This window comes from Saccostrea echinata, unplaced genomic scaffold, assembly GCF_033153115.1.
Source record: "Saccostrea echinata isolate AGI-Se365-2 ecotype Australia unplaced genomic scaffold, CSIRO_AGI_Sech_v1 ptg000025l, whole genome shotgun sequence".
In the NCBI taxonomy this organism is placed as follows: Eukaryota; Metazoa; Mollusca; class Bivalvia; order Ostreida; family Ostreidae; genus Saccostrea; species Saccostrea echinata.
The window spans coordinates 9,709,745-9,781,833 of NW_026889774.1; the positions used below are offsets into that span (position 1 = coordinate 9,709,745).

General features: G+C 35.2%; 3 protein-coding genes across 6 annotated transcripts; all 3 read right to left on the reverse strand.

Annotated features, from left to right (window-relative positions):
- Positions 1-15,780: 15,780 nt before the first annotated feature.
- LOC133191963 (importin subunit beta-1-like) lies at positions 15,781-31,870 on the reverse strand. 3 transcript variants are annotated; one of them, XM_061327754.1, is made up of 24 exons: positions 31,705-31,870; positions 31,506-31,564; positions 29,292-29,474; positions 28,966-29,166; positions 28,768-28,844; positions 28,565-28,640; positions 28,394-28,453; positions 28,136-28,225; positions 27,881-27,991; positions 27,206-27,307; positions 26,511-26,682; positions 25,989-26,233; positions 25,504-25,634; positions 22,286-22,361; positions 22,121-22,192; positions 21,932-22,003; positions 21,588-21,732; positions 21,324-21,406; positions 21,112-21,219; positions 20,832-20,975; positions 20,599-20,704; positions 20,152-20,266; positions 17,213-17,371; positions 15,781-16,784 (listed from the first exon to the last, which is right to left on the reverse strand). In XM_061327754.1, coding segments are annotated over exons 1-24 (2,628 nt in total). In that variant the 5' UTR covers positions 31,745-31,870; the 3' UTR covers positions 15,781-16,783. The 3 variants fall into 3 exon arrangements, with proteins under 3 accessions (XP_061183738.1, XP_061183737.1, XP_061183736.1); XM_061327753.1 differs by having other exon boundaries at positions 27,197-27,307; XM_061327752.1 differs by lacking the exon at positions 15,781-16,784 and having other exon boundaries at positions 17,209-17,371; positions 27,197-27,307.
- Positions 31,871-38,302: 6,432 nt separating this feature from the next.
- Positions 38,303-41,899, reverse strand: LOC133192598 (uncharacterized). The gene is made up of 3 exons (XM_061328590.1): positions 41,531-41,899; positions 40,573-40,780; positions 38,303-38,807 (listed from the first exon to the last, which is right to left on the reverse strand). The coding sequence occupies exons 1-3, from the start codon at positions 41,592-41,594 to the stop codon at positions 38,711-38,713; spliced, it is 369 nt and encodes a 122-aa protein (XP_061184574.1). The 5' UTR covers positions 41,595-41,899; the 3' UTR covers positions 38,303-38,710.
- Positions 41,900-46,830: 4,931 nt separating this feature from the next.
- On the reverse strand, positions 46,831-60,522 carry LOC133191968 (actin-related protein 3). Of its 2 annotated transcripts, none has more exons than XM_061327759.1 (10): positions 60,369-60,522; positions 59,441-59,609; positions 58,691-58,801; positions 57,933-58,136; positions 57,290-57,433; positions 56,385-56,558; positions 56,153-56,245; positions 55,514-55,639; positions 50,737-50,820; positions 46,831-47,384 (listed from the first exon to the last, which is right to left on the reverse strand). In XM_061327759.1, exons 1-10 carry the CDS (start codon positions 60,410-60,412, stop codon positions 47,289-47,291), a joined length of 1,245 nt encoding a protein of 414 aa, XP_061183743.1. In that variant the 5' UTR covers positions 60,413-60,522; the 3' UTR covers positions 46,831-47,288. The 2 variants fall into 2 exon arrangements, with proteins under 2 accessions (XP_061183743.1, XP_061183742.1); XM_061327758.1 differs by lacking the exon at positions 60,369-60,522 and adding an exon at positions 59,978-60,155.
- Positions 60,523-72,089: the final 11,567 nt, after the last annotated feature.

A 72,089-nucleotide genomic window follows, 5' to 3' on the forward strand; every position in this document is an offset into this window, starting at 1 on the left:
TGTGGGGGAAAGGGCAGGGGGGTGGTTAGTTATGTTACAGTAGGGAGGGGGAGGGGAGAAAGAAAAGAGAGAAGAGGAAAAAATCAAAAATACTTCCATATAAGCTTCCATGGCTGTTGATGTGGCTCCTGGTGAGGTTCCTTCTGAACTGCCTCAGCATCTCTGCATCCTGCCAATGGAAGGTCAAGAGGTCAAAGCCTGATACAGCCAACATCAATTGGCAAGCAAAATATCAGCAAAGGATTAGGAGAGGGTCTACTCCTCACTTCAGCATCCTGGTCAGCCAACACATTCTTCTGCTAACAAAGAAAAAACAGAGACATCAAACAAGGAACACTTCATTTCAAATCAAGTGAGAAGTTTAATTCAAAAATGCAACTTGTTGCTTACCTATTCCGGCAAGGTTGGCTGCTGCATATAGCTGGGAAATGGACTATTCTTCATCTATTGCTCGGCTTTGGTCCTACTTCCTTCTTCCTCTTCTGAGCTCCTGAAAATATACAACTGACACAAGATTAGTACAAATTCAAAACAATGCAACAAATCACACAAATTCAAGTAAAAATAATCATTACAACAAAATGAGTTCAAAAATCAGTTAGCAAACAATGACAGTTAAGTCAGGAACAGGAATGTGGGGGAAAGGGCAGGGGGGTGGTTAGTTATGTTAGAGTAGGGAGGGGGAGGGGAGAAAGAAAAGAGAGAAGGGGAAAAAAATTAAAAATACTTCCATATAAGCTTCCATGGCTGTTGATGTGGCTCCTGGTGAGGTTCCTTCTGAACTGCCTCAGCATCTCTGCATCCTGCCAATGGAAGGTCAAGAGGTCAAAGCCTGATACAGTCAACATCAATTGGCAAGCAAAATACCAGCAAAGGATGCAAGAAGTATAGTGGGAATCTAACCGTGCATGCTACTCATGTCTGCAGTTGAATGGGTCAGGGACTACTCCTCACTTCAGCATCCTGGTCAGCCAACACATTCTTCTGCTAACAAAGAAAAAACAGAGACATCAAACAAGGAACACTTGCATTTCAAATCAAGTGAGAAGTTTAATTCAAAAATGCAACTTGTTGCTTACCTATTCCGGCAAGGTTGGCTGCTGCATATAGCTGGGAAATGGACTATTCTTCATCTATTGCTCGGCTTTGGTCCTACTTCCTTCTTCCTCTTCTGAGCTCCTGAAAATATACAACTGACACAAGATTAGTACAAATTCAAAACAATGCAACAAATCACACAAATTCAAGTAAAAATAATCATTACAACTGTCCATGTTTGCTAACCCCCCTGATCCTTTTGAACCATTTTGTGGTAATGATATTTTTACTTGCCAATTTGTGTGATTTGCTGCATGTTTTGAATTGTACTAATCTTGGGGCAGTTGTTATTTTACGAGTAGGGAGGGGAGGGGAGAAAGAAAAGAGAGAAGAGGAAAAAATCAAATACTTTCCATATAAGCTTCCTGGCTGTTGATGTGGCTCCTGGTGAGGTTCCTCTGATTCTCGCATCCTCAATGGAAGCATGAGCAGCCAACATCAATTGGCAAGCAAAATATCAGCAAAGGATGCAAGAAGTAAAGTGGGAATCTAACCGTGCATGTTACTCATGTCTGCAGTTGATTAGGAGAGGGTCTACTCCTCACTTCAGCATCCTGGTCAGCCAACACATTCTTCTGCTAACAAAGAAAAAAACAGAGACATCAAACAAGGAACACTTGCATTTCAAATCAAGTGAGAAGTTTAATTCAAAAATGCAACTTGTTGCTTACCTATTCCGGCAAGGTTGGCTGCTGCATATAGCTGGGAAATGGACTATTCTTCATCTATTGCTCGGCTTTGGTCCTACTTCCTTCTTCCTCTTCTGAGCTCCTGAAAATATACAACTGACACAAGATTAGTACAAATTCAAAACAATGCAACAAATCACACAAATTCAAGTAAAAATAATCATTACAACAAAATGAGTTCAAAAATCAGTTAGCAAACAATGACAGTTAAGTCAGGAACAGGAATGTGGGGGAAAGGGCAGGGGGGTGGTTAGTTATGTTAGAGTAGGGAGGGGGAGGGGAGAAAGAAAAGAGAGAAGAGGAAAAAATCAAAAATACTACCATATAAGCTTCCATGGCTGTTGATGTGGCTCCTGGTGAGGTTCCTTCTGAACTGCCTCAGCATCTCTGCATCCTGCCAATGGAAGGTCAAGAGGTCAAAGCCTGATACAGCCAACATCAATTGGCAAGCAAAATATCAGCAAAGGATGCAAGAAGTAAAGTGGGAATCTAACCGTGCATGCTACTCATGTCTGCAGTTGATTAGGAGAGGGTCTACTCCTCACTTCAGCATCCTGGTCAGCCAACACATTCTTCTGCTAACAAAGAAAAAACAGAGACATCAAACAAGGAACACTTGCATTTCAAATCAAGTGAGAAGTTTAATTCAAAAATGCAACTTGTTGCTTACCTATTCCGGCAAGGTTGGCTGCTGCATATAGCTGGGAAATGGACTATTCTTCATCTATTGCTCGGCTTTGGTCCTACTTCCTTCTTCCTCTTCTGAGCTCCTGAAAATATACAACTGACACAAGATTAGTACAAATTCAAAACAATGCAACAAATCACACAAATTCAAGTAAAAATAATCATTACAACAAAATGAGTTCAAAAATCAGTTAGCAAACAATGACAGTTAAGTCAGGAACAGGAATGTGGGGGAAAGGGCAGGGGGGTGGTTAGTTATGTTAGAGTAGGGAGGGGGAGGGGAGAAAGAAAAGAGAGAAGAGGAAAAAATCAAAAATACTTCCATATAAGCTTCCATGGCTGTTGATGTGGCTCCTGGTGAGGTTCCTTCTGAACTGCCTCAGCATCTCTGCATCCTGCCAATGGAAGGTCAAGAGGTCAAAGCCTGATACAGCCAACATCAATTGGCAAGCAAAATATCAGCAAAGGATGCAAGAAGTAAAGTGGGAATCTAACCGTGCATGCTACTCATGTCTGCAGTTGATTAGGAGAGGGTCTACTCCTCACTTCAGCATCCTGGTCAGCCAACACATTCTTCTGATAACAAAGAAAAAACAGAGACATCAAACAAGGAACACTTGCATTTCAAATCAAGTGAGAAGTTTAATTCAAAAATGCAACTTGTTGCTTACCTATTCCGGCAAGGTTGGCTGCTGCACATAGCTGGGAAATGGACTATTCTTCATCTATTGCTCGGCTTTGGTCCTACTTCCTTCTTCCTCTTCTGAGCTCCTGAAAATATACAACTGACACAAGATTAGTACAAATTCAAAACAATGCAACAAATCACACAAATTCAAGTAAAAATAATCATTACAACAAAATGAGTTCAAAAATCAGTTAGCAAACAATGACAGTTAAGTCAGGAACAGGAATGTGGGGGAAAGGGCAGGGGGGTGGTTAGTTATGTTACAGTAGGGAGGGGGAGGGGAGAAAGAAAAGAGAGAAGAGGAAAAAAATCAAAAATACTTCCATATAAGCTTCCATGGCTGTTGATGTGGCTCCTGGTGAGGTTCCTTCTGAACTGCCTCAGCATCTCTGCATCCTGCCAATGGAAGGTCAAGAGGTCAAAGCCTGATACAGCCAACATCAATTGGCAAGCAAAATATCAGCAAAGGATGCAAGAAGTAAAGTGGGAATCTAACCGTGCATGCTACTCATGTCTGCAGTTGATTAGGAGAGGGTCTACTCCTCACTTCAGCATCCTGGTCAGCCAACACATTCTTCTGATAACAAAGAAAAAACAGAGACATCAAACAAGGAACACTTGCATTTCAAATCAAGTGAGAAGTTTAATTCAAAAATGCAACTTGTTGCTTACCTGTTCCGGCAAGGTTGGCTGCTGCATATAGCTGGGAAATGGACTATTCTTCATCTATTGCTCGGCTTTGGTCCTACTTCCTTCTTCCTCTTCTGAGCCCCTGAAAATATACAACTGACACAAGATTAGTACAAATTCAAAACAATGCAACAAATCACACAAATTCAAGTAAAAATAATCATTACAACAAAATGAGTTCAAAAATCAGTTAGCAAACAATGACAGTTAAGTCAGGAACAGGAATGTGGGGGAAAGGGCAGGGGGGTGGTTAGTTATGTTAGAGTAGGGAGGGGGAGGGGAGAAAGAAAAGAGAGAAGAGGAAAAAATCAAAAATACTTCCATATAAGCTTCCATGGCTGATGATGTGGCTCCTGGTGAGGTTCCTTCTGAACTGCCTCAGCATCTCTGCATCCTGCCAATGGAAGGTCAAGAGGTCAAAGCCTGATACAGCCAACATCAATTGGCAAGCAAAATATCAGCAAGGATGCAAGAAGTAAAGTGGGAATCTAACCGTGCATGCTACTTATGTCTGCAGTTGAATGGGTCAGGGACTACTCCTCACTTCAGCATCCTGGTCAGCCAACACATTCTTCTGCTAACAAAGAAAAAACAGAGACATCAAACAAGGAACACTTGCATTTCAAATCAAGTGAGAAGTTTAATTCAAAAATGCAACTTGTTGCTTACCTATTCCGGCAAGGTTGGCTGCTGCACATAGCTGGGAAATGGGCTATTCTTCATCTATTGCTCGGCTTTGGTCCTACTTCCTTCTTCCTCTTCTGAGCTCCTGAAAATATACAACTGACACAAGATTAGTACAAATTCAAAACAATGCAACAAATCACACAAATTCAAGTGAAAATAATCATTACAACAAAATGAGTTCAAAAATCAGTTAGCAAACAATGACAGTTAAGTCAGGAACAGGAATGTGGGGGAAAGGGCAGGGGGGTGGTTAGTTATGTTAGAGTAGGGAGGGGGAGGGGAGAAAGAAAAGAGAGAAGAGGAAAAAATCAAAAATACTTCCATATAAGCTTCCAAGGCTGTTGATGTGGCTCCTGGTGAGGTTCCTTCTGAACTGCCTCAGCATCTCTGCATCCTGCCAATGGAAGGTCAAGAGGTCAAAGCCTGATACAGCCAACATCAATTGGCAAGCAAAATATCAGCAAAGGATGCAAGAAGTAAAGTGGGAATCTAACCGTGCATGCTACTCATGTCTGCAGTTGATTAGGAGAGGGTCTACTCCTCACTTCAGCATCCTGGTCAGCCAACACATTCTTCTGCTAACAAAGAAAAAACAGAGACATCAAACAAGGAACACTTGCATTTCAAATCAAGTGAGAAGTTTAATTCAAAAATGCAACTTGTTGCTTACCTATTCCGGCAAGGTTGGCTGCTGCATATAGCTGGGAAATGGACTATTCTTCATCTATTGCTCGGCTTTGGTCCTACTTCCTTCTTCCTCTTCTGAGCTCCTGAAAATATACAACTGACACAAGATTAGTACAAATTCAAAACAATGCAACAAATCACACAAATTCAAGTAAAAATAATCATTACAACAAAATGAGTTCAAAAATCAGTTAGCAAACAATGACAGTTAAGTCAGGAACAGGAATGTGGGGGAAAGGGCAGGGGGGTGGTTAGTTATGTTACAGTAGGGAGGGGGAGGGGAGAAAGAAAAGAGAGAAGAGGAAAAAATCAAAAATACTTCCATATAAGCTTCCATGGCTGTTGATGTGGCTCCTGGTGAGGTTCCTTCTGAACTGCCTCAGCATCTCTGCATCCTGCCAATGGAAGGTCAAGAGGTCAAAGCCTGATACAGCCAACATCAATTGGCAAGCAAAATATCAGCAAAGGATGTAAGAAGTAAAGTCATGATCTGTCAATTTTTTTTTTTTTTCACTGCAACACCTGTGTCTTGGTAAATCTCTCTGCAACTATAATTGCATTTGTTTCCAGTGGTTTTGCATCTAAAAGAAATGGTTAAAATGCATATTGCATATCAGTGCTGATTTGTCATAATTTACATAAATTTACGGAAGTTAAATGGCTAGCTATACTATTTTCTTCTTGACAAAAATGTTTCCGCCCTTGAAAAGAATATCCATGACCAATATTTTGTGACGTTTTGAACCTGCCCTTAAATCAATACAAGAGGCCAAGAGTGTCTATCACTGAGTATCAAGTTTCTCATAATATGATTAACTAATCCTACCCTGGAACTCATCAGGGCAGCTGAGCTTCAGTTAACCCTGGGGTCTGAAGAATTTTACAACTTTGGTAAAGGATTAGCTCCTCATTATAATTTTACAATTTATTTGTTTACCTTCTAAGTTTCCATAATGAAGATGGGCCCAAACCCAGAGGCAGTGAATTTTAGAGTAGAGTATTTGTAAAGGATAGGTATATAATGTTTAGATCTTTTACAATTTTTTTTTAAGTTGGCACTTTTTGCACTCTTATTACAGTAAATTTCTTGCTTCATTATCATTTTTTCACCCTATTTTAAAACAAACAAAAAGGCACTTTAAAATTACCTTTCATATTTTCTTTTAATTTTAAAAAGAATGAAATAGAAATACAGATGGAAATGTATTTAACTGCAAAATAGAGCCCTATAAGATAAGTTGATAAAAGATAATGAATGAACAAATAAATAAGTAAAAATAACCCGGTCTGTAAGTGAAGGTAGGGTAATCTGTTTTCAAACTGTCAACTAATTAATGGTTAAAGGTAAATACACAAATGGTGTAATATTGGTCAGAGATTATTTTACTTTATCATATTTTTATATATCTATTTATTTATTTATTTTAAAAATCCATGAATTGTTGTTATTTGATTGTAAAGGGTTAAAGGACTTATCGCATGTTTCTAAATTATTTGAAATTAAAAGCGTATTACGTTCCTTATGACCACAATTTATAAATTCTGTGTTTTTACTGTGGATAAATCGCGGTAATTAACCAATTATTGACTCAAATGAAAACCCCTGAATTAAAAATCTAAGTTAATTAGATAGCGATCACGTGACCCTGTGACGTCAAAGGCGACAATGGCTGATCAGCTCTTCATTAATCTTACTAAAATATACGCGATACAACCTGAATTTTCTGCGTTGTGGAGACCAAATCACTTATTTTATCGATATAAATTAAATATTCAATCTTATATGTTAGAATTGTCAGCAAGAAAAAATCTGAAAAATCTGTTAACTTTGTAAAAATAGCAGCGACGATAGCGAGGGAGACGCAGCGAAGACGAAGAAACTCGCCATAACAATGCAATTTGATTTGTCATCTTATCACATGTATTAACTTATTTGATTCACAAATTAAACATTATATAACTTTGTTATTCTTCGTTTTGTATATAACATTAATTTATGCAAGTCTTCATATGTTTTTTAAAGGATGGCGATCTTGAAAAATAATTTCCCGATCTCGAAACATTGCTGTAATTAGAGCTACAGGTTCTAAATGTTTTGAATAAAAAACGAAAATATCTTAAAAGCCTTATACCTTAGAACAAATTAATGTTCGATAGTAATTGAAAAGCATATAAGGAATTAATTTTTTCAGCATTTTTCGTAATTAAGCTGCATTTGTCGTTGATAACTCCGTAAATAGTGTGCATATTCTCATCTCTCTATCACCGAATTGTCGCCTATGACGTCAGAGCAGTATTTCGGCGAAATCCGACTGAAATATGCATATTGCCGTATTTGAATTTCAACTCTCCATATCTCTTAAAATATGCTTTCAACAACGTTTATTGTATTCAGTATTTTAATAAATAAGGTTATAGATAATATTTTTCATAAAATTACGATTTTTGAAAGATCATGCGATAAGTCCTTTAACTGCCCTTTGTTTTGAAAAGTCTGGTACGCAGCAAGACCCTTATCCTCCGTTTTCTGAGGATAAACCCTATCCTCCAAACACAGAGGTACCTAGACCTGTTAAATGCTTCATGTCAAAGTGAAAAGAAAATTTTAAAAGCCATACCCCCCCCCCCCAATAATACATGCTTTCCATACTGGTAAATGACCATTTAAGCCCACACGAAAGCCAAAATCATTGGTCTAGGAGTCATGATTTTTATCACTAAGCGCAATTATAGTTTGACTGGTTTCCAGCAGAAAAAATATTTTGCATTTCGTTAGCCTCACCATGGACCTGGTGTCTCTACCCTTGTGTCATTAAATTAACCATTTCTGTAAACACTGCTAAAGGATTCACTGCATAATATAACCATGCCAACAAATTTCCATTTTGAAGTCAAGCGGTAAAGAAGATCATTGAATATTTTCAATATATAACTGTAAACATTATATGCATTTTCACTACAATAGACTAGTAACAGAGACAGAGTAAATCTATTTTTGTTACCCGATTCACCAATTGGCGATAAGCAGTCTTTTTCCACGGCTTAAAAATACTTTGTCTACAACACTTTCAATTCATACATCTGACTCCAACAAATATTTTTTCATAGAAGGCTTTTTCAGGAAATTCAAACAAGCTCCTCTGATCGAATTTCAATTTGCTGTTCGCGCCCACATGTCAGAATTTTAAACTCATCATTTCGATCCCGATGCAAATTTGACGGAATATAAACAAATTAAAAATATTAATTTCTTTGCCCCTCCAATTATAGACAATTTCTGCAATTAACCTAGAATATGTTTCAAGTCCGTCTTGCTATATAACTGATATAAGGGCCGTCATTAAGTTTCTGGGATGGGGTGGGGGGAAGTATCTGAGCTAGACTTATTTTTTAATGGGTTCCATTTTGATGGATTCTGGTGCATTTTTAGTCATTTTTTCACATTTTTAAAAATTAATGAAATCAAGCAGCATACCTTAAAACAGAAAATCAATTAGTTTGTTTAGTCTCAAATATCGATTTTTTTTCTAAAAGGATCAGATTGTTAACGGTTTTCTTTTAAGAAACTTAATTAATTCGCAAACTCATTTAAAAGTTTACCTTAATGTTTGTTTATCTGGAAGCTCCCGTAAAGCATTTTCCATATAAAATTGTATATAAATTATTCTGCAGCGTTAAGTTGCCTGGTATTGTTTGTTACTGCTTTGTCAATTCAGTAGTGAATAATGGTCAAAGACCAAGCTCGCGTGATTTAAGTACTATTCATTATCTACTGTGGTCATTAGAGTGTAAAATAGTAAAATAAACCGTACACAAACAAATCTTCTTTTTTTTTAAAAAGTAAATTATTTCAACAGAAATTCAGGTTTACTTTCGTATTATTATGTTTATTTTTCGGCATTTACACGGTAGGAGTATACGTAAACGAATCTTGCAGGTATTTTAATAAATTAATCAAGCGATTAAAAAGAGTACTTCTTACACTAGAATAATTTTTGCATGTAAAAAGAAATGGTACACATCTTCATTTTTTTCCACATAAACATAAGGGACTATTTATAATGTTTCGTTTATATAGATCATAATTTAGTATACAGTGATGTCTTAGCTTAGTACAAATCATATTGGTGTATCGCTTACCCCAAAAAAGAAGTATGATGATGGATTTTTAATTTTTGTCATCAAGTTTTTTTTTCGGAATGTTTGTTTATGTTTTTATATTTCCATATTTTTCAAAGAAAATTCCAGTATATTATTGTTATACTGTTCCGTCCGTCCGCCCATCTGTCAAACTATCCTCTTCCTCAAACTACTCCTATATTTTAAGCAGTAACCTCCTTTGGAATGATTGGTGTTGCCCTGTACAGGTGCAAAAGATTTGGAAATTTTCGTGTTCTCCCTTGCAAACATATTATTTCAAATCCTCTAGATGTGCAATAAGGTTTTGGAATTTTCAATTTCACTTGGGATGGGGGGGGGGGGATTGCGATTTTTTCTATAAGAACCTTGATCCCTATACTCCTCTGATATATTTTTCGTAGTAGCCCTTGCATAATTTGAAATAAGTATTGATGACAGTATGAAGAGAGGTAAAATTAACAAATTTCAGAATTCTTGAACATTTATCATCAGAGATTCCACCCCACTCTCGATTGTTCCAATATATACAACCATTTCTTTCTCTTAACATAAATCTTGTTGGATTTCGTTTCACTGTTCAATAAAGTGCAGATCAACATTGAATAATGATGTGGCGCACATGCATTCTTTCTCGATGATCACCTGAGAGCAGTTTCGCCTTCTTTTCAGTTTCACAAGTCTATTTTGAGTATGTAAAAAAATGATCATTTGGAGCAGGACAAAATGATTTCCATTTCTAATTCTAGAAGGATGGGTCCTCCCCTTGGAGTAATCAATGTAGCGTCAAGTATATTGATACCTTTTTGAGGCAGGTCATATTGTGATCATTTCAAGTTTCGAGGGGGGGGGGGGTGACCTCCAAGGGTTATGACCTATATACCATTAATTAAGGGGGATCGACCCTCTTATAAGAGAGATAACTTTCCAAGTAAAAAAATACTAGTAGTACTCATAGTTTACTTTATCAGAGTTCGCCATCTGCCTCAAGTTGTTCTCAATAGAAAATGTTTTTATTTCAATGGCTTTGTCTAGCAGCTTCCAAGTTTTTGAGACTGAATCTATTCTTGTTTTGTGCTAACGCAAAATCACAGGGACAGTAAGTATTCCAAATTTCTGTTGTAGTTGAACAGAATTTGACAAATGTTGGAAGTTGTAATTCAACTTCGAACAGAATATTCTGGTATAAGTTCTGTGACGTCATTTTGTATTGGTTGATTTCATTTGCATCAACGAATTGAATGATTTTGAATTCTTGTTCTTTCGAATTGCTTGCGTTAAGACTTGGATTGTATCCTTAATTTCAGCTTGACTCTCTCTTAAATCTTTTGTCCCATCTTCTTTCATTTTACTGATAGCTTTTGTTTTTCTCGACGACATCATCAATGGCTTGACGCAATTCTTTTCCATGTTCCGTTACTAATTTTGCATTAGAGTGCATCTTGAAATCAAATTCGCTATCTTGGACTCGATCTGTCTGTCCGCCTGTTCAATCTGAAGAATGATCTTTTCCACACTTGCATGCAGTGTTTTCTTCTATCTGGTTCTTTGCTGCAGCAATGATTTCAGAAAAATCAACAGCCCTCATGTCCTTTATGGACCCCTGTTAAACATTTTATGCAAACTGGTAGATCACAGTTTTGACAAATGACGGTACATTTCTCAGTTTCGTGAGCTTTGCAATTTTAAAAATTTCAGTTGGAATTTCCTTTCTTTGTATTTGACGATCTCATGTTAGGAGGAAGATGACGTCATATAATGCTTCCGGAAAATTGCATTATATTTATAAATCATGCATCTCTGATTGGGTTGCAAATTTTACAGTTGAGCCCACGTCTGATGACTTTTTTAAAATTCTTGTCAAGAAATTTTTGTTCTGTAACGGGTTGAATGATCTCCTTCCACAAATTCTTTCTACGTCCCAAGTATATTTTTGGTATGCTGTTGCCTATGACCTGAAGATTTGCTGCAGTATCCTGACTCGTAGGTCATGAATACTGTTTCATCAGTTGCTGAGACTATTAATTTTTTAAAAGATGATACATGTAAGCTTGTACTGATTTGAGGTCCACACAAACGTGTTCATTTATTGTACATTGTTGACCATGAACGTCATGATTTTTTTAGAGGTAATAAGCACTATTTTTACCACGTCTAAATTACATGAAAACAGCAAAAATACCATATAAACTAAATAAAGAAGACAAACGATTATATATATATATATATATATATATATATATATATATATATATATATATATATATATATATATATATATATATATATATATATGCTTGATAAAGAACGTTAAGGAATGGACTTATTTTCAAACTTTTCTTTAGTTGAAATCACTCGAAAAATCTAAGATTCGGCATCTGTAACATTTCTTGTAATGTGCAATAGCTTATAGTTACATAAAAATGAGATATGCTTCAAATTCTTTACCCTATGCATTCAAGAAAATGCAGGTCAGATCCAGCTTCTCAAGCAAGTCTGGTAGTGTACATCCGAAGATGCATCATGAAGCATGTCTGGTTAACAGGTGCTTATAGCTGCACTGCTCCAAAAACATTAACTTGGACATTCTTTAGCTGAAAATGCAGTATCTAAAACCCGACAGATGACAAGGAAACACACTAGATCAGGCAGCTCCAGGCCCGGAGCAACGGTTTCAAAAGGACGAGCCCAACCCCCCCCCCAAAAAAAAAACGTGATTAACGGTTCAAATCCTGGAATTCCCCAGTGCTTGGCCTTACTGCACTAAAAAGTGGAGGTGAGACAACCAACCAACATATAAAGGAATGTTTACTTTAGCAAAATATTATACTCAGAAAAAATGCCCCCCCCCCCAGCGTTTTACGGGCCTGGATATGCTGACGACGAAATAAGTTTGGAAATAAAGATAGGATACAATAATGTGTTCTTTTGATAATACTTTCGGGAATCCACTTTTATTTTTAAAAATATGCCATTTTTGGCTTAATATCTTAACACGGCGTCAGATCAAGTAACCAGGAGCTTCTAATTTTAGATATGCAAATTTCAGGCAATTTTCAATTATGGGATATGAAGTGTATACGCGACACTCATCATATTGTACATGTAAGATATTAGTGTGCAGGGTATATCTAATTACTGGGCAAAACTAGGTGTGTGTCCCTCATGCACTTCATATTCTTAACATCGATTTATAAAAGCCACCCTTTGATATTTTCCCATAACCCTAATGTTAAAGCATTTGAGGGTACATCTATTAGTGTGCGTCAGTTACGGTTTGAGTCCATCTTATATAAACTTTTGAAATATTAATAACAAAAATTAACATATTTATCTTGAATTCTAAACTAATTTTGAAAAAAAAATTGAAATTTATTTTAATTAAAATAAGTGGGCCGCTGAGCGGCTTTATCGAAACTCCCACTTTCTTTTTTTAGTAACCATGGCAACATCGTTCATCAAAAACTGATATAAAGAATTATGTATCTCAGTGTAGTCTACTTGTAGCCAAGATATATTGAAATCAGTCCAAAACCATACAAAGGGTAGCGTTTTGGGTATTTCACAGAAATTTCTTTTTTTAAGTATCCATCGTATCACCATTCATCGAAATTAAAAACCGATAAAAAGAATTATGTATCTTATTATAATCTATTTGTTTGCCAACTAATATTGAAATAAGACCAAAACTGTGGGAGGAGTAATGTGTAAAATTATTTCACAGAAATTTCTACTTTAAGTTACCATGGCAATACCGTTCATCGAAATCAAAAACCAATGTATAGAATTATGTATCTTAGTATATTTTGCTTGTTTGCCAAGTTATATTGAAATCATACCAAAACTGTAGGAGGAGTAGCATTTTGAAAAATCAGCACATGAATTATGATAAAAATATCTTGAATAGTTTCTTTAAAACTGAGCTCAATACTATTTTAAGATAAGTGAGGTAAAGAACATATGAAAGGCCAAGGTAAAAAAATATTGATGAAGTTCTGACCAATATGTATAAACTATATAAGGTTTGATAAAAATATCTAAGTTTCTTTGAAATTGAGATAAACACTATAATTAAAGAAAGTTACGTCAAGGTCAAAGGAAAGGGCAAGGTCAAGAATATTAAGGACATACGCAACGTAGTTTGAACTTTATTGTCTTTTTCCCTGGATTTGAAGAGTTCCGATACTTAAAGGAATTGTGTGCTACATTTTTATGTCTATATATGCTGTTGTACGCTTCTTCTAAAACAAGTTTGGATAACAAAAAATCTAGAATATATGTTTAGTAATTTTTGTGTATTTTTCTTTGAATCATACAAGAATTTTCATCAATTGATATCTTTTCAAAACCCTTGGTAATGCATGCTGATCTTTTGTCTACGAACTTCTGATGGCACTATAATCTTAAATTAAGAATATCTTGAAAATTTATCAGTAGGTAAGGTACGTTGCGTATGTCCTTAAGCCAGTTGAATAGATCTCATCAATATGTATCAGTATAAGAAGTTTGATAAAAATATCTTGAATAGTTTCTTTGAAACTTAGCTAAACACAAATTCAGGAAAAGTGATCAAGGTCAAAGAAAAGGTCAAGGTCAAAAAATGTTGATGAAGTTGAATAGTTCTCATCAGTAGTTATCAGCAAATAAGGTTTGATAAAAATATCTGGAATATTTTTTTAAAAAATGAGCTAAACACTAAATTGAGAAGAGTGAGGTCAAGGTCAAAGGAAAGGCAAGGTCAAAAAATGTGGATGCTCTTGAATAGCTCTCATCAATACGTAGATTGGCATATGAAATTTGATGAAAATATCTTGAATAATGTCTTTTGAAACTAAGCTAAACGCAAACTATGTCGGAAGGACAGACAGAAGGAAAGAAGGACGGAAGACGAACATTACAAACATATGAAGTTGTAGCGTTAATACCGAGCTGTCTGGAGCTTGCTAGATTGTGTACCTGCCTATTAAGCGGAACCTATACCGACCAAAGTAATCCGGAAAAATGTTTGTTTGTTTGTTGTTTAACGTCCCTCTCGAGAATTTTTCACTCATATGGAGACGCCACCACTTGCCGGTGGAGGGCTACACATTTTGCCCTATACTCGGCACTCAGGGCCATTGAGCAGTTAAGGATCTTTTTTCGTGCCAGCACCTACTACGACACGGGACCTCGGTTTATACGGTCTCATCCGAAGGACCGGTTTCCACGTCCCGCAGTGGGATTCGAACCCCGACGTAAGGATCAACTACTTACTCCGCGACTCTAGAGCAGACGCTCTAACCACTTCGCCACGTCGGAGGCCGGAAAAATGATTTCATGAAACCTATATGCCTGTTGCGCACCTCACGGTTTATAAAATTACACCGAGTTTTGTAATTTTAACAACTGATAGAATACAACTTCCTCTTATGATCCATTCCAAAATACCGAGTACATTATGAAATCCTCCCCTGGGGCCCCAGCACAGGGGGGTCAGAATCTCTATTTTTCGGCATTACGTATTTTACTGATATGGCTGTGGAAAGGATAAAGAGAAAAATTCATGAAAAACGTTGATCCCCTATTGTGGCCTCTCTTAACACCGCAGGTTCATGATTTGAACAATTTAGAATCTTCTTTATGTCTGGAAGATTTCACACAAGTTTCACCTTTTCTGGTCAAGTGGTTCTTGAGATTTTTTAAATATCTATTTTTTGATGTAAAACTTTGATCTCCAATTCTGGCCCTACCCTATAACGCGGGTCCTAAATTGGAACAATTTAGAATTTACCTTATGTCTAGAGGCTTTCACACGAGTTTCTCCCTTTTCTCGTCAAGTGGTTCTTGAAAAGAAATTTTTAAAAGATTTTTCCCCTATATATTTCAATGTAAATCTTTCATCCCCTATCATGGCCCCACCTTACCCCTGGGGGTCTCGATTTGAACAATTTGTAATCTACACTGCTTCAGTGAGCTTCCATATAGCAATGGTTCCCCTTTTCTGACCCAGTGGTTCTTAAAAGGAAGATTTCATAATGACCCCAGCCTAATTTTGCCTTTTCTTGAACATCTCCCCATTGGAAGAGGGCTTGGCCCTTCATTTGAACAATTTAGAAACCCCTTTATCCAAGGATGCTTTGTGTCAACTGTCGTTAAAACTTGCCCCGTTGTTGTTGAGAAGTCAAAATTATGGAAATTTTACAGGCAGATGGATTGACAGAGTTTAAACCAGAAAAGCTGAAGAACAGACTACACATGCCCGTAGGGCACTAGTACATGTATGTATCCTCAGAAAATGCTTTTTCCATTAAAACCTTTTCCTTTTAGCTGAATTTTGCAATGTAAATTGTCACGACACCAGACTCGCAAGTTCAATAATTATTTTCTAGCTGCTTTTTCTTTACACATTTTTCATTGTTGTGACAAATAAAACAATAATTGCTAATGCAAATCAATTTATTGTAACATTTTTCACCCTCCCCCCTCTTCTACAAACAAAATAAACAATAAAATTAGCACTATTCCAGCTTTTAAGCCATTAACAACAAAGGATTTTCTTGGGTCACCAAAAGTGCTCTGAATCAATATTTTCATATAATAAATTTACACCAAAATCTCTTCAATTTAAATATATGGGGTTGGTTTTTTTTTATTATACTGCTGATCAGTACAGCAAAAGGATAGAGGAACATAAAAAATGCAAAACAAAAAGTGTAAATGCTGTAACATGCATTACAAGTAATAAATCTTTTATGTGAAAAACTCTCTCGCAATTTTGTCTGTAATGGATGCATTATGTTTTATTTGTGTAAAATTGAACAACTGGGTTGCCACTGCCTTTAGGAAGCCAAACACATTTGGCACATGTGCACTAGCCCATACCAGAATTGATTGACCATAAGCCATATCAAAGGGAAAAAAAAAATTCTCAAGGTTCGTTTTAGTGAAATGTCACAACCCTTAAAGTGGGTAGATGGCATCATCTTTGCTATTTTTCAAAATTTTCGAATTTACTGATACTAAATTTCATTATCAGAGCACAGAAAAAAACATCTCATGATTATTATTAAAATACAATTTGCACCTTTAAGGAAATATAGAACTGGGTTTCATAAATATACATTATACAAAATTTCAAACTGGAAAAGGCCATGCCTGTTTTGTTCGCAGTGTAAACATTGAAAGACTAGGTGGTAACATGGACTCCCGTCTTTAATCCTCAGTGATCCCTCAGTGTTTTCAGTGTATGGTGGGGGCAATTTTGTTTGTTTATTTTTTTGTTATGGGTAAACAATTTGAGATGTCTCTCTCCCCTCACTCGCTCCCCTCTCTCTCGGATAGAAGTGTTTAGCAAGTCTCTCCCTCACACACCTCACTTCAGTTTTGACTGTCAACTGATGTTAATCCCAACACAGTAACTGTTCTGTTTCAAAGTCTGTCATCTGAAAAAAGAAGACAGAATTTACTCATTGAAATGAAGTCCCATTCACTGGTAAACATTTCTGGCTTGATGCTGAACTGAAAACAAAGTTCACTGTATGAGGTGGCAAACTTGTTGATTCACTTTTGGCCAAAAATTTTAAATGATGCACATAAATCTAGTAAATACAGTATAACACGCTTATAATGAAGTCCCAGGGATGGATGATTTGGTTCGCTGTAAATGTATTTCATTATATCCATTTAGTTCACAATATATTTTAAAGCCAAGGGGAAAGATTATAAGTGTGTTTAACTGCATATGTATAACCATGCAGTAATTTTGCATTATTTCATTTTCTATGTCACCAATGTGTACTGCCATATTATGTAAAATATACCAAGGAGAAGATTAGAATGTTTCTGAATGAAAACAAAAACGTAAACTTACCATGAGGCATTTTTTAGTTTGCGTATTTCTTTAGTAGCCCATGTGGCTAGAGTTTTGGCCTTTGATGCTTTGGAGCGTCGACCTTTAGTAAGCAATCCTTGGATTGATTCTTTGTCAACGAGTGGCAGCATGCCTGCTCCAAATGCTGTACACAAATCACTGGAATGTAGGAAAAAAATTACATGCATTTCATTAGACACTGACAGAGCACAAAATGTATTCATTTAATTATTTACATTTTCTGACTATACTGAACAACTGACTGGCTTTCTTAACTTGTTTATTTAACTACCTGAAACAGAAACATTGTTTTCTTTTAGTTTTTATTTACATAACATTGTTCAAAATATCATTTGTGTCCTTTGGACTCTCCAGATTAGTAAATTTCTTCATATGACTCCACAAAGAGGCCAATATATTGATATACCGTAAGTTTTGGAAGATAGGACGATACTTTTTTTCTCAGAACCGCTGGGGTCATCTTATTTAACGAATCAACCTATCTAAGACTCAAGTTTGCGAGAAATGCCCCAAAATCAGTAAAATTTACGTCAATTTCAAAGCAAATCTGTGCCATTTTCGTACTTTTTAAAATTATTTTACTGAGAAAAACAATAAACAATAAAGAATTAAATATTTATTCCATTGATTTCTTACAAAATAAATTCCATTAAATATCCGTCGATGTACAAAAAAAAATTATATCATCTAGTAAATAATGTCTCAAAGCATATTTACAACATGCTGTGTCCATCTTGTGAAGTTGGAAGTCACAATCGTTTACTAAAAATAAAACTGCAACCGTATCAAAGTTAAACGAGTTTTCACAATCGCAATTGTAATCTTTTTTTTCACCATTTACTTGTAATGATTAATTGAAATAGTATATCTAAATATTTTTTCATGTCTTGTGACATTTATTTAAATGTAAAATGTGTAAAATAAATTTTTGCCAGAAAATTCCTAAATTTATTCTAGTCATAACTATTTTGTTTTATATCCCAAATGGTACACTGAATTATACAAAGATTGGCTTCTAATATAATTTAAATTGTCTGACAGATAAAGGGATATACACTGCATGTGTACACAATGGTGTTAACACCTGTGTTGGTTTTAACACCTCCGGGGCATGTGCCGTTACAGGGGTATTAGTGCCATACATCATTGAACAAACAAAACTGTGAAATTCATAATGACTGTTAAATTGCGAATGTACGAGGGGTTATCAAAAAGTTCGTGGACTAGCGTCATAAAATAAAAACCGCTTTAGGTACACCAATGAATTTTTACACATTTAGTAAGCATCATCTTTTCTATCTATAGAATAAACCATAAATCATAATTTTTATTTTTTAATAAATTGTTAGTGTTTTTTTAAGCAAAGGTATGTCCAGGCGGCGCAACCTCTAATATGACGTTTTTTCTACCTGAGTGTAACTGAGAAAAACTCTTTAGATATGAGTATTTGTCATCAAATAATCTCGTTAATTCAGGCATGTGGTACGACACATTTGTTCAGTAAAATTTGCAATTTTTACCCCATTCTGTAATTTCTATGAAATTTTATCGTAAATTTTATATGGAGTGTTCAAACAATTATGGGCTTGAAAATAACGTCAAAAAGGGTGAGAGGTTTCTTTTTCAAACACTCTATAGAGTTTCGCTCCTGGAAAAACTGGTATTGACCTAAGGAATGTTTAAACTGGCTACAGAAAAATAAAATGCATCCAGAGTACTTGTTTTTTAATGCCCAAAAAGATTCAGAGAGATGAAATATGCACAGTTAGTGTCGATTTGTAGTCAGGGTGTCAAAAGTCAGTCACGTCGAAAAGTGACTTTGATCATGTGTGGTAGAAATTGAACTCCAACAAGCTAAGTATTCTGGCATAATCAAGTGAGGATCTTTCCCCACATAAAGATCCGTTTACAATATTATATGCATTGAAAACAACTGCTCATGACATTGTAAATTCATATAAATAAGACGGGTTTAAGTCCTTACTTAACTCCAGGTAATCTCATCAAGATAAATGTATGAGGTAGAGAGAGCGGACATTAAGAAACAATGACGTTAAACGGACGTCATGACACTAAACGGCGACAGCGCCGGATGATCACATAAAGTCTTTTTAATTTTAGAATAATTTGGCAAATTATCAACGTATCAAGCTAAAATTTTCAATAATTCTTAAACTTTTGTTGTTTTATGTTCCGCATAAATTTTGTAAGCAAAGACTACATATTATTAATTTTATCGCGTCAGTCCACGAACTTTTTGATAACCCCTCGTACTCTCAATTCAATTTATTTGTTACAACAATATCTCAAGCAAAATTATAGCATGTTAATATGATTAATTTCAATTGCTCACTGTTACATGTAATAGTCATTTGTATGTTTTAGCAAATCCCTGGACAAGAAATATAAAAAATGGCGGTCATCGAAGTTAATATTGTACCCTGGTAATAATGTCGGAATAAAGGAATCTGTCCACGACGTTCTACATGGAAATGATTATTGTTTGATTTCGGGTATTACTCTAATTATCGCTTTTGTATACTACCGTATTTTTGTGTTTAACACCAGAGTCAAACTACAACAGCATTGAACAGGCAAGTTGGAGAAAACGTTATATCACAATTCAAGGAAGTTTTAACTATGTTTGTATAAACACTATTAAAATGCTGTACTCATAAAAATACCAGTTTATTTTCTCAATACGTTAATATTTAAATTAAAAGAGGTATACATGTTCCGATACATAGTACAGTTGTATCTACATAAGAATCTCTAGAAAATCGATAAACAAAGCCTCGTCCTATCTTCCAAATTTGTCCTATCTAAGGATTTTTTAAAAATTATGGCTGAAAATGATCCTTTCGACCTATATACCCCATCGACATATATCCCAAAAATTACGGTACAAGTCACCTTACCCAATAAGACCACAACAGGCTGATATATTTTCATCTGAATGATCCTCATCCAATGCTATGTGTTCTATAAAGGACATTATATGACCAACATGGGGTTGTACTAAATTCACATCAGCTGCAATATAAAATTGAATTATGCAAGTATAACTGATTATTAAAAAAGATTACAAAATTCTTAGATCGTTGCAACAATAGTGAAATGTCTTACTATTTGTAGGAGCTTATCTACTTAAAAGAAATTATATGTTACTTATCTCTTTAAGAGGGTAAGTTACATGATACATACAAAGACCTAGTGTCAGAGAGTTTTTGTCAGATACAGTAATTTTCCGTTCTTTTCTCTTTTTTTCCAAGGGGGGGTTGTGGGGGGGGGGGGGGGGTTGTGATGCATTAGTAATGCCATTTGTATTTTTTCAAAAATAAAATGTTATCTGTTAATAAACTCACCATTTGGTTGTTCCCCATCTCCCTTTAAGCCCTGTACAATTCCTGTGTAAGCTTCTAGACAACCTTCTCTTAGTTCATTCAGGTAATCAATCATATCATAGTCAGTCTGGAAGAAAAAAAAATCAGAAAGAATTAAATAACATTTGACAAAATTTGGGCCAAGTCTGGGCATCAATGAGCTTCAAACAAGATGAAATCCATATCTTACAAGATACCTTTGGAAAAATTCTTACCTTTTCCACCTGTGCCTGGGATGCCTGTTGTAGAGTACTCATGACTATGTCCAGGTATTTCTTAAATTGAGGTCCTATGGCCAATGCAATGTCACCAAACACAGATAAGATCTGAGGTTTTACAGATCTATGCACAGTGGAATTCTGAATGGAAACATATTTATTACAGAAAATTATTTTACTTCAGAATGCAATGAATATGTGAAAATGAAAATAATAATTTTATATCAAATGCTTTGGATATCAAACAGCGAAAGAATGATATATCCCAGCCAATTACCCCTAAATTTTCCAACAATAACACCATTATTTCATCACAGTACGGTAACATCTTTTGTCCTAGAGCTCGACATAAATCTCCTACTAGTCCTACAGCTGCTAAACACACCTGAGAACGAAAACCAAATTCATTTTAGTAGACATTGATTTTCACCTCTAGATAAAAAAAAACTCCGTTATTCTTTCAATGCCCAAGTTCAAAGACATACTTACTGAATGTTCTTCGGAATTTTTCAAGCTAACAATCAAACATGGTTTAAATGCTTCCATATACTTCATAAAATTGTCTCCCAGAACTGAAATAAAGAAAGACACATGTATATTTTTTAAATCTTCTCTTCACTGAATGTTACACCATTTACTAATGCAGTAATTTTACAGTGAGTAGTCTGCAGGCCAGCATACACAATGCAATGATAACACCGCAAATTCAATTGGAATTAAAACAAAGACATTGTAGGTGGGTGATAATTGTACCTTCAACTAGAGTGGACACAGCAAGAAGAGCATCCTCTTGTACACCTCCTGCTTTACCAGAGGTTGTGAACATACGCAACAAAGCACTCATCACCTGGTCCGAAATGCTGGGGGCATCCTCAGGGGCAACTTTCCTGAGAACACTCTGAAAAGAATCCAATAGGTTTACATTTTCATAAACATTTCTATATTAATTAAATAAGAGCTTCAAATCCATTGAAATGCTAATACAGTGTTACATTTCAACTACCATGGAAATGACATTTACTCAAAATACAAGTAAATATTAACATATCTTAAACACCTTTCTCACGAAAGGGTAATATTTTGGTAAAAGCACATACCTGTAATGTTGCACACAGCAGGGATTGTAGATCATTATATTGGGCCCGATCTGTAGAAACTTGAATCATATTCTGAAAGAAAATAATTAACAAAGGTTTTAACTTCAGAAAAATACATTTCCACAGTGCTATACCAAATCATTTAACTTTCCCAAGAATCATTTAAATGACTAAGTGAAGGATTTTTACCTCCATCTGCAGTACTCTCTCCAATTTTTCTAACACGACTACTGTTGTTTTTTGGACAATGGCATAGCAGTCCTAAAATAAGAAAGATCAACATCAATAAAAGAGGCTGCAAATTTAACTGCTTGAAAAGCAAACAAGCATCAAACAAATGTACAAACTACCAACCTTAGGACTGTTTTTAATCATTTCCATTAAGGCTTCATATGCTGCATTTCTTAGGTTATGTTGGTTACCATCAGATCTAGGTAGGGAAAAAAAATCATGCAATGTCAAGTCAAACTAGTTATAATTGTAACGGGGACCGTTACAGATGTTCCCCAAACGCTCCCCAACTCCCTTTTGGTGTCTTATTTCCTGTAAGCTTCATTAAATAAGGCAATGAAGTATATTTGTCGTTTTTTGCATTTCACGCGCGCGCACGTGCATGCATGTGCAGTATGACCATGTCATCCCATCTATACTATTAATGTATCTTTATATTCTCAGTATCAAAACATTTTATCAAAAATATATAAGTTCCGGCTATATCAAGTATACTGGTCATCTTAGCATTGCGCACACGCGCACCAGCATGCATGTTCATAATGACCATGCCATCTTGTCTACACTTATAATATGTCTGTTTATTCTTAGTATCACAGCTTTTCATCAAAAAATATAAAAGTTACGGCTATATTAAGTATATTGGTCATTTAACACATTGCACGCGCGCGCATGTGCATGCATGTGCATGATGTCCACATCATCTTGTCTACACTTTTAATATATCTGTATATTCTTAATACCAAAGCTTTTCATCAAAAAATATAAAAATTACGACTATATTAAATATATTGGTCATATAACACATTGCACGCGCGCGCACGTGCATGCATATGCATGCATGTGCATGATGACCATGTCATCTTGTCTACACTTTTAATATATTTTGAGTATCAAATCATTTCATCAAAAAATATAAAAGTTACGACTATATCAAGTAAATTGGTCATTTTACGATTTGCGCGTGCGCGCACGTGCGTGCATGTGCATGTTGACCATGTCATCTTGTCTACACTTTTAATATATCCTTATATTCTGAGTATCAAAGCATTTCATCAAAAAATATAAAAGTTACAGCTATATCATGTATATTGGTCATTTTACGCATTGCACGCGCACTCACGTGCATGCACGTGCGCGCAAAATGACCTTCGTTCCGCAAATCTACATAACATACCTAGTAACCCTAAAAAGGTTTTAACTCAATTGGATGTGCAGTTTTCGAGAACACTCGCGGACAAAAAAGTACCGGAGAAGAAATAAGAATAAACAAGAGGCCCATGGGCCACATCGCTCACCTGAGCACACTGGCTAGACTAAGGCACAAATCAGTTCAGTAATGAACGGGGGGGGGGGGGGGGGGGGGGGGGGCTTGAATTTTAAACTACCTGATGATGCTTTCATGTCAATATAACAAATGAATTTGTTGTACTTGAGAAGATTTTAAAAAAATTTTCCCATTTATTCCTTTGTAAAAATTTGATCCCCCATTGTAGCTCCTCCCCATCTCAGGGGTCATCATTTGAACAAACTTGAATCTACATTACCCGAGGATGCTTCAATATCAATAAGACTAACATAGCTTTTCTGTTCTTGAGAAGAAATTTTTTTTTCTATATGTTCTTATGTAAAACTTTCGATCCCCCTTTGGGCCCCACCCTACCCCCGGGGGTCATCATTTGAACAAAATTGAATCTACACTACCTGAGGATGCTTCCATATAAATTTGACTCATCATGGCTTTGCTGTTCTTGAGAAGAAGATTTTTCCTATATATTTCTATGTAAAACTTTGATCCTTCATTGTGGCCCCGCCCTACCCCCGGGGGTCATCATTTGAACAAACATGAATCTACACTACCTGAGGATGCTTCCATATAAATATGACTCTTCATGGCTTCACTGTTCTTGAAAAGAAGATTTTTAAAGATTTTTCCTATATAATTCTAAGTAAAATTTGGATCCTCCATTGTGGCCCCGCCCTACCCCCGGGGGTCATCATTTGAACAAACTTGAATCTACACTACCTGAGGATGCTTCCGTATAAATATGACTCTTCATGGCTTTACTGTTCTTGAGAAGAAGATTTTTAAAGATTTTTCCTATATATTTCTATGTAAAATTTGGATCCTCCATTGTGGCCCCGCCCTACCCCCAGGGGTCATGATTTGAACAAAATTGAATCTACACTTCCTGAGGATGCTTCCATATAAATATGACTCTTCATGGCTTTACTGTTCTTGAGAAGAAGATTTTTAAAGATTTTTCCTATATATTTCTATGTAAAATTTGGATCCTCCATTGTGGCCCCGCCCTACCCCCGGGGGTCATCATTTGAACAAATTTGAATCTACACTTCCTGAGGATGCTTCCATATAAATATGACTCTTCATGGCTTTACTGTTCTTGAGAAGAAGATTTTTAAAGATTTTTCCTATATATTTCTATGTAAAACTTTGATCCTCCATTGTGGCCCCGCCCTACCCCCGGGGGTCATGATTTGAACAAACTTGAATCTACACTGCCTGAGGATGCTTCCATATAAATATGACTCTTCATGGCTTTACTGTTCTTGAGAAGAAGATTTTTAAAGATTTTTCCTATATATTTCTATGTAAAACTTTGATCCTCCATTGTGGCCCCGCCCTACCCCCGGGGGTCATGATTTGAACAAACTTGAATCTACACTACCTGGGGATGCTTCCATATAAATATGACTCTTCATGGCTTTACTGTTCTTGAGAAGAAGATTTTTAAAGATTTTTCCTATATATTTCTATGTAAAACTTTGATCCTCCATTGTGGCCCCGCCCTACCCCCGGGGGTCATGATTTGAACAAACTTGAATCTACACTACCTGGGGATGCTTCCATATGAGTTTCATCTTTCCTGGCCCTGTGGTTCTGGAGAAGAAGATTTTTTAAAGATGCTATTAATTTTTCACTAATTCTTAATTATCTCCCCTTGAAAGAAGGCGTGGCCCTTCATTTGAACAAACTTGAATCCCCTTCACCCAAGGATGCTTTGTGGCAAGTTTGGTTGAAATTGGCCCAGTGGTTCTGGAGAAGAAGTCGAAAATGTGAAAAGTTTACAGACAGACGGACAGACGGACTACAGACAAAATGTGATCAGAAAAGCTCACTTGAGCTTTCAGCTCAGGTGAGCTAAAAAGAATAATAATAATAATAATAATAATAAGAAACCGAGTAAAAACAATATGTTCCCAAACTTCGTTTGGGGAACATAATTACTCAATTAAAGCTGTAGCAATCACAAAGAGAATTGTCAATTTTGAAAATGTCCATGATGTTAATGTTTAAATGAATCAAATCAAAACCATACCTATCTGTAGTTTGAATGAGTTTTTCTATAATAGGTTCAAAATACGTAGATAAACAGTAAGTGGCTGGCTCAGAATTCTCATCTCCAGTGTCTGCACTATCATAAGCAGCCTCTGCTAAACTGGAAAATGCCTAAAAAAAGAAAACTATGTTTCATCAACTTCTAACTCTCATTAAACTTTTTATTAACAATTTACAAACTTCTGAATTCCTGAATGTACATTCCCTACAATACATGCATTCATCAAAAGCTCTTTACACAGATAAGTGATTAAGTTCTTAAGCTCAGTACTTGAACTCTGCACTGGGTACTTTATCCATTAAATATTAAATGCACTCAGGTTCATGTAGTTTACACATCTCAGGGATTGTTAGCAGTCCTTTGTCTGTACACACATCAAATAAGCAAAAATAACACAATTACATACATGTATATAAAAAACATACAAAAATTCAATTCTCCCTGCAACACAGTACAACACCTACCCAACATATATTACTGGCAACCCTGGGCTCAGCAGCTAGGCCCTCCACCATGGCTTGTAGTAGAGGCTGTAAACACTGCTCAGTGATGACAGCATCAGGTAAGATTTCACAGACCCTCCCAACAGTCCAGGCTGCCGTGTCCCTCACCACCACACTGGAGTCCTTCAATAACTCGATTAACATGGGCATGGCTTGTTCTACTATTGGCTTCAGTTTCACTGGATCAGGACCCTCTAAAATTGAACCTGAAAGCACATTTATTAGAATGCTGATCATTTCAATATTCTCTGTTCTATGTATTTTCTTTTGAGGATGCTAATAGTTTTCCACAGTTAAGAATTTTACAGAGAAAAAAAAGCAGAATACTATCTGATTACAAAAGCTCAATTGAGTCATTTGGCTCAGCTTTATACCCCCCTTTCCCAGAATGTCTTTATATATTAATGCTGCTCTTACAGATAATTTCTCTAAAAGGTATTAACCGACTGTCTGAAACTTATTCAACAAATAAATTCAACAAACCAAAAGCCATGACAGCAGCATCTCTGAAGCGCCAGTCTTGATTGTGGATGTTGTCTTTCACGAACGGCAAGATGTGGGGTACAATATCATCTTCACATCCTGTGGCCATCAGCATCAGACAGACCCCAGCAGCCTTACATGGGTTCCATTCGTCATCATCATCAACCTCCTCCTGCATCAACATTTAAATTGTAAAGTTTTTAAAATTAATATTCAAATTTTTGATATTTTTTTTCTGGTTTTCTCTCTCCTACTTTAATGAATACTGGTTGGTGAATTTAAGCATCTGAGTAAATATCGAGGGGGAGCAGGTGCTTAATATGATTGTAAAAAAAATCCTACTTAACAACAGGTTAATATTAAAATATTGCATGTTACTATTAACAGAAAAAAAAATAACACCAAAAATATTGCATGTTACTGTTAACAGAAAAAAATGAACAGTCAAGCAAATTAGTGTAAACTGTAAGGATAATGATTAATATTATATTTATCAAATAAAGGCATATATAAAATCAAGTATTCCCAAGTTATAAATAAATTTCATGTTAGACTGAAATTAAAACTGTATTAAACTTCCAGGTTACAATAATATATATAACAAATGATACTCTTCCTGTTTAGTATCACGTACCTGGTAGCAATATCTGGCATTAGTATAAACAGGTGGTGAGCTGAATACGTACATGCATTACCTGCTTTGTCAGGCTGTGTAACAAGATAGGACATAAATACTGCAGAGCGCCTTTAGCGTAGAAACGACTAGTTCTTTCTGGCGGTCTTCCTTGCTCAGCAGCCTGCCAAAAAAAAAAAACATAATGACCAACTTGATAATCAATGCATATGAAATGATGTAAACACCTACTTCAGTAGTCCTAACACCATGTAAACCCCCAAAACTTTTTTTCTTTAGGACTAGGGTCTTTCTTGTAAAGCATACCATTTCCTCTATAATCTCAAGAACATCTTAGAATCCCTAGTTTGATCCCATCACAATCTCCATTATTATTAAATGCCTATGTGCATTTCTATGGATAATTAGTTGCTTTATCAATTTATAAACACTCTTCCTGGTCTTTAGGTTTAAGTGATTAGAAATCACACCTTATTTTCAATTCATTTTTATTTAAAATCTATTTTTTAAAGGCAAGATTGATTTTAAAAAATTGTTATCTAGAACAATTTGAAAATACACATAAAATATCCAGCTGTACCAGAAACTTGAACATAAATACTAATCTGAGCCTGTGACATCCTTTTTAAAATGCTATTTCATTACATTACATTACATATCACATTGCATATCAGTTGACTTTGAAATTTTCAAAGACACATAAAGCAATTCTGTTACATTAGTAAATTTTGAATACCTCTGACAGTTCAATGGCTAAGTCTACTTCTTCATCACAAACAGTGGACCAGAATTCAATTCCCTGGAGGGCAATTTCATCTACATCACTCTTCATGGCTTCCATTGTTATCTATAAACCAAGGCAGACTTTCAACGATCAACATTTTTTTTAAAATGACTTTTACTTGAAAGCTTCATCTTTTTCCCCCCTTTGAGGAGGGTCTGACATTTAAAAAGTGGTGTCTTAAGAAAACGGAAAATGTATACTACTCACTGCAAAAAGTGCTGGACCCATGTAGTGTTCCATATACATGTAATAAAGGGACATAATCTTCACCATACACTGCAAAGCTGCAACTCTAACCTGTAACAGGAAGACACAAAAGAATTTACATTTAAATAGGGAAATAGTAAAATACTTATATGAACTGATTTGTATATCTATATCTATTGTAAAGATATATCCTGTTCAACTATAATCTTTTTTTTACAGTTAAAATCTTGATGCTTTTATCCAAGTTAAATTCCTCACCCTTGTGTCTGGTGATTGGGTTGCTTCACATACAACTTGCATGATGAAATGTCTTTCTGTCTACAAAAACAATATATTTTATTTGCTTTTGTTGTTCATTAAAGAAACAATTAAAAAAATATATACATTTTTACCAATCCATGTAAATATGACCAATCTGAATAAATTTACCTCTTTGTCAAAATTGGCTTTTGTAAATTCTAAGGAGTTCAATAATGCATTTGTAGCTGCAAATCTCACATGGTTGCTAAAATAAAAAATAAAAATCAGTGGAATTGTAGATCAGTTTGAAAAGAATGTAATAATAAAGATTTAATTCATATCAATTTTAACTAATTTACATGAAAAAGACATTTTATTAAACTAATAATTACCTAGGTTCTTCCTTCTTCATTCCATGAACAATAGCTGTAAGAATTTCATTGGACTGGCTCTGTAAAATCTCTGGATCCTATAAATCAAAACAATTTATTTCAAAACCCAGAAACAAACTTAAAATAATATGTTTTTTTCATTGTAATATCTGTTTGAGCAGACCTGTTCATAAGTCATTACAATGCTCTAAATCTTACAATGTCTTGGCAAATGTAGCCAATGGCCTCTAATGTTGCTTCCTTCATCATCTCAGTACTATTCTGGTTGGTCACATTGCTGGTCAATACAGCTATTAAGTCGGGCCACAAACCGGCAGGAAGTTCGGCACATGCTACATAAGCCACACATTGGGCCGCTGAACTTGGACGGATTGTTTCTGTTCCCAATGCAGCCAAAATCTAAAATACAAATAAATTTCAGTAGAAACAATTCAAACATAGTTGAAATAAGACACAGAACTCTTGTAAACTTAAACAAAGCCAAAATAGAGTGTCCTCATAAAAATGATCATAAAGGAACTTACATTTGCTTTCACCATGTTTCTGACATCTTCTGGAAATGACAGCCATCTTTGTTGGTATTCTGCCTTGATGTTCGGATCTTTTGAGTAGAGAGCATTTTTCAACTGTAACCCAGCCTGCATTCGTGTGACAGGACTGTTGCCTCCATGCTTTAAAATTTCTGAGAGGGATTTCAAAAATTCTTGCTAAAAAGAATGAAAATGAAATACACTAATTATTTTTCTCAATAAATTCAATATTTCTTTTCTAGAAATAATCATATCTAAATTTCAAACTGTACGTAACAAATCTCCATTGAATTGTTTTGAATATATTGACAATGTGTCAATGGGATTGGACTTAAGTTCCAATACCTTAGGTAGCTCTCTCCCCAATATTGAATATTAAGGTTTTGTATGGCAAGCAGATTTCAAGTTTAGGTGTATTTTCTCACTTTTAATAAATGAATTTTATAACAGATAGCTAGCAAGTTACATTCAAGCAAGTTCAACTGGGTCGGGGAGAGGAATCATTGGTTGATAAGGTGACAAGAGCTCCATCTTTGAAACTGATGCTCATACTTTACAAAGTTTTTCTTTACCATGAACTTTCTGTTATTCAAATTGGAGACATAAATTTTCTCCAACATGGATTTTTCCAAAAGAATCAATTTAGCGAAAGCATTCATCTTGTGTAATCACAAAGGGCTTGACACTGACATTTTTAAAATAAAAAGATGATGACAGCTTTAAGCTTTTTATTTTCAACTTTTTAAACAAATTTTCTTCCACAGAAAAAAGTCACTTATCCAAGAAGACAAGTGCCCAGCAACATTCACTTGTCTGTGAAAAATTTTCATTGGTACTAGACAAGCTAACAGTCAGGGGTAAGACTGAAATCCGTCATTTTTAAAATGACGATTTCAAGCCATAAAATTAAATTTTTATTATGACTTAAACTCGTCATTTTTAAGAAAATGACGAAAAACAGTCATAAAAATTTAGAGTGTTTCTAGAATACCGAGTTACCTCTCTTTGAAAAATGTTAGATCCACCAACTGAAAAAAGGACAAAAAACATCGTAAACGAACTTCATTTCTCTAATACAGTTGACTACAATACCGGTTATGTTGACAGTATAAATTTCCCAAGCAAAAATAAGAGTGGAAGAGTTATTTGTCAATTTATTTGCATTAAATAGGAAAGAAGACGAAAATGACGATATTCCGTCTTTTTTCAAAATGGAGGGTCTGGGCGCATTGAAATATCTCGCTTGTTTCATGGGGCGCACTACTTTTTTATGCTTTAACTCTTTGTCGAGACTTTTCTCTACAAGTACGTATTCTTCCAGACGGTGTACTATATGTTTTTATAGGGCTAAAAGCCATGTAAAAATGGCGAATTAGTTCTACCAAAATTCGACATTTTACCGCTAAATAATAACTTTCACCTTCCATGTTGATGTTCTAACGCACGTGGTCGGCAGTAATTAGTGACCCGGATGAAATGAAACTTGTGTAAACACTCTTCTTTCAGCGGTGAATTCAAATTTCGCTTTTATGTAACCAGGATAGAAGAATTAAGTTGAAAAAGAAAATATGACGATAGTAAGTCATATTGACAAAAATGACGAAAATACGTAGTTAGTAAATATGACGATTATCCATCATTTTTCAAAAATGACAGATTTCAGTCTCACCCCTGACTGGCTAACAAGTGTCAATGTCTATACCTGTAACAGAACATAGCACTAACAATGTAGACTAATATAATGTGTATATCCACACCACATAAGTACAAATATCTTCATATTATGAATAAATATATGCAGCAAGATAAGATTTAAGAAAATGTGTTATAGCTTTCATTTTGGGATAGAGGTGGAAGGAACATTCATTCATCATAATTACAAAGTGTATTTTGCATTTATTTCAGTATTCCTTCAAAACAATAAGGATCATATCTGATACATCCCATCACATCCCACCTTTGAGTTATTATTATCAGGGAGGGGTGACTGCAAGCAAGAAAACATATTCTGAGAAGAATGAAATCTTGTGGGTCATTTTGAAGGCTGGAACAAAATAATTACTCCATAAAATAACTTAATCCATGGCAATTCTTTAAAAAATCTAAAAACCTTATATTCTTATGGCTTTTAAAAATTAAAAACCAAACAGATTTACACGTGCATTTACCCTTGTTGAGCGAGGTCAAAACCAAAACTACATCACTTACTAAATTACTCTGTGCGGCCTGTTCTAGAAATCGTTGTGCTGCTTCTAACTCCTGTTGGTCTACAATAAAAAAATATTTCAATAATCAGATGATATAATGATTCATTCGTCGAAAATTTGTAATGATCATCACTTTTTTATGAAATGTGTCATTTATGGTTCGGGTCTTTTTCCTACTTTGTATTTGTTCTAAAAAATACCTGGTGAGACTGTCTTCTCAAGTACACTCAATAGATCCATTCTGTCCGCATACACTTGACTGGAAAGGCAATTTAATGTCGATATATAAACTACAACAGTTCCTTTCTACTGGACCGGTACTCCATGTGCAATGCGGACGAATTCAAAATGGCGGAGGAGAGGGTATGATCACGAGTCTCCATACAACAAAAATTTTCATTGGTGGAATTTGCAAAAAAGGGGCGGATATATAATCTTTCAACTAATCACATTTTCTGTATGATAAATATATTTTACAGTTGCGTATTGATGAAAACTCTCGTTTTATAATTAATTACACAACGAATAGACTTTTTATTTAGCGTTTAACTAAATTATGTGTTTTTTACAAAAACGGAGGCATATGTCACACATCAAATATTTTCTGTGGCGTATATGAGTACGCGTAATAGAACATGTAAATAGGCACATTGATTCGTTCACAATTTTCGCGCCAAATTTTTATTCTTGATAAGATCATCATGTTAGTTCACGAAACTTGGAAATGTCTTAATTCTGCTTTAAAAAATTGGATATTAGATCTATTGCTATAATGTGAATGTAACTCTGTTGATGTTTTTCTTCTAAACTTCCCTACCTTTTTTTTTTTTACACTGTATTGCCAAGTTTTCATCCTTGCATGTACTTTTAATTTCTTTCTTATTTGTTTTTTTTTAAATTGTCTTTTACGTATATTTTTAAATTTTAAAAAAGTAAAACTCTTTCGAACTTCCAAAAGTCTGTAACTACTTGTATAATAATGGGTAATTTTATAATTTGCATCGTTATCATTAGTGGAAAAAAAATACTGTCCAGTTATACATACCCCCCCCCCTTTGTTTTTTTTTTTGTTGTTGTTTTTTTTTGTTTTTTTTTTAGCAAAGATAGACATGATATAGGCATTGAAAATTGGGACTTACCTTTTTTGTTGATTTAGCCCCCCCCCTAAAAAAAACCCTTTTAATTTGCTTCCGACGCCTGTCCATTTATTTATGTCTCTGCTTCCCCCAAACGTCTTACTGAATCTAAACTGTAAGAATGAAAGTATTGTATAAATAAATGATCTGAACTGTTTAATTTAATTATTAATTAACTACTGACTATAGGTGTGTCCCCACACAATTAGTGCCCATCGAAATGCCAACAGTTTGTTGGAAAAGAACGAGTGCACTTATGGGCCCCGGTAAAATGTGAAAAAATGAAGAATCAAATTAAGCATAATTTTTCATCTCAGATCATTAATTGATATCTAAACCATAAGATTCATCAATTTTTATTGGTGAAATTCATGAATATACAAAGAGCAAAGCCATACAAAGTGGTAGGGGTCAGCCGACATTCGTGATTTTCTATAGTAAATCGAGGACGGTCATTCATTTCAAAGCTTTTGTTTACTGTCAGCCTAACGTAGTACAAACTTGTGCGAATGACAAAAAACGCATTATACATTTATAAACCTTGTGTGAAAGTAGGAAATTTGTACACGATTAGGCTTGTACTTAAAATATTAAAAATGTATGAAAAGTTCAATGTTTTTCCTATAGCAAGCGAGAGCTATTTACCTGTATGACTTTTGTTGAACCAACCCGTGGAATAAATTATTTAAAATACCGGTAGTCACGTGAGTTCTACCCAGGTAAACATTCCTCAAAGTGCTCACTGTAAAAGATAGCCACGTTTTGTATCATTATATCGAAGTCGTGCCGCATAGAGGAGTTTGTATATATTTGGTTTTATGAACACGGGAGGGTTAGGAGAGTTTAGTGTCGTTAAAATATCATCATACATAAAAGCGTCAATTAAACATTTTTAACATTCATGCAAGACAGTGGTACCGGTATTGAAGCCACCTAAATACACTTCTTTTCATTTTAAAATTCAAAGGAACTAATGCTTACGAGAGCCTATTAGGATCAAACTACGGTAAAAAAAATTTAAAAGGCGTTATAACGCCTTTTAAAAAGGCGTTATAACGCGAAAAAAGGCGTTATTACGCCTTTCTAAAAGGTGTTATTTCGCCTTTCCAAAAGGCGTTATTACGCCTTTCCAAAAGGCGTTATTACGCCTTTCCAAAAGGCTTTATTACGTCTTTCCAAAAGGCGTTATTACGCCTTTGAAAAAGGCGTTATTACGCCTTTTCAAAAGGCGTTATTACGCCTTTTTAAAAGGCATTAATACGCATTTCAAAAAGGCGTTATTATGCCTTTTGAAGGGCCATTATCATGTCTTTGACAGGCCCGTGCTTTTAAAGTGGGGGGGGGGGGGTCCCATAAAATTGACAAGCAAACAAAAAAAAACAAGAACCCCCCCCCCCCCCCCCGAAAAAAAAATAAACTGCCTAAACTTGAGGGGAAACTTTTTCTAATTTTTCGGTAAAACTTTTTTAAATGCAATGACTTGCCCGAGTTTAACCATACTGCAACAAAATGTTAAGGGACCAAGCAATCAATAAATGATTTTTTTATATTTAAACTATAGCAAGACTATTCTCCCAAAAAGTGGGGTGGGGACCCCCCGCCCCCCACTCACATTCGTACTCCCGGCCTGTTTGAAAAGGAGTTGTATCCAAAAATGGAAAGGCGTTATTTTAGAATAGTAAATATATGAAAGATTGAACCAAAGCCATCTTTATTTATGCAATATTTAGATTATAGTTTTAATATTATAAATTATATTAAAAATTATAGTATTTTCTATATTCCTGCACATCTCGCAGGCAGTTGTTTGCATTTTGCATGCATATTAAGAGAAGTCAACACTCTACTTTTGAAAATCCAGGATATAGGCAGAACCAGCTTTGGGCTTTGCTAGCCACGTATTAAAAATTCATGTCAAATTTGAAATATTTTTCTCTCCTCTTGGTAAAAAACATGCAAAGTATTTGCATAGGTATAATGAGCAATTAGCCTTCAACAAAATTTCTGAAATCCATACACCTTGGTAGAAGCGTCTGGCATCAGAGAAGGACTAAGTTGGTTTAACACTGAAAATATTTTATACACATTTAAAAATCTTTTTTCCTAGAAATCTAATTATAATCAGCCCCCAGGGTGGGCTAAGTAAGTCATGTATTGAAAAAAAAGAGGCGTAATAACGCCTTTTTAAAAGGCGTAATAACGCCATTTTAAAAGGCGTAATAACGCCTTTTGGAAAGGCGTAATAACGCCTTTTTAAAAGGCGTAATAACGCCTTTTGGAAAGGCGTAATAACGCCTTTAAGAAAGGCGTAATAACGCCTTTTAGAAAGGCGTAATAACGCCTTTTGGAAAGGCGTAATAACGCCTTTTTAAAAGGCGTAATAACGCCTTTTAGAAAGGCGTAATAACGCCTTTTGGAAAGGCGTAATAACGCCTTTTGGAAAGGCGTTATTACGCCTTTTGGAAAGGCGTAATAACGCCTTTTGGAAAGGCGTAATAACGCCTTTTAGAAAGGCGTAATAACGCCTTTTGGAAAGGCGTAATTACGTCTTTTTAAAAGGCGTAATAACGTCTTTGGAAAGGCGTTATTACGCCTTTTGGAAAGGCGTAATAACGCCTTTTGGAAAGGCGTAATAACGCCTTTTAGAAAGGCGTAATAACGCCTTTTGGAAAGGCGTAATTACGCCTTTTTAAAAGGCGTAATAACGCCTTTTAGAAAGGCGTAATAACGCCTTTTGGAAAGGCGTAATAACGCCTTTTGGAAAGGCGTAATAACGCCTTTTAGAAAGGCGTAATAACGCCTTTTGGAAAGGCGTAATTACGCCTTTATTTGCGTTATTACGCCTTTTTCCGCGTTATTACGCCTTTTCAAAAGGCGTTATTACGCCTTTTTTCGCGTTATAACGCTTTTTGAAAAGGCGTTATAACGCCTTTTAAATTTTTTTTTACCGTAGTTTGATCCTAATAAGCTTTCGTAAATGCTAATACTTATTGTATTATATCAAATGCAAGCGTGCAAATTTCTTAGTTTGATCACTATGGCTACAGGCATCTATACAACTTCATTCGATTTTTTTTCCTCAGGTAAAATAGCGCAAGAGGTATCATTCGGAAAACGTGCCCGTCAATGATCCACCATCAGATTCAGGTGTCCGATTCAAATGTCTCCTCCCCTTGATATAAATAAACGAAACTCAAAATAGGTTCGGCACGACTTTTCCGGATTTGGGGTATCTATATAGGCATTTAACAATCTTTATTTGTTTCAAATCCATGCTGATTTAGGTGATGTTTTAACGTGATTTTAATTAGAAATATCCACTTTTGTTTAACTATTACCAAAAAAGAACAATTTGGTAATATATTCTAAAGTAAAACGGCACTGAAAAAGGGTCCATTAAGCATTGCTTAAGTGCACTTGTCCTTTGGTCTCCGAAGACCGTTTTGCACTCATTTGATAATTAGATATAAATTGTGTTTTGATAGCAGTTATATTCTGCTTTCTGCCTGGAATTTTCCTTGATCTACCCGTTTCTTATCAGTGTATTGGAAAAAATAAGAAATAGAATTTATAAAAATATTTGTTGAACAATTTTCAGTTAGAAAATGCATAATTGGTGCTTTCAGTCACGTTTCCTGAAAAATTATTCGAGAATTATTAATTTTCCCAAATATATAAGGATGAACTTGAAGAAATACCATGGGTAAATACACATTACTTTAATTTGTGAACTCGAAGTCATTTTTGTTAGCATTTTAAAAATTTTGGTTACTTTAGTTACAATGACTGACCGCATGTTTTCTAAATCATAGGTACTTAATTTGGCAAATTTCAACCGTCTTGGTGAATGTATAATATGCAGATGGAACTACAATAGGAAAGTTCATTTAAACAATAAAAGGCTTTCTTTGGTTGTTAGTATGCAAATTAATGTTGAGCTGTTGCAAAAAAAAAAAAAAAAAAAAAAAAAAAAAAAAAATACACAACCCGCGTTAAGGTTATGTAATTTTTCCTGTAAGTAAGTAAGTAAATGGTATATTATAGTAACATGTGTTATATACAATTACAACAACTGTCAACAAATATACATATAATAGGAATTTAAACACCCGGCCCATCGGGCCTATATGTCACTTTTAACGATATAACATTCAATAAGAATACTGTGATATTACGCATTGCGTTTATTATAAATAATAGACTGTATGTAAGTATATGCTGAGTATATGAATTTTCCGATTTGTCTTTGGAAATTTACTAAAAGAAATTTGGTTTTGTCTTAATCTGACATATTGATATCAAATGAAGTTGGTTTAAATCCAATACTGGTAAAAAAAGATTGCTCTAAAATTTGAATATGATGTACAATGAAGCAAAAAGTGGCATTCATCTTCTACACTAGTGTAATAGCCGCAAAATTAATTCCAATACTAACAAACAAAGAAAGACATTTCATTGTTTATATTCATATCTGTACAAATAATCATCTAGAGCAGGATTAGATAGATTAAATATTGTATTATTGATAATTTTTATGTACATCATTGTGCGTTTAATTGATGAAACAGCCGTTGCTCAAGAAATCTGCATGTACGGGTGATATGCTAAGCGGTGTTTACTGACTGATAAACGACAATGGTTTTCTTAATAAATAAAAGAGAAAATATTCAGTGAATGTAAATATTCTGCAGTGTCGTCTTTTAAAGTACGGATGTTGAAATAACAAATGTGTAATCCCCCCCCCCCCCCCAATATCTAACAATACATGTATATATAACTTGCTGATTGATAATTTTTTTCCAGAATATTGTAAACTCAGTCTCTAGAACAAAATTCCTTACGAGCAAATTTAGAAACTTTAAGCTTGTGTTCTTTACAAGTTTTATAAGTTCTTAATTTGGAGACCTAGGGACAGAAACAACTATAATAAATAAAACGCTATACCAGGACCATCACTTTATATACAACTCTGGTGAGCAAAATGACCATTTTGTATTGGTATGATTGACTTAATTACGCACTGGTAATATGACCTGGATGCACTCGACATATATCCACCTTTCTGGAGCCTTATTCCAACAGCACCATCTACAAAAAGTGTAGATATTTTTCAATTCAAATTTACATATGACAATTTTAAATTGCAAAATTCAATTTTTTGTACAGGAGAGTATTGGGATGCTGGCCCTTGGCAGGTCAAGGTTAATTTTCAATGCATTAAATACGAATTTAGTGTCAAGGACATAAACTACATGAACACGAAGATCATGGTTACTTCAGACCAGTTCAAGTTACAGTAATGATTTGTTGAGTAATCCTCCTTGAATTTCTTCAGCTCCAACCATGTACCTTACTCTTACCGATGTGGTCACTGAAATATTTCCGGTTTTCATTATTTTCTGATCTTCAAGCAAGTACAAATGCAGAAAAATTATTCACATTTTTAAAACGTGGTCCGTACACTGAAATGTATCTAATTCATATACTAGTACTCTCAGCAAAAGTGTAAGTCTTTCTATTCAAACACGCGGAAATATCTGACTATTTTATAGGTAACACCAATTGCAACAAATCGCGATGCAACTTTAGAAATCTAGAAATAAACAAGTAACTAAAACAATTGTTTTTTTTTTTGTTTCAAAAATATTTATTGAGAGGTTTCTATATCTTCAAAAACATTAAAATCTACCCTGATACTTCAAGACACACTTAAAAATCAAATTTTACAATGATGTATTTATGAAACAAATTCGATTAAAATGATAGCAGTGAACATCAATAATTTCCTTCATTTGGAAGAAATATTTTAATCTATACAGAGTATATGTACATGTACAGTCTACGTAAAAGCTCTATTAATTCCAGATGATAAATTTTACCTTAACAGTGTGACCAACTAATGCCTTCTTTTTTTCATATTATCATACCAGATGTATGTTGCACACAGTTACAGACCTCTTTGAAAACAGTTATGCAACCATTACAATGTGTAATCTCACTAATCTAGAGATTAGGATTAATCTTTTTGAGGAATTATTATTTTCAGTTTTTTTTTTGTTCCTCTGGAATGTCAGCAACAGAAACAGAATCCTGGAATGCAACAGCAACATATTCCACAACCAATAAGAATGGCGATTATCACTATGGCTATCAACACAGGCGCCCACCTACAAAACAAAACACAGCTAGAAATGTTAAAGACAAGAGGCCAAAAGCCACAAAGCTCACCTGAGTTTAGCCTTGCTGTTATTGGGTTAAAGAATTTTTATGAACCCTCTATACATTGAAGCAAAATGTTTTTCCGACATTGAGAAAATCATATTGTATAAAGGTGTATATACTGAGCTTATCTTTCCCAATTTCAACATAGGGTACCTAGCATTTACCCTCAGGTAAAATGTTCAAAGACAATAAAGTATCGATAACAGAAAGTACTAGCTTTTTTTTTTTTTTTTTTTTTTTTTTTTTAGGAAAATACATGCTAATAAAATGTTCAGTTATTTTATCTTGACCTATTAAAATGCTAAGAATGTTTGGATTGGATTGATTATAAATTGAGTTATACACTGCAAATTTTCATTTATTTAATTTTAGATCTAGGGGCAGATTACTCTAACTGCATAAAATACCACAAACTTATACCTCTTTAGAGTGCAGTGTAGAGAGGGTTCATAAAGATATTTCCATAAATAAAAACCTTCATACCCTATTATGGCCCATCCTTTGCCCATGAGGCAATTACTTGACCAAAAAAAATCTAGCTACATGGTCATATATCAACATAACTGTGGTCCCGCTGCATGTTCTTCAGAGAGAATTTTTAAAGAACTCTTTACATTGCAATATTTACCTTGACCACTAATAGGGCTTCATACTTGCCCATGGTTATGCTTTTTTTTTTAAAAAAGAATCTAAACTGTACGGATATATGACTGTAAATCCATATGACAATAATGTGGCTATATACTGTACAGTTCTTGAGAAAATCTTGTCACAAGGACTACACATCATCGTCTCAAGCAACGGTCCGGAGTCCGCATATAGCTCTCTCCCAGAATGGGAGAGGATCGTACATTTTGGCCGTGGTTTGCGACGATGACTACATATGTGAAGTATGAAAGCACCAACTGTTCAAAAGTTATGGCCAAGGTTAAAGTTGGATAAAATTTTGTAAAACTGGGTCAAACTCCAAGGTCAAAAGGTCAAATATGATGGTACCCAAAGAAAGGTCTTGTCTCAAAGAATACACAAGTGAAATATGAAAGCCATAACTCCAACCAATCAAAAGTTATGAGCAATGTTAAAGTTTTTGTGGACAAACAGACAGATAGACGGACGGAGAGGGCAAAAACTATATACCCCCGAATTTTCAATTCGATAGGGTGTATAAGAAAAAAGCAGAGATAACATAATATATCATTACGGCTGATGAGACTTCCTTTCCAAATGGCCAATATTTAACCACTGGGTAGGTAAGTTTACCGGTGCATTTTTGAGCACCAATGGTTAAAATATAACCAATGGACAAGGGATTTGACCAGCGGTTAATGCTAGTTAACCAGAGTTTTGAGCAACCTATCTTCAAAGCAGGCGATGTTCAGTCTTTACAACCTTTCAGAAGATTTATTTAACATTAAAGCATTCATTGATTAAAATTGGCGAATTTGTTGTTTTGACCACCGACTGCAACCAGACACGTTTAATAACAGACTAACCCGTCTTTACTTTTATACCTTTAAATTCTATTGGCAATGACTATTTTCCCCATATATATAGTTCATGATTTTTATAAATATAGGATTGGACGGGTTCTAGTTTTGTGGCTGTTGGGACAATCGTCTTGGAAAATATTGTTTAATTCTTTTGATTCACCACCATTCGGTTAATAAAGACTCAGAAGCAAGAAAATCTAATTAATAAATTAAAACGTACAGATTGGCGGAAGCTGTAAACCACGAGCTACAGAAGTCAAGTCTGTCAGATCTGTCGGCCCTCATGAAGAAATCACTACAGCAGTAAAGAGGGCTGTACATGCGCCGTCGATCATGACAACAATAGTGGCTACACCACGTGGTATCATGACGCAATCCTCCATTATCGTAATGAGCCTTGCAGCATTCTCCGCCTTCAGCCTGGTCAACTATGTAAATAACACAACTGAGAAGTAAAAATTGTAGGCTATACATTAAAAATAGTATGATTAAACCGAAATAAATAAAACACACGTATACTGCTTTTAGAAATGTCGATTTCAGACAGTGAAAATTGACTTATCCTGATTTTGAAAAGATAAATCTGTCATCTATATCTTGATATTGATTTGCGTCCAATTCTTTTTTTACTTTTCTTTCCTGATATACACCTTTTTCTAATATTTATTGGCATTCCTTTGCAACTTTTTTTGACATTTATCGCTTGAAAGAGAATAGGGCAGTCAAACGATGATTGATAACTTAATATACGTGCAATTGTAACTTCCTTTCAACGGTTTTGCCTGAACTTCATCTTCAAAAGTTGATGTTGTACGTACTGAATTAAGTAAACTCAACATTTCTCACTTTGTTATAATTTTGTCCGAGTATATTGACACTGGAACACATTCTATTATTGATTATCTGTAAATTGAATACATTTTCCTTTCATTCATATACATTGTACACCCCTGGTATATTGATTATGATGCACCTGTATTTTTCAATCAGGTTTACAATTTTATGATGGGCACAAATAAAGGAAATAGATCAGAATGTGTTCGAATGTCATTACTTGAACGAGATGAAAGCGATCTACATTGTTAGTATTTTTATACAGTCTGTATCTATTCATCTGAGCAAACCCAGAAAATATTTTTAATGTTTGGACATGTATACAACTTCCTAAAATTACATACCTGATATGAAAAGAAAAACTACAAATCCAAATAAAAATAAACACAAAACAGAATAAGCAGACATGATCAACAAACAGAAACGTACAATGCAAAGAACAGAGTTTACCTACAACGAACTTAGCCGCAGGAAGGGGCGCGGATCATACCGCGCTATGAACTCTGTGGGTCTTTACATGTTCTGACTAATTATTTGCGAAATGAGAAAATCGTCATCATCGTTATTAATTACATTGTTAGCATTTCTTGATCTGCTATCTACCTGTGCACGTGTTTCACTCCAAAACGATTAATCAGTGAATCAAGCGCACGCGCGAAATACTGCGTACATGTACATTGTGAATGAATCGCTGCAGAAGCCTTCTTAACAAAACCTTTGATTGTTTGTTTTCATATCTTTCGTTATTTGCTTTCCATTTTTTTCTTTTGTTGTGTAATACATGTAGTTGTTTTTATTTTGTTCAGTTTAATTTGATTTGTTTTATTTTTTTGTGCTGTTCTTGGGTGATGTCTAGCTGTTTGTTCCGCTTTAGCTCACCCGAGCCAAAGGCTCATGTACGTCTTCTATAGAACCAATGGGACAATTTAAATTAAACTTGTCAGAAAGTAATCTTGGGTAAAGGAATTCAACTTTGTTCAAATAATGGATCACGTCTCCTTTAAGGAAGCTCTAAACACTACACACTAAAGAGTTCTACTTATAGGGTAGTTTTATGCAGTTAGAGTGATCTGCCCTCAGAAGTAAGAAAGAAAATTGGTTATTTACAGTTAATAACACAACTTGTAATAGATTAAAATATTCTTAGCATTATATTAGACCAAGAATAAGCAATTGAATTCATTATTTCCATTAATTTTCCCAATGTAAGTAAACAACAGCGATTTCTGCTCACGAATAGTCCATTGTCTTTGAACATTTTTCCTGCAGAAATAAGGCAGGCACCTTTTGTTGAAAATGAACTAAATTGACTCAATATGCACACCTTTATATGATAAAAAAAGAAGCACTTTTTGTTAGTGTTTAGAACTTCCTTAAAGGGGAAAATAAATAGGTAATTAAAAACAAAAACTAATAGATGAAGATATATTGCCCAAAATCACGAGAAAAACGATGATCAGGGATCAGCAAAATAGTTAGTTTAGTACTCAGTAACAAATCATAGTAAGCAGATCCATTTATTTGCTTGTAGGTACTTGTCAGTGCTAATAAACTAATGCTTTTTCATCATATAATTGATATCAATAAAGCCCCATCCACCAATATAAAACATCTTACCCAGAGCCCATGAATTTCACAATCTTGGAAGAGGCATCATTGCACATAATAAACATGCAATTAGTTTGTCTACTAAACACCTATAGCAGAGCAGAAGATTTTTAAAGAATTTATGCATGTTTACCATATGATCAATAGAACCCCACCTTAACACCAGAAACCCTGACCATGGGGTCATGAATTTCACAATTTTGAAAGAGGCATCCTTGCTTTTCATAACCACACACTAAGTTTATCTGCTAAATACCAATGAGAGGACAAGAAGATTTCAAAGAAAAAATGCATTTCTACAATGTGATCAATAGGGCCCCAACCTAACATCAGAACCTCTGACCCAGGGGCCATGAATTTTACAATTTTGGAAGAAGTATCCTAGCTCATATAACCATGCACTTATTTTATCTGCTAAATACCCAAGAGCAGAGAGGGAGATTGTCAAATAATAAATGCATTTTTACAATGTGACCAACAAGGCCCCACCCTAACATTAGAAACCCTGACCCAGGGCCATGAATTTACAATTTTGTAAGAGGCATCCTTGCTCCTCATAACCATTCACAGTTTATCCGCTAAATACCCACAAGAAGAGATGAGGATTTTAAAAGAATAAATGCAAATAAATGCATTTTTACCATATTATCAATGGAGCCCCACCTTAACAGCAGAATCCCTAACCCAGGGGCCATGAATTTCACAATTTTGGAAGAGGCACCCTTGCTCATCATAACCCATGCACTAAGATTGTTGCTTTAAACACAGGGGGAGAGTGGAAATTTTTTTAAGAAATGAATCTAATTTTTGAAGATTCATGAGGACATGAACTACGACGCTTCACGCCGGCATATTTCATGAAGCACGTTCGCGCTTCATGTAACGCGCTTCATGATAAATATGCCGGCTTGAAGCGTTGTAGTTCATGTACGTCATGAATTTTCAAAAATTAAATTCATTTCTTATATTTACATTAGCCATAAAGAAAATGATTTTTGAATATGAATGGGTCAAGTCTCCATTTTTTCATTTACGTTTAAACGACGGAAAAGTAAATCTAAAATCTGTTTCATGTTTCAAAAAAATGGAGTCAGAACCCATTCTATATGAAAATCGAACATTTCTGAAAAAAAATTTACGCTTCAACAAACTCGTTTATTTAAATGACACCGATATCAAACAAGACAGGCAGACTTCGTTGCGTAGTGGTTAACGCGTTCAGTCTTACGTCTAACTGTTAGCTTTGGAGAGAGTTCGGATCATGTGTGAAGTTTTTTTTCTTTTTCAATCACCTTAAAACATTGGTGAAAAATAAAGTTATGTGTCAATAATTTATTACACAAAATATAGGAAACAAATGTATAAAAGATTATATTGACAATATAATTTTTGAAAAATACAACTTTTCATGAATTTTAAGAATTGAAAAATGTCTTCTTTCAGTGCGGGGGATCGTCCGCGCCTTGCATGCCATCATTCTTCGACAAAATCTAAAAGAATGTTGGATTGGTAGGTAAAACGATCCAGAATATAGCCTCGCGAGCTGTTTAGTACATTTAAACCTACTCAAGAGTTCTTGAAAAATTCTATACAATAACCAGGAACCTTGCCAATGTCCTTAAAGAATTTATGCATTTTTTATACTTTATATAATCAAAAGAGCCCCGACCTTACACCAGAACCTCTGACCCAGGGGCCAAGAAATTTATGATTTTGGAAGAGTCACCCTTGTTCATCATCTTTATGCACTTAGTTTGTTTGCTTAATACCCAGGAGCAGAGAAGATTTTAAAAGAAATAAGGCATTTCACTATATGATCAATACAGCCCCCCACCCCCACCCCCAACACTATGACCCTCGATCCAGGGACCATGAAATCAAAAATTTTAAAGGGTTCCAACTTTTTTCCCAACCAATTTTATTCATACATTACCTATTACCCCGATTTGACTATATTGCAACAAAAAGTGTGGGGATGGACCAGCCTTTCAATGATCATTAGGTCACCTCAGTCACTCAGGTGACCTATTGCTATCTGTTTTCGTCCGTCGTCCTCCATTGTGCATCATCCGTCGTGTGTTAACATTTGCACATTTTCAGCTTCCTCTCTGAAACCGCTGAACCAATTTCAGCCAATTTTAGCATATGGCATGTATGTGCAAAGGGGAAAAAAAATTTGTGAATTTCATTGTCCCTGCCCCCCTGGGGCCTGAGGGGTGGGGCTAAAACCACCAAAATTAAAAAGCAGTCAAACTGTTGGTATGATTGTAATAAGCATTGAGCCCTCTACCAAAATTGTGAATTTCATGGCCTCAGGGTCAGAGGTTCTGGTGCTAGGGCGGGGCTATATAGATCTTATAGTGAAAGTGCATTATTTCTTTGAAAATCTTCTTCTCTACTCCTGGGTATTATTGAAACAAATTGAATACATAGTTATGATAAGCAAGAATGACTTTACCAGAATTGTGAAATTCATAGCCCCAGGGTCAGGGGTTCTGGTGTTAGGGCTGGGCTCTATTTATTATATAGTGAAAATGCATTAATTCTTTAAAAATCTTCTTCTCTGCTTATGGGTATTATTTAAACAAACTAAGTACATTGTTATGATAAGCAAGGATGCCTCTTCCAAAATTGTGAAATTCATGGCCCTAGGACGGGGCTATATAGATCCTATAGTGAAGGTGAATTATTTCTTTGAAAATCTTCTTCTCTGCCCCTGGGTATTATTTAAACAAACGAAGTACATTGTTATGATACGCAAGATTGCCTCTTCCAAAATTGTGAATTTCGTGGCCCCAGGGTCAAGGGTCCTGATGAAAAGGGGGGGGGGCTCTTTTGATTATACATTGTATAGTGAAAAAGCAAATTTTTTTTGAAAATATTCTTTTCGCTTCTGGTTAGAAAGCAAAGAAGCTAAGTGTATAGTTATGATGAACAAGAGTGCTTCTTCCAGAGTAGTGAATTGCATGACCCCTGGGTCAGATGTGCTGGTGTAAGGGTGGGACTCTTGATAATATAGTGAAAATGCATCAATTCTGTTAAATAATCCTGTCTGCTCCTTAGTGTTAAGCAGATAAACAAAGTGATTACTTATGATGAGCAAACTTCTGGTCCCAGGGTGAGAGGCTCTGGTGTTTCTCGGTGGGACGGGGGGCTCTATCGATAAATTGCTAATTTAGTGAATCTGTAGTAAAGATGCATTATTTCATTGAAAGTCTTCTCTGCACCTGGGCATATCAGAGGCAAAAAAGGTAAAAGTTTTAATAAAGATTTTTGAACATCTGGACCATTTGGTTAAGTGTTCTGGTCCTGGCCAGAGCTCTATTGATTTGTATTCTAATGAGAGGAGTTATTCCCCTATGCCATTTACTTTTGATAATTAATCACTGTAAATAATGTACTTGAAAGGTTAATAGAATACGGGAATTATGCAGGAATTTTTATTGTATAATACAAAAAGTACTTTCATAGTTTTAATGATCAGGTATACTTGTAAGTAATAGATAAATAAAAATGAGATAAAAATAACTTGTCCTATTCAATGTTCATCAAAGACCAAGAGAGTCCAACGTAAGAGATTTCAACAAGGAATTAAAATAGTACAGAAGCACTGATTGTTAATATACTGTGCGGTGATAGTGATAAATGGGAAACAGATTAGAACCTATTTATGAACTGTTAATGAACACTAGACTAATTATTTTGTTGATCCTGATCACCCTATTTTTCTTGCTTTTGGGCAACAAAGCTTCACCTTTCAGTTCATTTCATACTCTGTGTATCCTGTAAATTGTTGTATTATACTCAGGTGACCGTTAAGGCCATTGGGCCTCTTGTTTTCAAAAGGTTATGTTTGAAAAAAAGGGGATGCAGGCCCCGTGATACTACATGCCTGTTAAGTGTTTGTGTTTTTTACAGCTGAGAGTCTTGGACCAGTTGATGGTCCCTTAAAGATACATGTACATGTATATAAAAAGTAGAGTTCCCCCCCCCCCCCCCTATTTTCCAATCCATAAAAAATAAGAACTAAGCTGAGTTACAGTGTTTTTCTGTAATATTTATTGTTTCATATACATGTCATGTCATATAAACATTTCATTGAATGATAAATACTTTTATGAATTTGAAAATAAATGATATAAAAACTTTTACTTGGCTCCTATAAGCATATACATACATAATACTCTGTACTTAACAATTTCATTGTGACACTGTACATGATTTTGTTCATTTCTATACTAATATCAGTGAACAACTTATTCTTAATATCACAAAGTTTCTTTAATTCTGACTGACCGTTTTAAACCCATATGAAGAAATGTATCTTTGCAGCATATTAAATTATATGCTGTTTACCGTTTAAATTGAGACATAATTAATCTACAAGTTTTTTGACCAAATCAAGTTAGTGTGTTCAGTTTTGTTTGGAAGCCACTGATTTTCTTCTTTCCATCATTTTCTCTGAACATACAATAGGTGGTTACCCCTCCACCACTAGGACATTGTACCAAACACAGGATTGTGACGACAAATGCTAGGTCCATGTTCATCATAATCAGCCTTCGTATGACAAACTTGATAAAATTCAGGCTGAAAATTAAAAAAGAACAAATATTAGTATTTTGTTACTGGTAAACATCTACTTCTTGTACATGTAATAATTTCAATGACTGATGTTGAAAGTATGAAAAATATTTATTTTCAAAAAAAAAAAAAAGAAAAATAAAAAAAAAAATAATAACCAGAAGTCTCTGATGAGACTGTAGCTCTACTGGTCTGTACGTATAACAAAAGAAAAGTAGCACTTGGATTTGAAACTCTGCAACATGCAACAATAAATAGAATTATGTATCTTTAATAATGTAGTCTACTTCTGTGCCAAGTTATTTTGAAATCAAACGAAAACTGTAGGAGGAGTAGCGTTTTGAAAGTATTTCACGGAAATTTCTATTTTTAGTAACCATGACAACACCATTCACCGAAATAAAAAAAACAGAAATACATATTATGTATCGTAGTGTATTCTAACTGTGTGCCAAATTAGATTGAAATCAGACCAAATTTATAGGAGGAGTAACGTTTTATGGAAATTTCTCAAAAATTTCTATTTTAAGTAACCATGGCAACACTGTTCATCGAATTCAAAAACTGATGCATTAAGTTATGTATCTTAGTATAGTCTTCTTGTATGCCTAATTATATTAAAAGCAGACTAAAACTGTAGGAGGAGTAGCGTTTTAAAGGAATTTCACAGAAATTTCTATTTTTAGTAACCATGGCAACACTGTCCATCGAAATCAAAAACCGATGCACTAAATATTGTATCTTAGTGTAGTCTACTTGTGTGCCAAGTTATATTGAAATCAGACCAAAACTGTAGGAGGAGTAGCGTTTTAAAATGAATTTCACAGAAATTTCTATTTTTAGTAACCATGGCAACACCGTCCATTGAATTCAAAAACCCATGCACAAAATTATGTATCTTAGTGTAGTCTACTTGTGTGCCAAGTTATATTGAAATCGGACCAAAACTGTAGGAGGAGTAGCATTTTAAAGGAATTTCATAGACATTTCTATTTTTAGTAACCATGGCAACACCGTCCATTGAAATCAATCTCCAATGCACTAAATTATGCATCTTAGGGTAGTCTACTTGTGTGCCAAGTTATATTGAAATCGGATCAAAACTGTAGGAGGAGTAGCGTTTTAAAGGAATTTCACAGAAATTTCTATTTTTAGTAACCATGGCAACACCGTCCATCGAAATCAAAAACCGATGCACTAAATTATGTATCTTAGTGTAGTCTACTTGTGTGCCTAGTTATACTGAAATCAGACAAAAACTGTAGGAGGAGTAGCGTTTTAAAGGAATTTCATAGACATTTCTATTTTTAGTAACCATGGCAACACCGTCCATCGAAATCAAAATCCGATGCACTAAATTATGCATCTTAGTGTAGTCTACTTGTGTGCCAAGTTATATTGAAATCAGACCAAAACTGTAGCAGGAGTAGCGTTTTAAACGAATTTCACAGAAATTTCTATTTTTAGTAACCATGGCAACACCGTCCATTGAAATCAAAAACCCATGCACTAAATTATGTATCTTACTGTAGTCTACTTGTGTGCCTAGTTATACTGAAATCAGACCAAAACTGTAGGAGGAGTAGCGTTTTAAACGAATTTCACAGAAATTTCTATTTTTAGTAACCCTGGCAACACCGTTCATCGAAATCAAAAACCGATGCACTAAATTATGTATCTTAGTGTAGTCTACTTGTGTGCCAAGTTATATTGAAATCGGACCAAAACTGTAGGAGGAGTAGCGTTTTAAACGAATTTCACAGAAATTTCTATTGTTAGTAACCATGGCAACACCGTCCATCGAAATCAAAAACCGATGCACTAAATTATGTATCTTAGTGTAGTCTACTTGTGTGCCAAGTTATATTGAAATCGGACCAAAACTGTAGGAGGAGTAGCGTTTTAAAGGAATTTCACAGAAATTTCTATTTTTAGTAACCATGGCAACACCGTTCATCGAAATCAAAAACCGATGCACTAAATTATGTATCTTAGTGTAGTCTACTTGTGTGCCAAGTTATATTGAAATCGGATCAAAACTGTAGGAGGAGTAGCGTTTTAAACGAATTTCACAGAAATTTCTATTGTTAGTAACCATGGCAACACCGTCCATCGAAATCAAAAACCGATGCACTAAATTATGTATCTTAGTGTAGTCAACTTGTGTGCCAAGTTATATTGAAATCGGACCAAAACTGTAGGAGGAGTAGCGTTTTGAAAAATTGTTTACAGACAGACGGACAGACAGACAGACAGACAGACAGACAGACAGACGGACGGACGACGGACACCTTACTATCGCATAAGCTCTTCTGGTCTCTGACCAGTAGAGCTAAAAAAATAAAAAAAATTAAATAGATAAATAAATGAATAAGTTAATTGTTTCCTATATAATTCTATGTACTAAGAAGTCCAACATTTTCAATGTTTTACCAAGCCATCCAAAAAATTCAATATTGGACTGAGATATTTGATCGGTTGATGAAATGTTGGATGTTTTTTTATGTCATGCATAGGTGGGATCAGCTATATCTAAGTTACATTTGAGGATGTTTGACAGTTTTTAAAATTGACCAAGTTAAATCAGCAGTGCAGGTAAACAGAATTTACATATCACAAACATAAAAGCCAATGCAGGAAATGTCATTATTAAAAGTAAATGGTATAACAAAACATTTACTGACTGTGTTCTCGGACAGCATGCATATTGCTCAACCCTCGAACCAGACTGCCTTAAATTTGCCCAACAGCCTAAGGTAAACTGTTTGGTTCTTGGATGCAACAAAATGCATGTTGCCCTCAAACATAGAAACACAGTCAATAAATGTATAAAATTAATAAAATCAATTTGTAACTCATGAATGAAAGTATCAAAAGGAAAAAGGAGTATTGTTCTTTAAAAAAAATTTAATTAATTCACAAGAGTCCCAAGATATACATGTAATCCTTAAATAACTACAAATTCAAATTGGGCTTCTTTGTAAACCCCATTAACAAATGAAACATTAAAACCCAGATTAAACAAAAGCATACAGAACTTTAAAATTTCTTTTTCAATAGCATACAATATTGCAAGGTGTTACATAAGGTTTTTCTGCAAATGTATGACCTTATTTGTCCTTGATCAAATGAAATAAAACATAACTCTAAACAAAAAATTGAAAGAAAAGGAAATATTTTTGATTTATAAAAATTCTTGTGACTTGACTTTGCACACTTAATTACTGCAATTCTGTTAAAATGACCTTCCCAAAAACAGGGATTTTTCATACTCTAATTTTTGTGATTTTTTTTTTTATAAAGAGAAATTTAAATCTAGAGCTGAACCATTGCCAACTTATTGTTCACAGACACTTACTGTTGATGCCAGCATACTTCCACCAAACCACACGGCGTATCTCTGCATATGATGGGTTATCACCTGCACATCAATTGGCTTAGGCTGAAAATAATTAATCACTGTTACTTGTTTGTAAAGACATTGTATAAATCAGTGATGATAATTGCCAACTTGTTTTTTTTTTAATGTGTATGTAAAAATTACAATAGAAATTCCTTATTTTCATGTCTACACACTAACTTCAGTGTGGATGTAGAGTTTTAGGAAATACATGTATATTGTCTGGATATCTTTTAGGGTCCATCTCAAAATACAACTACTTTCACTAAAGGATTATTTATGAGATTGCAATTTGTCACACTTCAAAGCAAATTATAAAATTACTTAAGGTAGCTTGGTGCTTTTAAATCATAGGTTTAGTAAACTGCATATAAGGAGTTCAATCTCAGCATGGATTTTTATTTTTTCTTCTGATTTTGTAAAATGCTATAAGATATTGTAAAAGTATTATGTCTGGCATGCATGGGTATTTGGCACATATTAAATTTCAGCAAGTTAGCATAGATTTGATTTAGCACTTTCTGAATGTGCTTTATATGAATATACATGTATCTATATACACAAGACATTTAACAATGTACTTAATTTAGCAGATGCTGCTCTCGGCAAAAGGAACTTAACAGAATCCACAGCCAAATGTAATACGTTTACAGTATTTCTTGCTAATGTACACTTTAAAATTTTCTATACTAAAATTATTGTTTATGTATTTATCTAATCATTTCTTCCATCTATTTTACTTTTTCCTGGTATCTAAGAAGGAAGATCTTCTTTGACTTCCTATTCTACATTATGTTTGTTTGTTATTGTTTAATGTCCCTCTCTAGAATTTTTCACTCATATGGAGATGCCACCAGTTGCCGGTGAAGAGCTGCAAAATTTTGACCTATACTCGGCACTCAGGGCCATTGAGCAGTGAGGGATCTTTTTCATGCCAGCACCTACTGCGACATGGGACCTCGGTTTATAAGGTCTCTTCCGAAGGACCGGTCTTCCCGCAGTGAATTTGACCCCTTACTCTGCAACTCTAGAGCGAACGCTCTAACCACTGCACCACGCATGCAACCTTTTCTACATTAAGGTAGTTTGAGTTTTAAAGCATGAGAAAATCTAATGAAAAACATGTCCTTGAAATTTGACATAATGTTCAATAGAATTTACAATGTACATGTATTATCTGGATTTTTTTTTCAAGTTTGCATGAGTAGTTTAAATATACTGTTGTTAACATGATTTAGTTTGTGATATTTCCCCTTACGTTTTCCTCTTGAAATATATAGAAGAATAGCATTTTTCTGCAAATTTTATGGGAAGAGTTTCTTCAAAAAAGTTCCTGTAACTTTCTAAAGACAGTCAGGAATTTCAAAATATTCAAAACTTTTAATTTTTAAAAAACTTGACTTGTCTTCTAGTATATTATTTTGCTATCTTAAATTCACAGTTTGTTTAAATACTGACAAAATGTTCCATTTATCTAGATGACATTATTTATATTGAGCATAAAAATGTTTATTCATACCTTCATATTTGAATGGGATATGTAATACATGTATTTAAAAGGTGACATAAATGTACATTATAATTTTGCTCCTCATTTAACAAAAATGTTTCATATAATTCACAATCTTGTATTTGAATGGCCTTGAATTAGAAAGGGGTATGTTGATACATGTACGAAATATATTGATACATGTATAAACATGTATACACAGAACAGTGAGTAGTTAATGCTATTTTCAAAAAAAATATATTTACTTATGTATTTTATGCCCATTTTAATGTTAATTAGAACTGTGAGCATTAAAATTTCTACATACATGTAGCTACACACTGTGTTGTTAATACATACTTTCAACAAATACAATTATACACTCCAGGCCTCTAAGTGGCCTCTAAAATTTAGGCGCCAGCTGGCGCCTTATCAAAAAATTTAGTCGCCAATGCAAATTTTTAGTCGCAAGGCAATTTTTCTAAGGTGCCAACTTTAATAGTTATTAGAATATAGGGACCCATGACGTGCCTAAGAAAACACGACTTGTCCATTGCTAAAAATAATTTCCTCTTCTTTAAAAATTTCTTTTCACTTTTTCTGAAATATTATTAAAAATGTGAAAATTTCAGAAATTCAACGATCGCCAAGTCAATTTAAAACGGTCGCCAATTTGGTGACTTATGGAAAAATTTTAGATGCCAATCAAAAATTTTAGGTGCCATGGCAACTAAATTAGTCGCCAATTAGAGCCCTGCACTCATGTATTAGCACATTGCTAATGTTTATAAGATTTAAAGCAAAACACATAAGTTTTATCAAATTTACTTGTCAGAAATATCCATGCTCTTTCAGCAAACAAAGTTATAATAGAATATTTCACGATTATTAATCAATGCCTTGTCAGAGTAAATGGTATAGAAAATTGTAACTTCCAGTCTTCCATTCGCCATCCTGGCTATGTATCATATTTTTATGAACCACAAGTCTTTTTAAAAGAGTACACTATCGTAATGTATATAACTGTGATAATTATTTACTATTACCAACATTATACCTCTACTGATTTTTCTTTATATGATATTTTAGCGTTAGACATGAGTAATTTCCTAGAAATTGCTGTGAATAGACTTATCTCCGTTTTTGCCATGTGTCAGTGAAGCGAGCTGATCCCTGCTTTGAAATTTGTAGCGATATCCCTGTGCATGGACTAATCCCCATTATGCCATGTGTTAGTCAAGTTAGCTAATCCATGCTCCAAAATTTGTATCAGTATAATAGAACAGTAAAAAAGTATATCACTGACGGAGTTGCCAAGATTCCAGTTCTCCTCAACTGGGATTATTTCCCTGGGTTTCGCCTCAGGAAATAGTCCTGGCCTTGGGGAACTGGAATCTTGCTAACTCCCTCAATGATATACTTTTACTGTAGAAATCGCTGTGAATGGACTTATCCCCATTGCTATTAGTGAAGTGAGCTAATCCTTGCTTTGAAATTTGTATTGGTATCACTGTGAATGGACTTATCCCCGTTTCGCTGGGTGTCAAGTGAGCTAATCCCTGCTTCGAAATTTACATCAGTATACAGTAAATCACTTTTTATTAGTGAGAACTTTATTTTTATGTAATTATGTGTGATAATTTGCTTGCGAAAATTTCATTCTTGCCTGTATTTTTATTAATATAGATTTTACAGAGCAATAAATGTAACCAGATTTCATGAAAATTTTGTCCCACTTATTGTCCCAAATTCTGTACCTATAATAATAGAAAATAAGGTGTGGCGAAAATTTAGTGATCTACAGTAGCAAAATAAAGTATATCAAATTATCAATGAGGGAGTTGGCAAGATTCCAGTACCCCTCGATCAGGCTTCGGGGCCACCAACGCTGAGATTTTCTAAAATTTGAGACTTCTCAGAAAATTTGAGTTTTTCTCACCAAACTGTGTCACCAAACACATTATTTCTCAAACTCAGACTTATCTTTAGAGTTTTTTCTTAAATCTGAGATTTTTCTCAAATCTGAGATTTTTCTCTAGCATGTGTGCCACCAACGTTTTTTCTGACTGAGCTGAGAAAAAAATCTGAGATTTCTCAGAAAATCTTGAGATTGGTACATAGTAGTCTCAAATAAAATCTCACATAATTATTTTATGGTAAAATGGGGATAAAACGTCCCTATACCTAAAATATTTTTGCTGTGGAGAAAAATTAAAGAAAGAAAAATGTGTAATCGACCAGCAAATAAAGTCTTGATCCGCCCATCTACTTTTTGTAATCCGACACATAACGTCACAATTTTTTGTGTGTTTTTGTTGACAGACGAGCCAAGACTATAAAGTTTGGATATGTTTTTGTGTTATTCTTCTGTAGGGATTATTTTACAGGGACTCGGTGAATACTTATTTCGCAAAGATCGTAATGGAATCCTTTCCTTTGAATGACTCGAAACAGCAATAAAAGATGAAGGAAGTGGAGAATGTGCATTTTCGTGATTATATACACCAAAATATTGCATAAAAAACTAACTGAAAGGTAAATTCAATCATTGATTCAAAAACTTCGTGCATTATAAGAAAAAAGATCGCATATAACAACGAGAATAAGTCTTAGATATTTCTCAAATCTTAGCTTACTTGAGAGGAATCTCAGAAATGTTGGTGGCATGGCGTTTTAGGAAAATCTCAGCTGAGGCTGAAATCTAAGATTTGAGGTTGAGATTTGAGCTGAGATTTTTATATGTTGGTGGCCCCGACGCCAGGACTATTTCCCTCCCCTTCGCCATGGGTATAGTCCTGGCCTCGGGGAACTGCAATCTTACTTTCTCAATGATATATTTTAATTGTATTTAATTTTTATTACCTTGCACCTCTTATTATGTAAGTGATGAGTGGGATTGAGCAGTAATTATGTACACTGTAGTTATACTCTTAATACTTAATATTCATATTCAATATAATTTTCTGGACTCATCAAATTTAGCTCAACTCAACTTTCTAAAAAATAAAGTCCTAAGTCTTAAATTGAAAAATTCCAAGTGAAAACCTATTTAATATATTATTTATTATTTTAAAATTTATTTCCTAGAAGGCTAATTAAAGTATACGGATTTCGATTTTAAAAGATACTTGGCAAGTGCTTTTTATCTTCATTGATTCTACTGATAATCGTTGTTTAAACAGGCTTGACTAAATGCTCCCCAACAACAGTTTACAAGAAAATACCGTACACCAGCAGTACACATACCTTGATTCTCCCTTGACTTAGTTCTTCACTGATTCTCAATCGAGCATCCACAACTTTCTTTACATCACGCTGAATTTTCCTTCCAAAGTCTTTAAACATGGTTGAACCTCCTGACAACACTATGTTCTATTCAAAGAAATAAAAAAAGAAGAAATTTCTAACTTAGTTTCAAAAGGAAATATATCAAAATACCCAATTCACAACTGCATTGTGAATTAATAGAGTCTGGGCCTCAGAAACTGAGAACGAAAACTGAAATTTGTGAATGATAATATCCTTTATATTGATTCAATGTTTTGTCTGTCTAGCTTGTAAATACATGAACAATACTTTTCTTAAGAAACATTGAGGAAATCCTTCCTTATCCATTTGTTCTTATCTCATAAATCAATATTCTGTATTCTAATGTGTGGAGAACAATTTTGTCTACCCAATATATACATGTACAAGATAATGTGAATACCAAATTCATGTACAAAATGAACAGGTACATACAGCACAAATGATTATCCAGTATTAAAAAAACACTCCCATTTTTTTCCTTTAAGAAAATTTACAATCATCTCAAAACTACACTATTTTCTTAAAGAAAAAAAAAAGAGAGACTGCTTTTGCTAATTTTCTAACTGAAACACTAACCTTATACAATCCTCTACGAGTGTCTATGGGACAATGCTGTATAACAGTATCCACCACTTCTGATATAGGTGTGATAAAGTCGGGATTGCAAAACTGCGAAAGGATACCATCATTAAAGGTTATAATACTGATCAGAAATAGTTTTCCTCAAATGTGGACTTTAAAGAAACTATTTTTGCATAATTTCTATGCAATTGTTTCCAGAAACATACTCAATATATATATATCATACCTCAGGATGAAAGAAGATTTCTGGACCCAAAAAGCGTTCGTATCCAACATCAACAGAAAATGGCTGCTTAGAGATATAGTTGAGACTCTCGTATTTCTTCATCCATTTGCCCGGATCTTGGTCATATTTGGCAAATTCTTTAGCAATATCAGGACACACATATGAATATTTTTCCTAATTCAAAGAAAAAAAAAACCCATTAGGGGAGGGGGCAGATTCTGAAACAAAGACTTTCCATTCATGCATTTGACTGACATATAAACTAAATGCCATGAAAGTTTGAGGATTTTAATCTTAATCTAGGTTTTATATGGTTTATTTATTCTTTTCGATTAATTGATCACAACGTAGGATGCACTGACTAAATAACGCTTCTTCTTAAAAAGAAAAATAAGAAAAAAACCCCAAACAGTATTACATGTATCAACAAATTTGACATATACTGGAGGTTATGATACACAGCTTTATTTTCATACACTGAGTTAAATTGTGCTTCTTCTTAAAATAAAAACAGCAACAACAAAAAAAAGTAGTGTCATCAACAAATTTGACATATACTGAGGTTATGATATGCAGCTGTATTTCCAACTGTTTTCATGGCTAAAAAATTCTATAACATTAATTCTGTGGTGAAATCAATCTAAACAAAAAACAGCATGGAAACTGACTCTATTTTAAACACCATAAAAATAAAAAAGGGTAAAATGAATACTTGTATGATGTAAATAAATATTAATCAGTAGTATGCAATTTTGAAATATACAATTCAAAATAGCACACAACCAAATCTGTTACAAAATACAAATACCATGAAAACAACCAAGGGCAAATCCAAACACACCCTGTTAAGTATGCGATTTTAAAATATTTTCCTTACAGAAAGCACTGATATCTTGGATACATACCTTGATAGCTTTGGCAGTTTCTAAGGACTGTTCGGGGGGAATTCCCACTTCCCTTTCTCTCAGCAGTTGTTGAATGAAATAGGTGATGTCTCTCCCAGCAATAGGGATGTGCTTTATACAGCTTCCTATCACATACCCTTCAGCCTGTGGAGCAAGAAAAAATATACCCCATAAATTTGTTGATGAATAGTACATTTAATTCATGTTGCATTTTCCTTTTATTCTCCTTTGTGCTTGAATGGAAAACAGCAGAGATTTCAGCTAAGCAAGTAATAAGTGAACATGAATATAACAAATTTTGTTTAAACATTTGAGTTCCTAATAAAATTGACATACATTTTAAAATGAGGAAAGTAAGAAAATATGTCATCTAAACAAAAAAAATGTTAACTTCCTTGAATACACAATTCTTTGACAAGATGTTATTGTTTTTTAATATAACTGTGATAGATTGTCTAAATTTCTATATATGTTCAATCTCTGAAAATCAAGATGTAACTCAATGCTCACACAAATGTTTGATCTTATTCCCTTTACATGTAGATTTCACACCAAATTAAACTATCTAAAACTTTGTGCAATATATTCTATGATAAAGAAATTGTAAAAGGCAACATGTAATGTTGTAAACTAATTAACATACAACAGGAATGACGTGAGTGACACCATCACCAGAGTCTATCACAGTTCCCGTGAGGGTCCTCTCTCCCACTTGACGTGACGTCCACGATGCAGCCAGCGCCAATACGGCCTGCACGGCGATGTACAAACCAGGAACGTTAAAGGATTCAAACATGATTTCTGCTGTGTACTCGCGGTTCTCTGGCGTGTTCAGTGGTGGTTCAGTCTGAAACAAAGAATTTAACATTACTTAGCCAAGGCACAGTTAATTAATGAACAATTGATATTATGTACAGATGAACTTTGGTATCTCGAATACCATGGATATGTCAAAGTGATTTGGAAGTCCCGACTGCTTATTCCTTAAATATTTTACCCTTGATATCTTGAATCCTTGGATATTTCAAAAATATTTTCTCAGTCCCACTGAGTTCGAGATAATGAGGTTTGAATGTATTACAGTATACAGAGAAGCCTCCTTAATCCGGATGCTTCACCTACCCCACAAAATTTGTGGGGAACAATTTATAGCTATATATCTACCAAGTATGTTTCAGTAATCCGGATTCTTCATCAATCCAGATATTTTGCTCCGGATTAAAGTGTCTGGATTAAAGAGGCTGCACTGTAACTTACATTGAAGCATTTTTAAAGGGGACATTTTAAAAAAATTTTCAAAACTACTTATTGTACAAAAAAACTGCATATAAGATTTCTTGTTTATTTTTGAATTCTTTATTCATAATTTATATTTTTATGCTTATTTTTTCCCTTTCTTACCAACAAAAAGTAATGATCTTCAGGCTCAGATCTTAGATATTTGAAAATTGCCTGCTCTAAGAACCTTTCCATTAAATCCCAGTCTTCTACTATACCATGTCTTATAGGCCACTGAAAGCATAAGAATATCAGTATGAAGTCACATGTATTACACAGGAATTTGTAAACACTCTGCTTATTTGTTGCAATTAAATATCTGGTATACAACATCCTTAGTTTTGTTTGTGAGGAGAGAAATTAATATATTTCAGATGTTCGAAGGTTTTTTTTTCTTTTTTTTTTCCCATTTGGTTTTGCCACATAGCATCTAAAGGTATTTGACAACAGTATTCTGTATTTCTGTCAAGCATAATACAAAACCTTTATAGGCAACAATCTATCAACTGCCATATAAATCATTTATAGAATAATTTTATAATTACATTTTACATTGTAAAATTTAACCTATAATCATAATCTTATATGCCATCAGCTATAAACTTTGTGTTTGCTGATATATGCATGGAAAAAGCATAAACAATTTAGAAAATGGCAATGTCTGTTGTTACATACATGGAATTAGCGTAAATATTCAGAACACCTCAGTGCAATTTGTAAACCATGTATGAATGATTGTCAGAGTAAATGTCAAAATGCATGATGGACAGACAACATCACCTTGCAACTCTTAAGTACCCCCCCCCCCTTTTCTTCCAATATATTATTTTAAGAAATGAAATAGCATAATTTCTGATTATTTTAAACACTTACCTTAACAGCATAACCAGTTGCATTAACAGCTTCATCCCCAATATAAAAATCTAGATCTTCCACACCCTTGACTTGTCGACTTCCCACTGAAGCAGTTTCTTTTACAGCAATGGCTGACGGAATGATGAACTGTGGCTCAGTGTTACCGGCATATCCCATTTTAGTGTACCTGCAGAATTAGAAAGCTATGAATTGTAAATTATGTTAAATGGGGAAAAATTAAAGTAAATTCTTTGATTTTGAACAGCCATGGATGTTTTGGTTTATAGCTGATTTCTTCCCTGCAGGAAATATCTTCCTATCTCTGACCTCCATTAGTGATTACTATGATTCCAGAGCTTAATTTAAATTAAAAGGCGATTTGCCACACATTTCAAAGCATTCAAAAAGTCTCACATGCAAAATTAGTCTCAGCAGAGGTGATTAATAATAAAATCAATCTTGATACAAGTAAAAACTGAAAGTTTCCCAACATAATACTAGTACTGGAACAAGGAAACATGCTTTTATTACTAACATTCACGCCCTACTACATACCCTGTACCACCATCAATGATCACTGCAGGTGTCCCCGTGGGGGAACCTTTAAACCCTGATGACAATGACATGATCACAGAAAAAGTCTAAATCCCCCTGAAATTCGTTCCTGCCACACACACCAGAGACCTCCCTATTTTACAACTTATAGCAGGAAGTATGCGGATATGAGAGCATAAAGCGAGTTTCCTGTAGAACATACATCATAGTCACGTGATTATTAAACAGTCTCTAGTGCCTTAACATATTAGACAGGAAGTTTTTACTTCAATAGCTATTTGAAAAAGACATTTGATTTATTAATGTTCAAAAGGGTACATATCCGCCCACCCCGGTGTGTGTGCACTCCTAATTAATAATTGAAGAAAAGCAAGGAAATCTGATAGCATACCCAGTTCCATTGTCTATGACAACTGCTGGCAGACGACCTGCCATGATTTTTTTGTTTTAAGACAGAATGTAAGACGTTTAAAATGTATTTAGAGAATACGGAAGTGACTCAGCCGGCTATACTCAAGTAAACATGGACGTTCCACTATCAGTGAATCTGCGTGAACAAAGCGCTTAAGACTTGCACGCATCTCTGACCAAGCAAACACATCAGTGATCCAGATTGCTGTACAAAACGAACCCGATAAAATTGATCACGTCTCTTGCAATTTCATATTATATGTATCTGTGCGTGTACCAGCATTCAATGTATAATAATTCACAATTTTGTTTCAACAGAAAAAAATTATTGATATACATATGCACTTAGATATAATAATATTTACATGCAAGATTCATATTGCACCGTATGCACGTCCCCTACAAAATCCATGCATGGTGTTGGGATTCATGAAGGCGACCGGCTTTTTCTAGATACCTAGATTTCTTTCATATCATTCGAATTAAAAGGTTTTTCTTAGAATAATTAATTGTTGGCTTCCATTTCGAGAATAACCTAACCATAGAAAGTGAAAGAAGCGTGCATGGGCGCAGACATTTTGGACACGCTATGTTGAGCGGGGAAGAAAATATCACAGGAAAACTGATTGGTCATTGAAAGAAAATATTTGTTCTGCACTCGGAAATTTGAAAAGAAGTTGATAAAAAATTTAGATGAAGACTTTAACTTATTTGAAAAAAAATATTGGCGTTATAAGTAAACTATTGGGAGGGGGCACTTTGTTTAGAGATTTTGATTTTTGTGCTGAATACAAGAAGTTGAAGACAAGTGTAATTCGAGTGCAACGATAACCTCAATTTATTTCGTGCTGCGAAAGATTTTCATTAATCCTAAGTTCAGTGAATGAATCAGTGACAAGGACTTGTACGGTATGCCATAAAAAGATTAAATTTTGTAATTTTTATCTGGAAGGTAACATTTATTTCAAATAAACGGATACGAAAATGCAGAGAGGAAAATGTTTGTAGGAAACACATTTGGTACATTAATAAGGTGTTCATTTTATATAAATATGAATAAGATGTTCAAATAAAAAATAAATCAAGGAATTTGGTATTTCAAAGGCTCATTTGATAGGGAATTTTACGCTCTTTCAGATGCTGTGACTTATATTTGAGTGTAAGGTCAGGGATATTATGTCTCTAAGCTCAAAGCCGTCCAGAGTGCCTTAGTAACGCATATGCGAAGGGTGTCTGGAAATATTGGACTGTGTACAGATTAAAGCTCGGAGCAGACAAAAACGGTAAGTATCATGTAGGGTGCATGTGGAGCTTGGTGCATGAGATAAGAGATTTGTGTAATGATGTCCGCCATGCTGAGATATTTGAGATAAGTGAGCGTAGCTCTCATATAGGGAGATAGATAGAAGGTGAAGTTTGTACCTTTATATTGACGTTATTTTGGCTACAAGGGTGTTGAAATACGGTTTATCCAATGCGGAAAAGAGTTTTAAAGAGAGTAAAAGACTGAAAACCGCTCGAAAATGGCTGCAAAAATGACTTTTTGGTGTGTTTAATGGAAGTTGTATTACAAGACTGGAATTTGACATTGTGACGTCATAGTGGTCTCTTAGATATACGGGCTGAATGGTAACTAAGAGATATATGGGGAGTTACTTTAAATGGTCATATCTCAGTCAATTTTCAAGGAATTTGGTATTTCAAAGGCTCATTTGATAGGGAATTTTACGCTCTTTCAGATGCTGTGACTTATATTTGAGTGTAAGGTCAGGGATATTATGTCTGTAAGCTCAAAGCCGTCCAGAGTGCCTTAGTAACGCATATGCGAAGGGTGTCTGGAAATATTGGACTGTGTACAGATTAAAGCTCGGAGCAGACAAAAACGGTAAGTATCATGTAGGGTGCATGTGGAGCTTGGTGCATGAGATAAGAGATTTGTGTAATGATGTCCGCCATGCTGAGATATTTGAGATAAGTGAGCGTAGCTCTCATATAGGGAGATAGATAGAAGGTGAAGTTTGTACCTTTATACTGACGTTATTTTGGCTACAAGGGTGTTGAAATACGGTTTATCCAATGCGGAAAAGAGTTTTAAAGAGAGTAAAAGACTGAAAACCGCTCGAAAATGGCTGCAAAAATGACTTTTTGGTGTGTTTAATGGAAGTTGTATTACAAGACTGGAATTTGACATTGTGACGTCATAGTGGTCTCTTAGATATACGGGCTGAATGGTAACTAAGAGATATATGGGGAGTTACTTTAAATGGTCATATCTCAGTCAATTTTCAAGGAATTTGGTATTTCAAAGGCTCATTTGATAGGGAATTTTACGCTCTTTCAGATGCTGTGACTTATATTTGAGTGTAAGGTCAGGGATATTATGTCTGTAAGCTCAAAGCCGTCCAGAGTGCCTTAGTAACGCATATGCGAAGGGTGTCTGGAAATATTGGACTGTGTACAGATTAAAGCTCGGAGCAGACAAAAACGGTAAGTATCATGTAGGGTGCATGTGGAGCTTGGTGCATGAGATAAGAGATTTGTGTAATGATGTCCGCCATGCTGAGATATTTGAGATAAGTGAGCGTAGCTCTCATATAGGGAGATAGATAGAAGGTGAAGTTTGTACCTTTATATTGACGTTATTTTGGCTACAAGGGTGTTGAAATACGGTTTATCCAATGCGGAAAAGAGTTTTAAAGAGAGTAAAAGACTGAAAACCGCTCGAAAATGGCTGCAAAAATGACTTTTTGGTGTGTTTAATGGAAGTTGTATTACAAGACTGGAATTTGACATTGTGACGTCATAGTGGTCTCTTAGATATACGGGCTGAATGGTAACTAAGAGATATATGGGGAGTTACTTTAAATGGTCATATCTCAGTCAATTTTCAAGGAATTTGGTATTTCAAAGGCTCATTTGATAGGGAATTTTACGCTCTTTCAGATGCTGTGACTTATATTTGAGTGTAAGGTCAGGGATATTATGTCTCTAAGCTCAAAGCCGTCCAGAGTGCCTTAGTAACGCATATGCGAAGGGTGTCTGGAAATATTGGACTGTGTACAGATTAAAGCTCGGAGCAGACAAAAACGGTAAGTATCATGTAGGGTGCATGTGGAGCTTGGTGCATGAGATAAGAGATTTGTGTAATGATGTCCGCCATGCTGAGATATTTGAGATAAGTGAGCGTAGCTCTCATATAGGGAGATAGATAGAAGGTGAAGTTTGTACCTTTATATTGACGTTATTTTGGCTACAAGGGTGTTGAAATACGGTTTATCCAATGCGGAAAAGAGTTTTAAAGAGAGTGAAAGACTGAAAACCGCTCGAAAATGGCTGCAAAAATGACTTTTTGGTGTGTTTAATGGAAGTTGTATTACAAGACTGGAATTTGACATTGTGACGTCATAGTGGTCTCTTAGATATACGGGCTGAATGGTAACTAAGAGATATATGGGGAGTTACTTTAAATGGTCATATCTCAGTCAATTTTCAAGGAATTTGGTATTTCAAAGGCTCATTTGATAGGGAATTTTACGCTCTTTCAGATGCTGTGACTTATATTTGAGTGTAAGGTCAGGGATATTATGTCTGTAAGCTCAAAGCCGTCCAGAGTGCCTTAGTAACGCATATGCGAAGGGTGTCTGGAAATATTGGACTGTGTACAGATTAAAGCTCGGAGCAGACAAAAACGGTAAGTATCATGTAGGGTGCATGTGGAGCTTGGTGCATGAGATAAGAGATTTGTGTAATGATGTCCGCCATGCTGAGATATTTGAGATAAGTGAGCGTAGCTCTCATATAGGGAGATAGATAGAAGGTGAAGTTTGTACCTTTATATTGACGTTATTTTGGCTACAAGGGTGTTGAAATACGGTTTATCCAATGCGGAAAAGAGTTTTAAAGAGAGTAAAAGACTGAAAACCGCTCGAAAATGGCTGCAAAAATGACTTTTTGGTGTGTTTAATGGAAGTTGTATTACAAGACTGGAATTTGACATTGTGACGTCATAGTGGTCTCTTAGATATACGGGCTGAATGGTAACTAAGAGATATATGGGGAGTTACTTTAAATGGTCATATCTCAGTCAATTTTCAAGGAATTTGGTATTTCAAAGGCTCATTTGATAGGGAATTTTACGCTCTTTCAGATGCTGTGACTTATATTTGAGTGTAAGGTCAGGGATATTATGTCTGTAAGCTCAAAGCCGTCCAGAGTGCCTTAGTAACGCATATGCGAAGGGTGTCTGGAAATATTGGACTGTGTACAGATTAAAGCTCGGAGCAGACAAAAACGGTAAGTATCATGTAGGGTGCATGTGGAGCTTGGTGCATGAGATAAGAGATTTGTGTAATGATGTCCGCCATGCTGAGATATTTGAGATAAGTGAGCGTAGCTCTCATATAGGGAGATAGATAGAAGGTGAAGTTTGTACCTTTATACTGACGTTATTTTGGCTACAAGGGTGTTGAAATACGGTTTATCCAATGCGGAAAAGAGTTTTAAAGAGAGTAAAAGACTGAAAACCGCTCGAAAATGGCTGCAAAAATGACTTTTTGGTGTGTTTAATGGAAGTTGTATTACAAGACTGGAATTTGACATTGTGACGTCATAGTGGTCTCTTAGATATACGGGCTGAATGGTAACTAAGAGATATATGGGGAGTTACTTTAAATGGTCATATCTCAGTCAATTTTCAAGGAATTTGGTATTTCAAAGGCTCATTTGATAGGGAATTTTACGCTCTTTCAGATGCTGTGACTTATATTTGAGTGTAAGGTCAGGGATATTATGTCTCTAAGCTCAAAGCCGTCCAGAGTGCCTTAGTAACGCATATGCGAAGGGTGTCTGGAAATATTGGACTGTGTACAGATTAAAGCTCGGAGCAGACAAAAACGGTAAGTATCATGTAGGGTGCATGTGGAGCTTGGTGCATGAGATAAGAGATTTGTGTAATGATGTCCGCCATGCTGAGATATTTGAGATAAGTGAGCGTAGCTCTCATATAGGGAGATAGATAGAAGGTGAAGTTTGTACCTTTATATTGACGTTATTTTGGCTACAAGGGTGTTGAAATACGGTTTATCCAATGCGGAAAAGAGTTTTAAAGAGAGTAAAAGACTGAAAACCGCTCGAAAATGGCTGCAAAAATGACTTTTTGGTGTGTTTAATGGAAGTTGTATTACAAGACTGGAATTTGACATTGTGACGTCATAGTGGTCTCTTAGATATACGGGCTGAATGGTAACTAAGAGATATATGGGGAGTTACTTTAAATGGTCATATCTCAGTCAATTTTCAAGGAATTTGGTATTTCAAAGGCTCATTTGATAGGGAATTTTACGCTCTTTCAGATGCTGTGACTTATATTTGAGTGTAAGGTCAGGGATATTATGTCTGTAAGCTCAAAGCCGTCCAGAGTGCCTTAGTAACGCATATGCGAAGGGTGTCTGGAAATATTGGACTGTGTACAGATTAAAGCTCGGAGCAGACAAAAACGGTAAGTATCATGTAGGGTGCATGTGGAGCTTGGTGCATGAGATAAGAGATTTGTGTAATGATGTCCGCCATGCTGAGATATTTGAGATAAGTGAGCGTAGCTCTCATATAGGGAGATAGATAGAAGGTGAAGTTTGTACCTTTATACTGACGTTATTTTGGCTACAAGGGTGTTGAAATACGGTTTATCCAATGCGGAAAAGAGTTTTAAAGAGAGTAAAAGACTGAAAACCGCTCGAAAATGGCTGCAAAAATGACTTTTTGGTGTGTTTAATGGAAGTTGTATTACAAGACTGGAATTTGACATTGTGACGTCATAGTGGTCTCTTAGATATACGGGCTGAATGGTAACTAAGAGATATATGGGGAGTTACTTTAAATGGTCATATCTCAGTCAATTTTCAAGGAATTTGGTATTTCAAAGGCTCATTTGATAGGGAATTTTACGCTCTTTCAGATGCTGTGACTTATATTTGAGTGTAAGGTCAGGGATATTATGTCTGTAAGCTCAAAGCCGTCCAGAGTGCCTTAGTAACGCATATGCGAAGGGTGTCTGGAAATATTGGACTGTGTACAGATTAAAGCTCGGAGCAGACAAAAACGGTAAGTATCATGTAGGGTGCATGTGGAGCTTGGTGCATGAGATAAGAGATTTGTGTAATGATGTCCGCCATGCTGAGATATTTGAGATAAGTGAGCGTAGCTCTCATATAGGGAGATAGATAGAAGGTGAAGTTTGTACCTTTATACTGACGTTATTTTGGCTACAAGGGTGTTGAAATACGGTTTATCCAATGCGGAAAAGAGTTTTAAAGAGAGTAAAAGACTGAAAACCGCTCGAAAATGGCTGCAAAAATGACTTTTTGGTGTGTTTAATGGAAGTTGTATTACAAGACTGGAATTTGACATTGTGACGTCATAGTGGTCTCTTAGATATACGGGCTGAATGGTAACTAAGAGATATATGGGGAGTTACTTTAAATGGTCATATCTCAGTCAATTTTCAAGGAATTTGGTATTTCAAAGGCTCATTTGATAGGGAATTTTACGCTCTTTCAGATGCTGTGACTTATATTTGAGTGTAAGGTCAGGGATATTATGTCTCTAAGCTCAAAGCCGTCCAGAGTGCCTTAGTAACGCATATGCGAAGGGTGTCTGGAAATATTGGACTGTGTACAGATTAAAGCTCGGAGCAGACAAAAACGGTAAGTATCATGTAGGGTGCATGTGGAGCTTGGTGCATGAGATAAGAGATTTGTGTAATGATGTCCGCCATGCTGAGATATTTGAGATAAGTGAGCGTAGCTCTCATATAGGGAGATAGATAGAAGGTGAAGTTTGTACCTTTATATTGACGTTATTTTGGCTACAAGGGTGTTGAAATACGGTTTATCCAATGCGGAAAAGAGTTTTAAAGAGAGTAAAAGACTGAAAACCGCTCGAAAATGGCTGCAAAAATGACTTTTTGGTGTGTTTAATGGAAGTTGTATTACAAGACTGGAATTTGACATTGTGACGTCATAGTGGTCTCTTAGATATACGGGCTGAATGGTAACTAAGAGATATATGGGGAGTTACTTTAAATGGTCATATCTCAGTCAATTTTCAAGGAATTTGGTATTTCAAAGGCTCATTTGATAGGGAATTTTACGCTCTTTCAGATGCTGTGACTTATATTTGAGTGTAAGGTCAGGGATATTATGTCTGTAAGCTCAAAGCCGTCCAGAGTGCCTTAGTAACGCATATGCGAAGGGTGTCTGGAAATATTGGACTGTGTACAGATTAAAGCTCGGAGCAGACAAAAACGGTAAGTATCATGTAGGGTGCATGTGGAGCTTGGTGCATGAGATAAGAGATTTGTGTAATGATGTCCGCCATGCTGAGATATTTGAGATAAGTGAGCGTAGCTCTCATATAGGGAGATAGATAGAAGGTGAAGTTTGTACCTTTATATTGACGTTATTTTGGCTACAAGGGTGTTGAAATACGGTTTATCCAATGCGGAAAAGAGTTTTAAAGAGAGTAAAAGACTGAAAACCGCTCGAAAATGGCTGCAAAAATGACTTTTTGGTGTGTTTAATGGAAGTTGTATTACAAGACTGGAATTTGACATTGTGACGTCATAGTGGTCTCTTAGATATACGGGCTGAATGGTAACTAAGAGATATATGGGGAGTTACTTTAAATGGTCATATCTCAGTCAATTTTCAAGGAATTTGGTATTTCAAAGGCTCATTTGATAGGGAATTTTACGCTCTTTCAGATGCTGTGACTTATATTTGAGTGTAAGGTCAGGGATATTATGTCTCTAAGCTCAAAGCCGTCCAGAGTGCCTTAGTAACGCATATGCGAAGGGTGTCTGGAAATATTGGACTGTGTACAGATTAAAGCTCGGAGCAGACAAAAACGGTAAGTATCATGTAGGGTGCATGTGGAGCTTGGTGCATGAGATAAGAGATTTGTGTAATGATGTCCGCCATGCTGAGATATTTGAGATAAGTGAGCGTAGCTCTCATATAGGGAGATAGATAGAAGGTGAAGTTTGTACCTTTATATTGACGTTATTTTGGCTACAAGGGTGTTGAAATACGGTTTATCCAATGCGGAAAAGAGTTTTAAAGAGAGTAAAAGACTGAAAACCGCTCGAAAATGGCTGCAAAAATGACTTTTTGGTGTGTTTAATGGAAGTTGTATTACAAGACTGGAATTTGACATTGTGACGTCATAGTGGTCTCTTAGATATACGGGCTGAATGGTAACTAAGAGATATATGGGGAGTTACTTTAAATGGTCATATCTCAGTCAATTTTCAAGGAATTTGGTATTTCAAAGGCTCATTTGATAGGGAATTTTACGCTCTTTCAGATGCTGTGACTTATATTTGAGTGTAAGGTCAGGGATATTATGTCTGTAAGCTCAAAGCCGTCCAGAGTGCCTTAGTAACGCATATGCGAAGGGTGTCTGGAAATATTGGACTGTGTACAGATTAAAGCTCGGAGCAGACAAAAACGGTAAGTATCATGTAGGGTGCATGTGGAGCTTGGTGCATGAGATAAGAGATTTGTGTAATGATGTCCGCCATGCTGAGATATTTGAGATAAGTGAGCGTAGCTCTCATATAGGGAGATAGATAGAAGGTGAAGTTTGTACCTTTATATTGACGTTATTTTGGCTACAAGGGTGTTGAAATACGGTTTATCCAATGCGGAAAAGAGTTTTAAAGAGAGTAAAAGACTGAAAACCGCTCGAAAATGGCTGCAAAAATGACTTTTTGGTGTGTTTAATGGAAGTTGTATTACAAGACTGGAATTTGACATTGTGACGTCATAGTGGTCTCTTAGATATACGGGCTGAATGGTAACTAAGAGATATATGGGGAGTTACTTTAAATGGTCATATCTCAGTCAATTTTCAAGGAATTTGGTATTTCAAAGGCTCATTTGATAGGGAATTTTACGCTCTTTCAGATGCTGTGACTTATATTTGAGTGTAAGGTCAGGGATATTATGTCTGTAAGCTCAAAGCCGTCCAGAGTGCCTTAGTAACGCATATGCGAAGGGTGTCTGGAAATATTGGACTGTGTACAGATTAAAGCTCGGAGCAGACAAAAACGGTAAGTATCATGTAGGGTGCATGTGGAGCTTGGTGCATGAGATAAGAGATTTGTGTAATGATGTCCGCCATGCTGAGATATTTGAGATAAGTGAGCGTAGCTCTCATATAGGGAGATAGATAGAAGGTGAAGTTTGTACCTTTATATTGACGTTATTTTGGCTACAAGGGTGTTGAAATACGGTTTATCCAATGCGGAAAAGAGTTTTAAAGAGAGTAAAAGACTGAAAACCGCTCGAAAATGGCTGCAAAAATGACTTTTTGGTGTGTTTAATGGAAGTTGTATTACAAGACTGGAATTTGACATTGTGACGTCATAGTGGTCTCTTAGATATACGGGCTGAATGGTAACTAAGAGATATATGGGGAGTTACTTTAAATGGTCATATCTCAGTCAATTTTCAAGGAATTTGGTATTTCAAAGGCTCATTTGATAGGGAATTTTACGCTCTTTCAGATGCTGTGACTTATATTTGAGTGTAAGGTCAGGGATATTATGTCTGTAAGCTCAAAGCCGTCCAGAGTGCCTTAGTAACGCATATGCGAAGGGTGTCTGGAAATATTGGACTGTGTACAGATTAAAGCTCGGAGCAGACAAAAACGGTAAGTATCATGTAGGGTGCATGTGGAGCTTGGTGCATGAGATAAGAGATTTGTGTAATGATGTCCGCCATGCTGAGATATTTGAGATAAGTGAGCGTAGCTCTCATATAGGGAGATAGATAGAAGGTGAAGTTTGTACCTTTATATTGACGTTATTTTGGCTACAAGGGTGTTGAAATACGGTTTATCCAATGCGGAAAAGAGTTTTAAAGAGAGTAAAAGACTGAAAACCGCTCGAAAATGGCTGCAAAAATGACTTTTTGGTGTGTTTAATGGAAGTTGTATTACAAGACTGGAATTTGACATTGTGACGTCATAGTGGTCTCTTAGATATACGGGCTGAATGGTAACTAAGAGATATATGGGGAGTTACTTTAAATGGTCATATCTCAGTCAATTTTCAAGGAATTTGGTATTTCAAAGGCTCATTTGATAGGGAATTTTACGCTCTTTCAGATGCTGTGACTTATATTTGAGTGTAAGGTCAGGGATATTATGTCTGTAAGCTCAAAGCCGTCCAGAGTGCCTTAGTAACGCATATGCGAAGGGTGTCTGGAAATATTGGACTGTGTACAGATTAAAGCTCGGAGCAGACAAAAACGGTAAGTATCATGTAGGGTGCATGTGGAGCTTGGTGCATGAGATAAGAGATTTGTGTAATGATGTCCGCCATGCTGAGATATTTGAGATAAGTGAGCGTAGCTCTCATATAGGGAGATAGATAGAAGGTGAAGTTTGTACCTTTATATTGACGTTATTTTGGCTACAAGGGTGTTGAAATACGGTTTATCCAATGCGGAAAAGAGTTTTAAAGAGAGTAAAAGACTGAAAACCGCTCGAAAATGGCTGCAAAAATGACTTTTTGGTGTGTTTAATGGAAGTTGTATTACAAGACTGGAATTTGACATTGTGACGTCATAGTGGTCTCTTAGATATACGGGCTGAATGGTAACTAAGAGATATATGGGGAGTTACTTTAAATGGTCATATCTCAGTCAATTTTCAAGGAATTTGGTATTTCAAAGGCTCATTTGATAGGGAATTTTACGCTCTTTCAGATGCTGTGACTTATATTTGAGTGTAAGGTCAGGGATATTATGTCTGTAAGCTCAAAGCCGTCCAGAGTGCCTTAGTAACGCATATGCGAAGGGTGTCTGGAAATATTGGACTGTGTACAGATTAAAGCTCGGAGCAGACAAAAACGGTAAGTATCATGTAGGGTGCATGTGGAGCTTGGTGCATGAGATAAGAGATTTGTGTAATGATGTCCGCCATGCTGAGATATTTGAGATAAGTGAGCGTAGCTCTCATATAGGGAGATAGATAGAAGGTGAAGTTTGTACCTTTATATTGACGTTATTTTGGCTACAAGGGTGTTGAAATACGGTTTATCCAATGCGGAAAAGAGTTTTAAAGAGAGTAAAAGACTGAAAACCGCTCGAAAATGGCTGCAAAAATGACTTTTTGGTGTGTTTAATGGAAGTTGTATTACAAGACTGGAATTTGACATTGTGACGTCATAGTGGTCTCTTAGATATACGGGCTGAATGGTAACTAAGAGATATATGGGGAGTTACTTTAAATGGTCATATCTCAGTCAATTTTCAAGGAATTTGGTATTTCAAAGGCTCATTTGATAGGGAATTTTACGCTCTTTCAGATGCTGTGACTTATATTTGAGTGTAAGGTCAGGGATATTATGTCTGTAAGCTCAAAGCCGTCCAGAGTGCCTTAGTAACGCATATGCGAAGGGTGTCTGGAAATATTGGACTGTGTACAGATTAAAGCTCGGAGCAGACAAAAACGGTAAGTATCATGTAGGGTGCATGTGGAGCTTGGTGCATGAGATAAGAGATTTGTGTAATGATGTCCGCCATGCTGAGATATTTGAGATAAGTGAGCGTAGCTCTCATATAGGGAGATAGATAGAAGGTGAAGTTTGTACCTTTATATTGACGTTATTTTGGCTACAAGGGTGTTGAAATACGGT

Coding starts and splice junctions, on each gene's coding strand:
- LOC133191968 (XM_061327758.1), bottom strand. CDS start 60,048: ATGTCATTGTCATCAGGGTTTAAAGGTTCCCCCACGGGGACACCTGCA. Junction 58,137..58,690: donor AAGATCATTACTTTTTGTTG/GTAAGAAAGGGA, acceptor TCTTTGTTTCAG/ACTGAACCACCACTGAACAC. Junction 56,246..56,384: donor AAATCTTCTTTCATCCTGAG/GTATGATATATA, acceptor ATCCTTTCGCAG/TTTTGCAATCCCGACTTTAT.
- LOC133192598 (XM_061328590.1), bottom strand. CDS start 41,594: ATGTCTGCTTATTCTGTTTTGTGTTTATTTTTATTTGGATTTGTAGTT. Junction 40,781..41,530: donor AGTTTTTCTTTTCATATCAG/GTATGTAATTTT, acceptor TTATTTACATAG/TTGACCAGGCTGAAGGCGGA. Junction 38,808..40,572: donor TTTACAGCTTCCGCCAATCT/GTACGTTTTAAT, acceptor TTTGTTTTGTAG/GTGGGCGCCTGTGTTGATAG.
- LOC133191963 (XM_061327752.1), bottom strand. CDS start 31,744: ATGGATCTATTGAGTGTACTTGAGAAGACAGTCTCACCAG. Junction 29,475..31,505: donor AGGCCGCACAGAGTAATTTA/GTAAGTGATGTA, acceptor CATTCTTTTTAG/CAAGAATTTTTGAAATCCCT. Junction 26,234..26,510: donor TGCTGCTGTCATGGCTTTTG/GTTTGTTGAATT, acceptor ATGTGCTTTCAG/GTTCAATTTTAGAGGGTCCT.